Genomic DNA, 72,089 nt, shown 5'->3' on the forward strand with positions numbered 1-72,089 from the left:
CAGAACCGCAGTCTAGTCTATGTACTGCCTCTTTCATCGTCAGGGGCACCACAAGTTATTTTACTTTTTATGATACATCCTAAACCTCATGTATTATTTTTATATTTAAAAAAGAAAGCAGACTAAGATGTGAATTCCCAAGCTTCAGTTCCGTTATTCTATTCAGAGAGGACACCACCCACAGGACCCCCAGCCACGCCCACAGTACCTCAGAACACCTGCTGTCAGCCAATTGTAGGGCTGCAGGGCCCTGACTCCTCCCAGTGCAGCTTGTCATGTTACCATGGGTTACAGAGTGCTGACTCGGCTGTGTTCCTTGGGGAGGATTTCACCTCCCCGCCAAGCAAGAGACAATAACAAAATGATTGTAAAGGACTCAAGAAAAATAATGTAATTAGTATATAATGCATAACTTTTCTGCTACAATTAAGTGCTGCACTAATGCACACCTTTTTTTTCTTTTGTTTTAACTGAACCATGTATCATTTTCTAATGGACAAATCAATGTGTAGAATTTTTTTTTTCCCAAATAAACAAAATTAAATTTAGCAAGCTGATTTATGGAAGACGATCTAGTGTTGCGGTTAAATGTTGTCTCTTATTTACTACAACCTTGGGGCATACAAATAAATGTGGTTCGACACCTATGACACTGCCTGACAAATTAAATGAAGGCAGGCACTGTGTTACAGTGTGATGGAATAGTGGGGAACTATTCATTTGCAGAGATGAAGGAATAGAACGAGGGCTAACATGACCGCAGTCACCACTGTACACTGCAGGCATATTGAGCCTGAGCTGAATAAGCTTTACATTATTCCCACTTGTGTTCCTCACTGGATTACATTATGACTCACATCTTACCCATCCTTCCCTAATCGTATCACGACCCCATTAGCCCATCAGAGCAGGATTCTTGGACAGAGGTGATTTGATTACCCTGCGTTTGACCAGTTAATATAGACTGGAGCAGTGATATCGGCCACCCAGCAGCAGAAAACTCAAGGCGTTTTGGGGGAAGACAAGAAAGAGGAAAAGACAGGTTCTCTCTGAATATTTGGGAAGAGATAGGTTTGACATACAATATCTCACTCTCAGTCTATCCTATTGATGTTCCTCAAAAGCATTTTTCTCTGTTTGTATTCCCTATATTCCAGGGTCGGTGGATGGAAACTGATTGCTCACCTCAAAGGAGTCGTTTCATCCCCTCACCATTTCCGACAAGGAGGTTTTTGGCATAATTTGAACCAGGGCACACATGCACTTTCAGCTCATGTGAAGCTTGTATACCCGTGCTGTGCTTATCACTCCCAATCGATTTATGTCAGTGTGACACAGCAGATTGTGGCTATCGCACGCTGCCACTCCTTTTTCTGCAGCCGATGCTGATCCCGCACACAGCCACACGGACCATAATGCATCAGTATTGATTACCTCTGACCCTCTTGGACACCAGCACACACAGACACAACCAGCTATGATAGAAAACACACACACACACACACACACACACACACACACACACACACACACACACACACACACACTCCCTCCACATTTTAAAAAAATGTGTGGCAACACAGTGACAAAACATCAGATATTCAAAATCATGCCTGCATCCAGTTCCACATGAATTTTACACCCAGAGACTATCACCCAAAATAAGTGCTGACCCATCTCCTTTGATGTTCTGTCCAGTGTATAAGACACCACTTTGCAGCCTGCAGATTCACCACAAGAAGGCAGTATAGCACATATAATTCACTCCCCAAAAGTCAGGCATTGTGTAGCAGGCTTTATAATTCCATCTAGCAGTGGCATAGATTAGCAAGCGTTGTAAAGTAATGACTTAATAACTGAGGCTTTTAAACCATAATCTATGAAATGACTATAGGAGATGGTAATGTGAGATCCTCTAATAGCCAATTGTAATTACCAAAATCTCACAGAGCTTTCCAAATTAATAATTCAATCAATTAAGCCATAAATCATCTCAGTAAAAAAAAAAAAAATCTTTGCTGCATTAAGTCAGAATAAATCTGAAACCGCATAAATGCATACTTAATCAATACCATACTTGGCTTTCCTTCCGTCTTGTATTGGGAGGAAACATGACATCATCTGATGTTAAAGTGTGGAATAAAAGAAAGAAAGATGGGCTGAAGTAAAGAGATACTGATGGAGTTGAATTTCAGAGCCTCTTGGAGGCTGGAGATCAAGATATCGAAGAGGCTGTTTTTCACCATTGATCCAGTCAGCAAGTTTCCAGTAGTACTTGTGGGTTTGTGCACATTACCACAGTGGTACCTAATATTAGCTAGAAGAGATCTCAAAATCTGAATAATTAATTTTTGTCCCAATAAATTAGTACAAGACTGCTGGCAGAATAATATGTGTCACTGTTCTGCATTTCCTTAAACAGGGATTAAAGCAAGAAAAGATTTGTGAGCCAGAAAAGTTGTCCAGGGGGAAATGTATTGAATTAAGTATTATATTAATTTAACACTGCTGTATGCCTTAAATCAGGCATGGTGCCTGAGAACTTTAAGCCCTGCTTAAAGATGGTAAATGGTTAGCATTTATATAGCGCCTTACAATTGATGCTTCTCATTCACCCATTCATACACACACTCACACACCGATGGCAATTGGCGGCCATGCAAGGCGCCGACCAGCTCGTCAGGAGCATTTAGGGGTTAGGTGCCTTGCTCAGGGACACTTCAACACAGCCTGGGCGGGGGAACCAGCAACCCTCCGACTGCCAGACGACTGCTCTTACTGCCTGAGGCATTTCGCCCAGGCGACCAATAAAGATATTGGTCTCAGAATATTCTCTGCATCAGCAGATTGCAATAGAGATAACTCAAACACAGGTACTTTCACTCATGCATGTAAAGAACTCACACATACAGTACACACAGTCCATAAAAAAAGCAAACATTCATAGACTATTTTTAATGGCACAAAATGAGAAGAGCTACTTTTACACGCTGGATGGTTCATTACAGATTTTACAAAAGGACAGCCATAGACAGAAGAGGGTACGATAAAGTCTCGCTTTGGCTCAGTCAACTCATATTTCACCATATTTATTTAAATAAAATAAATAAAAAAGAACTAGCAAAAAAACTAGAACGAGATGAACTTTGTACAATAAGTCCTACTGTATGGAGTAGAAGTGCCTGAAGCTAGACGAGATTTCCCCTAATGTGACAGGGAGGATTCATATTCCTTTAGATACAGGGAGGCCCATTCACTGAGATTCATGAACTGAGCCAGCACTCAAACAATCCCTCTTTACACAGCCCCCATCCCAGAAGCCTCCAGCAGACTCAACAGGTGTACACAGAGGCATCTGGGCCCCAGCCATGTTTTAAGGACAAGATGTGCTCCTGGCCTTGCCACAGACATAGCCTGCAAAACATATTTCATGTATAAATAGAAAGATCAGTCTCCATTTTGTGTTGTTGATTTTGCTGATTTTAGATAAGTATCTGAAGCATCTGAAGACTGACTGGTTAAGAATGCAGAGCACTTCCTGGGTCAGATGCAGGGTGCGCTGTCAATTCAAATCCAAATTAACTAGACTGAATTGACAATGAATGCATTAGGACTTGTACCATTAAGTGAAATGGATCTCTGCATTATAAAAACTGTGTTGTTTTGGAAATAAAATGCTAAAAGCAATCAAATCAAATGCACAGAAAAGATATTCAGCATGATCAAATTAAGGCAATTTGCCAAGCCGAATAAAAGTCAAGGCAGTCTGTTGTTTGCGAAGCGCCTGTTGGCTTGGCTTTGGAACAAAACAAAATGTCATTTGGTGGAGTGATACTCTGGAAAAAACGGGGAAAAACACTGCTGTGCTGACTTCACTTACACCAGACCACACTCAAACAAATAAGCAGACCTGCCTGAGAGAGAGAACACACACACCCAGAAATACACTGACCCTCACACACTGGGCCACAGTCTGCCACAATCTCTGTTCAACATGGTAAAGAAAAAGGCCTTCACTGCACTCTCAGGCCATGTACTGCTGCACATGAACACAAGGGACAAGACCTTGAAAAACATACATGATGCCATTGACCTTTCTGCAAGCCCCAACTGCGCTCTACGCTTCACAATCCATTTATGACTACTTATCAAAAAGCTGGATCGGATACATGACAAGACTTTTTACAAAATAGGTGCACCCTGCCCCCGCCACCCCCCTCCCAGCCATGCAGTCCATGCATGAAAACAGGTGCCCCCTGCCCCCCCCATGCAGTCCATGCATAAGAACAGGGTGGATGCATGGGTGACGTTCCCTGCCCCCCCCCCCCACCCAAACCCCTGCTCCCATCCAAATGCATGCATTCACTTTGACAATAAGCTCAATTGGCTCACTTCTGCCACAAACACCAACTCCACACACTGCTCACGCATGCATACAGCCGCCGGTTCCCCTCCCAAAGTACATTCTTTTTCACAAAATAAGCCACAATACCACCACTTTGCCCAGTAGAACATTGGTTAGATAGTAAACAACAAATATATTTGTGTCCGTCTGTGTGCTTCTGCCTTCTCTGCTTCTAAAAGCTTTATCCCTGGTAACGTACAGTACCTCTGAAATTTCAACACAAAGACAAACAAATGGACGTGATGCAGAACAAATGAGAAAATCAAATGAAGGAAACCATGGTGTGGCATTTGAGAAATTTAATTTGCCTTTTCCAATTGGGAGAGAAACAAAACAAAGGACAAAGCTTACATACTGACATTACGGTTAGCATTATTATCATTACTGTCCATAAGAAACTTCGGTATGTGCTTTGCTTCACATGGGCCCTGCCCGCAGTACAAATCAGTATTGCCTCTTTTTTGTCCTTTCCAGTAAGCAAGAAGATGATAAAAAAAAAAAAAAAAAAAAAAAAAAAAACATATTTTTAAATCATTTTTCCATCTGCCCTGAAGCCAGGGATTGACTAGTTTATTCTGCTGATAGCTACACCTTAGCCTCTGTGCGTTCAGTTATATTTCTATATGTCCTTCTGCTGCTCAGGAACATCTCTGTGGCATGTACAAAATGAGAGCCAAAGTTGTGTAAAACGAAGTGAGGCACAAATAAAACACAGTTGGTGGGGGATGATGAAATGGCGGCTTGATAAGAGTTGTGAAACATTTTCTCTCGAAAGAAATCAAATTTGATTGAGAGTTCACAGTTCCCAGTCAGCTGGCTTGCGTAGGGAGAGTTGGTATGTTCATTATGCCTATGATACCAACACAGCGGTAACACAGGAATTATTTAATGCCTCAGTACCTTGCTGTACCTGGCCACCACAGAGAAGCAGCAAACTGGAAAATATGTCTAAAAATGACGCGTAGCAAGAAAAAAAGTATATGAATTACATTGTCATGGCAAATATTTGGACATTAAACTAAAATATTGTATCATACACATCTATCCCAGCTCACTTGGCTGATTTAAACTTTTTTTCTGGATACACCTCCTATATAAGGATGGTAAATTAAATGTATTTAGGGGCATTCAAGGTCAGCAGCAACAAAAAAAGGACAACAAAAACCCTTTGGCACTGTTATGGATATGACCACATATGCTCATTCTAAAACTGTGATATGTACCAACTTGTTATTCAAGGACAGAGTGCAGTTACCGAGAAGCCAGATGAACGAGCTGAATCCTAGCGAGTGACCAACCAACTGAAACTCATGACAACAACTGCAGACATTGGGTAAGACCGGTCACTCACCGGGTGGGTGTGTCCCAAAGACAGGCATTCATAAAGCCAGAGAGCGCCATACAGCAGGGTGGCTGTGTGAGGATACACATCCAGCATCGTGTGCATTACAATAAACACGGCTGTTTACACTTACATTTTCATCTCGGAAAGACCGGACACTATATTTAAATAAGTATTCATGTGCATACCTCAAGAGAACCAACACTGAATCATATAACAAAGCGGCTTGAATGAATGACTTCAAAAATCCAGGAAATGACATGGAAGTCTAGGCATCAGCAGCCAATGAGGCAACACAGATCTCATTGGCTGCTGCTGACCCTGGCCCTCAGCCTGAGCAACAGCCCAAAGATCACAGGCTCTATCCATGGACCTTCATTAAGGGTCAGTTCCCTTGCCGACATCACCTATGCTCTATTCCTGTTCACAGTTTGGAGGTGGTTACAGGAAGCAATGCTTATCCACTTCCTGTGGGGAACAGTCTCTGCCCCGGTACTGTCAACTTCAGCATGCCACAGAATAGAAGATTTGCTGAGGTAATAAATCCGGCTAGGAAGCATTATGACAATAATTTGAATAATAATGATGACTATTTTAGCAATAATAATTTCACAGCATGTTTATATTTAGCGGGGACTTAACCATAAAAAGTATGCTAATGTAAGAGTCTGGTTTATGTCAGGGAGTCTATGGTTTATAGATAATTCCAGCTTCAAGTTTCTGCACAAACTTCTGGGCTGCTGCTTACACTCTCAAAATAAAGTGAACATGTTGATTAAATGTACTTATCCACAATATTGCCACATGACACAACTGATGCACCCCCGCATCCCCCCCCTCCCCCACACACACACATGCGCGCACACACAGGCGGAGTAAAGGTGGGGTGTCCGTATCCTTCGAAGGCCCATGATGTAATTCCGAAAACTGTCAAAGAAAAGTCTAATGGACTCCAGTTCAGAAAAAGGTCCTGCTCCAGATGTGGCTCTACGCACATGCCCCCTTGTCTTCAAATAACATCCCTGTCTTATCATTTCTTTCCTATAGAAACCCTAGACGATGACAAACCTCTTATCCAGTAACTCAAACACCAACCTCCCCCCATTCCACAGCACAATAGACACTCTGCTGAGATACTTCCTCCTGGTACAGGGTGTTCCCGATACGATGCAGGCAGGAACAGTGTGGCAGTGGAAGGGGATACTCTCCTGCCCAGTTTCAGAGTAGCAGTGACGAGGTTCTCCTGATTGAAACGCTTCATTAGAATTACAGCTGAAAGCCAGCCGGTCATCACAACAAACCCAAGCGAAAGCAAAACGTAACAACAACTCACGAGCGGGCAGAAGACCCGCCAGGTGTGAATGAATGAGTGAAAGAGAGAAAGAAAGGGGACGTAAAAAGAGGTGCGGGTGGAGGCCTGGTGGCTCGGCCCCCACCCCAGGGTCTTTCCCCGGTGCGTCTCCCCCAGCGAGACGCAGAAGGGCGGGGACAGACCGACCAGGGATGAAAAAAGAGACGGGAAGGAAGAGAGAGGAAGACTGGAGGTGCAGAGAGGAGAACAGAAGGGGGGGGGGGAGGAGAAGTAGGAGAAACAGCATTCGTCATACAAATGGAGACGTCTCAACACAACGCAATCGATCCCAGGCACTTTTTTTTCCATTCACGTTTAGAAAGAACTGGTGGAGGGCGTGGTCAGTCTTTTCCCAATGTAGACCCTGAAAAGAGAGGAAAATTAGAGTGAGACTAAATTACACTGAACACTGCATACTATATTTATCAAATTAAACAATATTTACAGTTTTTACATTCAAATAGGATGTATCTGTGTTTAGCCCTCGTTGCATCATCACATTGTATAAGTGTATGCAGTCGGGAGGACCACGGTCTGCAAAGCGGACATTATTACATTATTTACATTTAAAATGAATTTCCAGTGGATCCCACAGAGATAATGTGATTAGGTGCAGGCTGAATGGAGGTGAAAGGGTGTTTATCTGTTGTGCTGGATTAAAGCCGGGGACAGCAGGTGTTTCATGTCTGTATGAGAGCAGCTGCGGGGAGAGCCAGACAGGGTGGGGTTTTCCACAGTGACTGGGCTCTGAGGCTCTCAGGTGCCCTCTGCTGGAAGTACCCTGACCTGCACCTAAACTACTGACCCATGAGTTTTTGTACACAATGCTTATGCAAACCTGTGCCTGTTTATTTTGTGTGTGTGTGTGTCTGTGTGTATGTGTGTGTAAGTGTGTGAGCCGGGCCCTCACCCCAGTCCGAGCGCGAGGATGTGCGACAGGAGCAGTGAGGGAATGAAGACTTTGAGGAACTCGGCGGAGAACACGCCCCCTTTCTTCATGGCGCCGGTCTTCCTCATGCTGAGCATCACTGAGCGGCGGGGGTGACGGAAGTGGAACTCCCTGATCAGCACAAAATGAAAACAGTCAGTATGCTTTCTGCATATAAACCAAAAGCACACAGAGTTCTCCTAACTAGACTAGACCGATATCACGTCACATCACAAGAGCAAGGTTTGACCTTTCAAAATGGCACCCCAAAGGCAATTTATACGCTGGACACGTTGAACTTGAGAGAGAAATTCATCTTTTTACAGAATGTGCAGAAGCCTAAGCAGTCAGTTCCTGTCATGAGAGATGAATGTATTCAGGAACCAGGAGGCACCAGGACTCACTTTGGGGGAATGTTCTCTGGCCGGCTGGACCAGTCAGCCACCCAATCTGTGCCCTTGTTCATGAGAATGTCCTCATCTCTCTCCTTCTCAGGCCCCTCCTCTTCTGACTACATGAGGTGAGGGAAACATAACATAAAACAACACAACACAATATAACATAAAATAACACAACACAACATCCCATTCAGCCCAGCAACATGACCAGGAACACAGTGATTTGTGTGTAGAGGCTGCTAGTGGAGTGACAGTGGTGTATTGGGGTGTACCTGACTATCTCTCCTGCTGGACATCTCCACATCGAAGGTGATCTGACCCTCATCCTGGTCGGGACTATGAGGTCTGGGAGGACTGTAGAAACGACATTCAGATAGATAGAAAAAGGCATATCACTCAATGCTTGGATGCTAAAAACAAGCCAGTATTCACTGTAAATACATGTAATTATAATAAGAATGCATTTCATATGAAACTTTTCACCATCAATCTCAAAGTTTTTTATATACAAGTATACACTAATGTAAGCCGATGGGGGCATTATATACAATTATATACAATAACTGCCTTGGAGGACATCCAGTAGGACAATCTGTCCTTTTGAGGTGCAGACCAAAAGAGGAAAACCAACATGTTTATATGATGAAGAAAGATTTTAGATTTTTCTACGTATTAAGTCAAAATAAGATGCTTCAAACATGTTCTGTGGGAAAAATCCCTGGGAATCAGGTTGAAAGATAGCTTTTTATTTTATTATTTATTTCTCAATCCTGCTGTGAGAAAGCAGGTGGGGTACCACCAAAAAATGCAGTACTTTGTGAATAGTACCCAACATTTCCCATACTTTCACATTTAAAAAAAACATAATTCCATTTGCCAGAAACCATGGCAACCAAAACTTGCATGACTACTGTTAGTCTGCAATGCAGAGATGTCAGACAGATCATGCTAACACAGTTTGGTACAACTAATGCATGTCCTACTGACTGCTAGATCTAGGTTGATATGCCTCTAATTCATTTGGAGCTTGTCTTACCTACAAAATTTACGATCAGATGACAATCAATATAATTCAGGCGCCCTTAAAAAAAACAAAAAAAACAGGGCTGTCCAACCGTGTTTCTGGAGATCTACAATCCTGTATCTCTTTCAAACCCTAATTTAGCACATATGATTCTACAAATCTAACAGCTCAACTCGATCTCCAGCAGTCAAATGTGGTGTGCTTTGTTATGGTGGAGTGAAAACCTACAGGACAGTAGATGACCAGGAGCAGGGTTTGGCAGCCCTGGTTAACTACTTTCAAATTAATAAAAAACCAAACCCAATTTTTAAGCACTCCAAGAAATCCCTATTCAATAAAAATATGCTTAAAAGCATTGGAATCATGTTATCAATTTGTGATAATGGTGATGCATCAGAATAATCAAATATGCAGTGCCCTCATAACGTTTGGGGTGAAGACCCATCATTTATTATTATTATTTGCCTCTGTACTCCATAATTTGAGATTTGTAATGAAAAAATAAATCACATGTGGTAAAGATTTTAATGAATGGCATTTTTATACATTCTGCTTTCACCATGTAGAAATTACAGAAGTGTTTATACATTTCAGGGCACCGTAGTGTTTGGGACACAGCAATATTATGTAATTGAAAGTAGTCATGTTTAGTGTTTTGCCATGACTTCCTGATGTCTGTGACCTGTAAATCAGAGTCTGGATATCTTATTTTCAGGTTGTCCTGAAAGGTAGTACAGGAGATACTAATACTATTTGCATGTGAATGGATCTCTATAGGAAATGGGGGGTGGGATTAGATGAATCTGCAAATTATGCTGATACAGTATGGAACAAATTTTTTGGGTATATGGCTTTAAGTAATGAAGGGTCCATGGTATCAAATGAACCTCAACCAACCAAAGTGTATAAAAATGCCCTTTGTTATAATCTAACAATGTGATTTAATTACAAATCTGAAGTAATCAAATTGTGGAGTACAGAGGCAAATAAATGATGGGTCTTTGTCCCAAACATTATGGAAGGCACTGTATAGTCTCCCAATATTCACATTTTATTCACAAAATGATGTCTTTTTCTGGACTAAATGTGTGATTTAGTCCTGGCATATCTTATAAGTCTGTGAAACACTGCCTTTTGTAACAAGTATGTGGATCTAGGTCATCGGTGTGACATCACTGCTGCAGATGTCCTGGGCTAGGTCAGTAAACACAGTGATATCCTTAACTAAGCCACGACTTGGATAAATGAGGCTTCACACCAGGACACCAGGATGAGGGGGTGCCTGCTGTTAGATCTCCTTTCTTTATGAGAACTTTGGCAGCAGGGGAGTAAAAAGCTTGTGCAAATGAAGGACTAAAAATGTGACCGTTTAAAGACTGATCCGCTTGTTTAGCTTTCTAACACTGCACTAGCAGAATTACTGATAACAGCTAATAACAGCAACACCAACAACACCTGCAGTTACATAACAACCAAAAATATGACCGTGTTTTTTTCCAAATATTTAAATTATCTCTTCTTATCATATTTAATCTCCCTCTCTCTCTAATATTGAATTTAATTACTCTCTGAATAATTGATCTGTATAGCCACTTCATCAGGGTGGCTCTTGTCATCAAAAGGATATTTCTTCCTCAGACCTTCTCTTCCTCCTTCCTGATTAAACTCCAGTCTTCTGCATAATTAGACCAAGACGCCAATCCCTCCTGAACCAATGTGGCGACAGCTGCACTGATCACCGGGGCTTGAACCACCAACCTTCCAGGTCCCAGTCAAGGACCTTAGCCACTAGGCTACAGGCTGCCCCCATCTCCTCTCATTACTCTCATTATGCCCGTGGGCTCCTGCTCTGACCTGCCGCAGGAGGAGCTGCTCTGGCTGGACTCGTGCTGGGCGTCCAGCAGGATCTTCTCCATGTCTCCGTTGTGGATGGAGGACGAGGAGGGCACGTGCTCCAGCCCCCCCGTCGCGCTCTCCTCCTCCTCCTCTGGCACAGCAGGCAGAGCTGGCGGGACCGGGCCCTCGCCCTCGTTCCCATTGCTAGGGCCAGCAGGGGGCGCACTGGCCGGCAGGGCGGGGGGCCCCGTGTTACCGTTCATCTCCAGCTCCACCCAGGAACCTGAGGAACACGGCCAAAACACTAACGGTGAGTTGCTGTGTGTGCCTAGACTTCAGGAACACGTGGATGTCCAGGTGTACTTTGGCCGACTCCCCAAAAATAAACGGACTTTCAGTCAACTCTCACCTTCTTATACCTGGACCAAGATTACTGCAAACTATAGAGAGATATTTGTATGTGCCATTTGTTTAAACATTGCAAAAGAAGTCATTTACAGACACTCAGAGAGAGAGAGAGAGAGAGAGAGAGAGAGAGAGAGAGAGAGAGAGAGAGAGAGAGAGAGAGAGAGAGAGAGAGAGAGAGAGAGAGAGAGAGAGAGAGAGAGAGAGAGAGAGAGAGAGAGAGAGAGAGAGAGAGAGAGAGAGAGAGAGAGAGAGAGAGAGAGAGAGCTTTACTCCAGGTTGATGTGTTCTCTGGCCATACTGAGAGGACCATAAAACCTAACTGCTCAGATTTATGGTGCGTATATGTATTCTGCCTGACTAATTTGTGTTGCCAGACACAAGGAGTCTATCAGAGACAATGCAATTGTTTCTTAGTGGGTCCACATTTCCAACAGAGAAAGCCATCTCCAGCTTAGTCTGGCCATCATTGAGACCACAAAATACTTATTAAATTAAAATGCATACTTCAACTGTTTAGCACAGGTCTACATGTCAAATAGGTCTTCATCAGTTGTCCTTTATATTTTGCGGGCGTTTTCTACAAAATATCCACTCTGACACTCTTTAAGTCTTAAGTGTTTGTTACTAGGGAAAGGGAACCAATCAGGTAAATGGAAGGAGGCCAATAATCCTGTTGTAATTCATATTGGTTCAGTTCAATAATTGAATATGAATAACAAGAAGGAAAACAAAGGTACATTATGTTTAGTGATAGCAAATGGCTGCATATCAGAGGATGAGGCTTGACACCAGCCTCACCCTGGTACAGAGTGCATGAATCCACATGGCCACTTTAATGTCCAGCCTTAGCCAGCAGATTAGACAGTGTCTGATGCATCACCCCCGCCCTGCTTTCAGCAGACACTCTGCAACAGGGCTGCGTGTCCTTTGTCTTTGCTCAGTCATAAAACAGTTGCCATGACACCGCCTGAGCTGAGCATTCCACTGGCTTTTCATTGAGGGGGCACTGGCTGTCAGCAGGGGGTGAAAACCTCAGATAGCCTAATGACCACAGAAGAGGTCTCTAGAAATGTGCACAAGCTCAGAGTGCCCCAAGTATAGGATATATATGTACAGTCTCAGTTGTGATGGATGAAGAGTAGCATTAAAAATAAACTTAAGCTAGCCCACACTCAATAAGCTGCAGTAAGGGGCACCGTTCATCAGTAATAAACTAAACAGACCATTTAAATACAGTTGTGTTCAAGAAAATAGCAGTACAACATTAGTAACGTGATGAATCACTGCTATTAGTAGTAGAGATATTTCTGCATAGCAAATACTTTACTTGTAGATGTAGCTAGTAGTGTAACAAAAAAACAACAGACCCAACTAACAGGCACACTGCTTGTTCTGAGTAATTGACTCATTCATTGAAAGGGGCCTGTTCAAAATAATAGCAGTGTGGAGTTTTATAGAATTAGATAATTCATTCATTCTGTGAAAGCAACATCTTGGTTCCAGACAAAAAGGATTGAGGTAATGGAGTGGCCAGCTCAATCCCCTGACCTCAACCCCATTGAAAACTTGTGGGGTGACATTAAAAATGCAGTTTCTGAAGCAAAACCTAATAATTCACAGGAATTGTGGAATGTAGTTCATTCATCCTGAGCTGAAATACCCGTTTCCAGGTGCCAGAAGTTGGTTGACTCGATGCAATACAGATGCGCAGGAGTTATCAAAAACAAAGGTTATGCAACTAAATATGAGTTCAGTAATTTAAAGTGAAGTTAAATCCTGAAATAGCCTATTTCTTCAGTTTAAACCGTTTGAAGAGAGTTTGAAGATAATTTTTTTTTTTTTTAACAGATTCCTTTTCTTTGCTTCCTGTAAAAGAATAACACAGACTTGATAAGATTTGCTAATGCTTTGATTTGGAATTGAATGTGTAATGTTTCCACTATATTTGAAATATTGAACTAAAAGCTATTAAAACATATTCACACATTATTCACTTTTTTTAACGCACTGCTATTTATTTGAACACAACTGTATGGTGTTAATACAGTAAACCAGCCTAGAATAAATTGAGGAATATGAGGTATCCATCACGACACCACAAATAAACAATTAATATGAATACAGTCACAACGGTACCTTGCAAAAACCACAGCCATTGCACAAATTGTTATGAAACATCTAAATTCCCTAGAAAAGGCAACATTGACCTAAGTGTGTGCTTTATCACATTATTTCCCATTACAAGTCTAAAAAGTGCAGCAGGCTTTTCCTGGAACAAGTTTTACTGAGCAAGCAAAATTGAATTAACTTCATCAGTCCTCAGTGTTAGCCTAACAAAACAGACCTTCAATTTGAGACCCAGTCTGCATCATTGAATTGAATAAAAAGATGGAACATGGGCTTCATCCAATAAAATTCTGGTATTAGTAACTGAAATCGAATGGCGGCAGTATAGACTTTACTCTTTGAAAAAGTAACTGTAACCTGAGCATGTTCGGCTGCCCCTTAGTCCTGCAGCACAAAAAAAAACAGATACCATGTCCCACTGGTAAACATGCATGCAGAAAGAGGACACATCTTTGTTTTAGAGAACAAGGCAAATTGCTGTTACTGCAGACTTAAAGATGGATATTGAGTGATGTTTTTACAGCATTTGCAAACAGTGAGCTCATCTGCCTTGATCCAGTTCGCTGCTCCTGTGTGACTGCAAAACCACACAAAACAGATGTCAAATGAAACTAAATGTAATCGCCTAATGGAATGTATTTTTCCACAAGAATGCAACACCACTGGAAAAGTCTGAAGTGTGACAACAATGCACCCGCTGGTCTTTTTCGTTTTCTCTTTGGAGATAAGCCTAAAGCTGCATACTAAAAGACTTTTACACCTTATACACTGTACACCCTAGCCATTTCTACATGCCCTGCATTTGCCTGTCATAGCTCCAATCGCATTGGACATTATGCCATGTGAAATAGAGCCCCCTTGCTTGCAACTTCAACAGCAGCTAGTTGGGAGTGCAGTCTGACTTGGTTGTTGTTGACAATGCGGGGTCAACAACAACCCAATGAGGTGTTGTTGACCCAATGAGGTCAGACTGACCTCCCTGTAAAGACCAGGACCTTTGCCTATTTTATATGCTCCCCCTGCTGAAAATTACAACCTGAACCAGGTGGAATCCGAAGATGGCTTAAGATAGTTTGACACTTCTAGCTGGTCTGTGACTGGTCAAATCAGGTCTTTACCTGGGCAAAGCTGGTCAAGATGGTAGAGTAAGCAGATGGTCAACTGGCGCACTAGCTGACTACAGTCACATGGGTGTACATGTTGCCAAACAAATAAATGTAATGTTAAACAAGGCGTGCCTGAATTAAGCAGCCATAACAAAGTTCACCGCTAATTCCAATCCAATTCCAATCTAAACAGTCTAATTACGTTTGTCTGACACACATCTCCAATGAGGTTTCCTGTTTTTAATATAAGCTTGTACTTTGGGCCATATATGAGAATTTAAGCGATTTGTCCTGGGGGGTGGAGCTTGAAAACTGGCATGTTTACTTAACAAACGATAGCCACGAGCTAGCAAACCAAATATTCTGTGGTGACGTCAACAGCCAGGACTGCCAATGATTATTATGGTGGAAAAACATACTTCCACACACGAAAACGGTACTATAGTTTTGAGTTTATAACTTCAGCATCTCGAGGAGAATAACATAATTGAACTGGGTTAATTACTTGTGAAAATTTAAAAATCTACCCTCCCCCACGCCCCCCGCGCACACACACACTAAATACATTCTGTCCCAAATTTCAAGGGCCCTTTGTTTATTCACTTTTCTTTCGGCCAGACAGCTTAGGTTCCTTTGTTTAGCCATACTTTTTTTTTTTTTTACTTAAACCACATTTTATGGTTTGTCAAAACCACATTTATTCTGAACCACGACGATAATAATAGCGTGCATTGCTAACGTTAGCCAAGTTATGCAAGAAGTTGTTGAACATAAAACATGGATGATTCCTTCATGGACTAAACAAAGGGTTAGCTAGAAAGCTAACTGCAGAACCCCCTACACGTTTAGAAATAAGTTTGTTAGTTGCATTGCATGCAGCTAGACTGAAACAAAGGGGCCGACTGCGTGCTTTTCACCACTATGTCCATTGTAACCCGTTACCTTGATCAAAATAAAGATAAGATTTCGGATATATGTTTCCAGACACCCCGCCCCCGCCTCCATTTTTCTAGTTTCTCTTCTCGCCTTGTTTTGGCATGAACATGTTCGGTGGCTCCGCCTCGCCAAAGCTGTATATTTTGCGCAGTTGTGGTTGGATTTTGCTTCAGTCAATCAAAAGATAATACGCGAATAGAAAAATCTACTGCACGCCCTCTCCTACGCTGAGCAAATTAATTGGTGCTCCGCTGTCATACTCTTCAAACTTTTACTACGTAACATTAAAAGGCCGCCCCAGCCCCTCCCGTGTAAAACCAGTGGAAATTCCGTCCACTAAACCAAATACAACGGTATTTTATTGGTTACCAATATGCGTCATTAAAAACAGCCACATACACATTTTAAATATAGATGAAAGCATTTGTTCTACCGTATTTAATATCAAGAATACTGACGTCACTTACCGTTTAGCCCAGGTTCTTCGTTGTTGTTTTGCTGTGCAGCAGCAGCAGCGGACATGTTGTCAGTGAGAGTGGTTCGCGTTTACCAACGTGACGCGCACCCTCACAGCTTTGGACGTGCGCGCAACCGCGTCCGCCATATATGGCCCCACCTGAGCCGAGATGACGTCAGCAAGCACAGGGGACACGTAGTAATTTGATATGAGGCATGTCTGTCCGCAATAGGGTACACACAACTAACTAGCTTTAATAACCCATTTTTTTGCTGACATTAATTTATCTATTATCAATTTATATTTTCTAGCCACAGAAGAGGTAGCAAAACTAAAGAATTACAAACAAATACAAGCAAGATAGCATCTGAAACAACACCCAGACCCTTTTATATAATTTCTTTTTTATTCAGTAGTTCAGTGCTGTATTCATCTTTATTCATTTTTTTATGGATGCCAACGGCAAACAGAAGATTACAGTGAACTTGTTAAAACACCTGTATATTTATTGAAACATAGATCACCCAAAGTTTAAGGGCCCCTTTTTTCCAAGGAACCTCCCCCCCCCCCCCCCCAAAAAAAAAAAAAAAAAAAAAAAAAAAACATGGAGAAAAAAAGTGCATCCTGTTGAGAGTCCTGTAGAAATGTACTTGATTATCTCATTAATACTTCTCCCTGGCCATGAACAAAGGCAATCACTCAAAATGCCACCGCTGGACAATGATGAAACCAGGACCCCGGGCAATGGATCCTCTGAAAACTGCAGAGGCTGCAAAGCTAGTCTGAGTTGGAGGTGCGAGTGAGCTCGGTTGCATTTGCCGGTTGTGTTTAAGTGGGAATTGTTCAAGTATTGATCTCTGGGCTAATGCTTCCTCACATACTTAACTGAAACCATTACTAAAGAAAAGAATAGGCTCAAAACGCCATGAAAACAAAATCAAAACTTATAAAGTAAAATGTCCCTAGTGAACTGTTGCTCTCCAGAACATGGACTGGACAGGGAGTTACTGATGCCAGTGTCCCATAGGGCCCATCCAGAGCTGGAGCAGAGGCGTTTCAGTTTGGACTGAGTGGGCCTGCCACTGCCCATGCACTCCATCACACTGAAAGGGGGTGGGGGGGGGGGGTGGGGGCTTTGCCTGAACCCTGATGTCCAAAGGTAAGGGGAGCGGGGTTGAGTCTATCAGAGACAGAATGCATGTTGGCACCTTCGGCTTTCCCAATGAAAACACAAGTCTAAATGAATCATCACCAAACTGTTCAAATTGCCAGTAAGCAAACTGATTAAGTGCGAGTCATGCCAAAAGTGTTAAAAACACTCATATCCAACCAACAACCCTTACACAAGAGCACTTAACCTGGCTTTAAATCTACCGGGCCAGATTTCATGTAAATGTGCACAATAGAAAAGTGCATTTCCAAAACGTTTTGGTTGGAAACCACCAGGCCAAGTTCCACTGTGCAATATAAACCGTCTACAAATCTGAGCCATGTCAATCTGTAAACTGCAGCCACCAAACATAAGTGGTTTACAAATTGGCAGGTTTTCTTTTTTTAAAGAAATGGGAATAAATGTTAGTAATATTGGCAAATACCTTTTGTCAGCCTCAAAAGAAATCTGATGATCAGTCAGCCAAACTGCTTAAAAAAAGGGCTCAAGCTACAATGTCAAACAATCCCCCCCAAAAAATGTCATGTGGAGGACACTTGCAAAATGTAATCTCTAAACAAAACTGAATTTCTTTCCGTGTGCCAAGCCAAATCACCATGCACTAAATGATGCCCACTTCCCCCACCCTAAATTGCTGTTTTTAATGGAAGGTGAAAATAGGACATACATTCGAGTTCCAACATCCACTTCCAGTGCACGTACAGCCATTTCACAGGTTGCCCAAGAACCAAAATAGGTGGACAAATACAGTAACAGCATAAGCAAGCTGAAAGTGCCGTTTCCATGCTTCAATTTCTTATCAATTGAATTTCAAAGTTATCAGAGGGGTGAATATTAAACCTCTCAATCTCGGTCATGATTTAATAGCCCATTAACACAGTCTGTACTGTAATCCACTATAATGAGAAAATACAAACAGCATCTGGACCGCTCTCAATCCGTTACTGCCAAGACAACAAAAACAAATGACAAATGCATTTTAAGACACGCATACAAAATGTACACTGATAATCCATACCTACTGTGAGGAATTCCATATTTGTTACACGCATTTACAGTACATACTCTCAAACACTACTTAATGCCTGAAATGCTGCCCCTGACATAAGTTAGTGATAATATTTCACACCCAAAGAGGAGCCGGGGAGGGAGATGGATATCCAGTCTTCTGAGATGCTATGTGCCAAAGACAAAGTCCAAGGATTTACTAAGTTTTAAAGCTTCCTAGACAATAAGAACTTAGCAAGCAGTCGGTAAGTAGAATCAATACCTTCAAAAAAAGTAATAACTGTACATCAATGATCATGTCACACTCAGAGCACAATTTGTTTTTTTGGTCTTTGATTCAACAATACGGAAAGACGCTCTTCAGGACAGACGGCAGTTCCAAGTCGTCAACTCAGAAGAGACGCAACAAAACAAAACACTTTTCATTCCTTTGAACTGCACCTAATTTCCTTCTACTCTTCGCAAATATTTGGACAATTACTGTATGCCACCCACTCGCAGTCACTCAGTCTCTCACACAGACATACACACATTACAGTTCACTAACCATTAAGCAACAGCGGTTAATGATGTAAACGAGAAAGAACTCCAGTCATATCAGGCGGCAGAGGCAAAGGATGGGAAGAGCAGCCCGTCAAAGCTTGGGATGACAACCCCTTCTCAATGCAACCGAAATATTGACATCTGCTTGACCCCAAAGCTTCTATAGGCACCAAAAGCACTTACTTTGGGATGACCTGAGAATCTGGCTTAATGATCCACAGGGAGTCACTGAGTCCAGTCCAGTACCAAACCAGGGTAACACTTACTGGGTGGCTTCAGGTCATTTAGGTCGCTGCGATGCATGTCACAAGTCATGGCCTGATGGGTTAAATGCTTAAATATGCAACCTGCTTCTGCAGTACGACCAGTCACCTGGCCTAATACAAAAACTAGCATCACCGTCTTCCTCCCTGCTTTTTGGTAGTGCCATGCTTTTGTCTTTGAAAAAAATCCACCAAAATATAAACAATAAAAAACCTTTTGAACTGAAAAAGATGGAACTGCTGTCACAAAACAGCGGTCACAGACTAGACAGGGTGCTGTGAAGGGCACTGTGGGTAATCCTGTGCCTTATTCATACAAAAATAAACTATAGTGATTATTCTTTTTCCTCCTGTACAAACAATGAAGTGATTTAAAAAACAATGAAAAAAAACAAAATCACTAAAATATTCTAGAGATTTGTACAATTCATAAATATAATCTTTCAAAGCCTTTCGCCTTTTTCCATTTAACCCTCAAAAGAAAAGTACAGCTGAATGAAAAATACACAACCCTGCAAGGAGCAGCAATCCAGTTTCCTTAAGCACACGTACCCTCCACATGCCTGGGGTGCTGATCCACATTAGCATATGCCTCTAGCCAATGCCAAGATGGCAGCCCCAGGGGCCGTGCTGGCACTGTGCCTGGTCTACACGGGAAGTGCTCCTTCAATATGGGACTGGGTGTTACAGACCATGCGCCTATCTTCAGATAACCCGGGACAGCTAAGTCTACACAACACTGCCTCAGAGAGGCTAACATGCCTCTGTTATTACTTAATGGCCAAATTACTAATGTCTCAGCATTGCTACACACCAAACCCTCCCCGCCCACCTCCCCATCAAAGCAGCTCACCAACTAAGTGTAGAGGCTTGTGCGTGTACAGTGCATGGCTGAGGCAGGAACAGAATTGGCAAGCGCTCTCCTCTCGGGAATAGGCCAGAAAGCAATGAGGAACACCTCGCTGACACAAAAAAATGTCCTGAACATCGACTCGGCAAACCAACTTGAAACAAGTGTATGTACATGAAATACAAAAGGCTGCAATGGCACAACATGATGAAATAACATGAGAAAACACGGTGGCTACAATACCCCGTTAAAAGAAACGGGTAAAAAAAAAAGAAAAAGAAAAAAAAAATTTGACAGATGACTGCAATGCTGTTTAAAAAAGAAAAAAGGCTCTCAGTGCGCTCTTTGGGCTGGGACAAGAGATACGGTTTGTGTGTGTGTGTGTGTGTGTGTGTGTGTGTGTGTGTGTGTGTGTGTGTGTGAGAGAGTGTGTGCATGTGAGTGTGTATGTGAGTGACAGGAAAGGGAAGAGGGGTGAGGCGGGCTGGGAGTCAGTGGAGTAGGAGGGTCGAGTGCAATTTAAACTAGAGCTGGTGTCGGTGCATGTGTGGCTGAGGAGAGTGTGAGAGACGGCGGGGAAACGGGTCGGGGACGTTGTCAGAACTGAGGTCTAGTTCAGTTTGTCCTGGAATATGTACAGGTTGTTGGTGGTGGCCACGGCGATGATGTTCTCCTGGGGGTGCCAGGCGGTGTGCAGGATCTTCTTGTTAAAGTCCAGGCTGTCCACGCTGATCTCGTCCTTCTTCCGCTTGCCGCCGGCGCACACCTTGCGGGGCTTGAGCACCGAGCGGGGCTTGCTGCTCTCGCGCGACGCCTCCAGCGTCACGTCCCGCTGCTGGCCCCGGTCGAACATCCGGAAGAAGTTGTTGTAGGAGCCGGTCATCACCACGCTGGAGAAACGGGGGCGGAGAGGAGCGAAGGGTTAGGGTTACAGAACGCCACCGTTATGAACTCTACAGCACCGTGAACTTTCACCTTTAGTTTACAACACGCTATTGGACTGGCAGGTCAATGAGATCAGACCTGAAGGAAAATCTTACAAGAAAGTAATCTTTAAAATTCTGTGTTCTCCTCCACTTCAGAGTCTGGGAGTAATGTACCAATTGGAAGTTGGTTAGCCAGAAAATCGGCATTGGCTCTGCTAACAACCTTTGATCATGAATGCAATCAGTACAAATACAAACACTGAGCTCTTCTGTGTGGAAAGCACCAACTGCTGTGGCATGAAGTCTCTTATTTCATGAAGTTCATGAAGAACTTATTTCACTACTTGATGAAGTCAGGGGATAGATCCCTTATTCCAAACCTGAAATAAAATGTGGTTTGCCCAAACAGTTCAATCTTCAACTTCAATGCATATTATGTGCAGATGGGACGTTTGCGTTGCAGACAGGTTGAAAACACAAATTACACTTAACACATCACCCATCCTTTAATCAGGAGCGCTGTTCTGGATAGTTGTAAAAAAGGCAGCTGTGTCATTAACATAGTAAATACACTGAGGTCACATAAAATGGGAAATAAGCAGGACTATCAATTAATTGTGCAAATAGAGCATATTAAGTTTGTGTGGATGAACTCTGTTCTGTGGTCATGATAGGTGGTCATGATAATCAAGAAGAACACTGATCTCCAGTACACCTCGTTTTCTGAAATCGTCTTTAAGTTGTTACTGCTGTGCACTAATGCCCTTGCTGTTCACCCTCCACATTTTTGGTGGCCTTATTTGGGTACAGTTACAGTTAGACTGGCAACAAAATTCTAGTGACGCAAGCTCCCTTTCATTCGCTCTGTCAGACGCAGATAAGGGCGGGCCACGATAAACCACCAGAGCTCAGTTTTGATAAGTGAAGAGGATTCCAGTATACAAAACTATCTGACGACCACGAAGTAAAAAATATACCACGAGACCAGAGCGGGTAGCCATACCACCCATTAGCATTCTCATATGAAACACCTGAAGCTAAACAGGGTTGGACTCAGTTACTGCACTGAACAGACGCCTACTGGGGAAACCAAGCTGAGACAGAGTTGGCAAGCCAGTATGGTGCACTTTTATAGGACAAAATAAAAACAAATACCATCCAGTACCGGGCACATCACAGGTCACTGCTCCTTATAAAGACAAAGCGTGAGAAACTAAGCCCGGGTCCTGACTCGCTTTGGTCAGCGAAGATCCAGTGGCATTTTTTGAATGCAGAGTCAACCCTGATTTCCTGGTCAAATTCCGCAAAAAGGTATCTCTACATCAGTCTTTGTCACACCCCACAGCTGACCTACTTCTCAATCCCCACCCACTTGGATTCCCTAGCTCTAAGTAAACAAGAAACAAGACCCAGGCCTACGCACAGACGAAGACATATGAAAATGAAAATGAAAAAAATGAGAAATGGAGATTGCCAACAGCAGAAACCTCAGCCGCATTAGCAGTCTCACCACACTGGCGAGCATGTTTGCCAAGGCCACGCTGGAAAGCTCCAGGAATGTGGTGGTGTGGCGAGGGGACACGGTCCTGCCTTTCCAAACGCACTCTCCCGCACTCAGCCCTCTGGCAGAAGGCCGCAGTCCTGACGGCCCGGGCTCACCTGTCGTTCCCGTTCCAGCAGCACTCGAACTTGTCGAAGATGCAGTCGTTCTCGTAGAGCGAGCACAGCTTACTCCTGAGGTACTCATGAACCTGCCCACAGGACCGACACCAAGTCAACTCAACTTCAAAACATGTTTGGTTAGCATACTTTCTTTCCATTTAGTGTTCCACGTTACACTTCCAGACCTTATTTAAAAGGTGCAAGGACTCGTGTATATATATTAAAAAGAAATTAATAATAATAATAAATAAATGATAATAAAAAAACCCTTCCTCCCTTATCACAGCCTATTGGCAAGCAAAACCACCAATCTCAAGGCTATAGACAGAATCTTGAAACAGACATGCAAGACAGAAATGGAAGAAATGCTAAGTTGTTCTAAAAAAAAAAAAAAAAGTCTTGATAAAAGGTAAATGAGATTCCTCACATTCCATTATTAATGCTGTCAATTTAAAATGCTTAATTTCCTAGAACATATTTGAACGAAAGAGATCATACTGAAACTCATAGGACCATAACCAATTAATGTTACCGAAGACAACAGACGTGCACTAGGCTGAAATTATTATTTTTCAGATGGTACTGGAGCATTATTACTCTTTTGATAACTGAGCGCACGTCTTATCTGAGAGCTCCCCCTGGTGGATGACAGCTGTTAATGAAGTCAGTTTAAGCTCACCTGATAGGTCTCCACTGGCCGCGTCTCCATGTTCAGGTCCCAGATCTTGATGGACAGGTAGTCGCGGGTCATCATGTAGCGGCCGTTATGGCTGAACTTGACGTCAGAGATGGAGGAGATGATCTCGGAGAAGAAGGAGCGGTTGCTCGGGTCTTCTGGCTCCTCAAACACTGACCGACGACAAACCCACAATACACTAAATATTCGCCAGTAACATTCCCAATGTCAATTCAAATCAATTAAGATGGGATCACATAAGATCAGATGTTTCAGTGCCAGTGTTGTAAACATTGGAAAACATGCATAGTCGCTCGTTTTACTGTTCTGATTAAGTACGGTAGAACGCCACAAGTTAATAATCATAGAAAACAACAGATTTAGACAGTTCACAATAAAATAAAATGGTCAGTATTGACAATATAATGAACGGAAACTGGCGAGCAAAACCCCTCCATCCTCATTTCTCGTACTCTTTCACATGACTGGCCATTTGCACTTACTGCCCTCTGCTGGACATTTATTACCGCTACAGGTTGGTTGGACAGAATGGTAATACCAGATGCCACTCCTGCCCTCTCTGGGACTAAACTAAAACCCCGCTCCTTCCCCTGCCAGTCGCGGTATTGCCCCCCCTCCCTGCCCCAGGGCGGTACTGACGTTTGGAGTGCTTGTCACACAGTGCAGACGCCCTCATGTCACACAGACGGATGGTGCCCTTGCTGCTGCTGTAGACAAAGGTGTTGCACTGGTTGGGGTGAAACTCTGAGGCTGTGATCACCTCCGTCAGCTCCTCCATGTTGGCAGGTTTGATGTCCACAATGTCTGAGAGCCCGGGAGTTAAGGAAACGCTCAGGCACAGGTCTACAGTCTCTTATGTATATTCGTGAAAGTTCTAGCAAGTGGCCAAAACCGGGATTCCTTTTTGAGGGATGCTACTCACCAACGACACTGCGACTGGCTCTAGTTTAGGCACTTCAGCCACTCATTCAATGAAGGTCAGAGGTAATAAGAACAGCGTACATCACTCTCTCACACGCTTTGTGGAGAAAATGCACTCGCCTTCCCTACTGCACAGACTGCAAAAATGGCGGCAACTGTAAACCAGACTTCTGCGGTCTCAAAGCACTTATGACAAGCCAATGTAGAGTCAGTGGGTGACAAAACTAGCATTTGGTCCATATTGTTTCCACAGTCCATGGTTGGCTGTGGAGAGAACATTAATCCACCTGCTACCCAGAGATCGTGGCATCGGCTCGATAGCTCTGAAAACTGCATGGGCACCAAGAACACACATAACCACCTGCTAGCACATTCTACAGACCATACGTTTCACTGATTAATATCAGAGCAGTCAGTATTACATGAACCTCTGGTGAACATCATGCACGCTCAAAGCGGAGGATACTGAAGCTACGGTCGGTGATCTCCAGGTGCCAGAGGTTGATGCGCAGGTCGTCGGCGGAGAGGTAGGTCTCGTAGTCACTGTTGACTGAGATAGAGTTGATGTGGTAGGTGTGGGCATTGGCAAACACTCGCCGGGGACTGGCTTCCACCATTAGGTCCATGGGCCGGAACACAGGCACCTGGAAGAGTTCAACACAGACAGTGCGATCAGCTCCCCCTTCAGAAGACTTCCAGCAGACTTCCAGCCTCAGCTTCACCTGTAATCTGAGCTACATTCACACAATCGACGCTGGCAGTTTGATAAATGTTCTGGTGCATCTGAGAATAATAAGCCTTTGGTCATAATTTAGTCTCCTCATCACCATTACTCAATGTGACACCGCAAATATTCTCACATAATGACACTACTTAATAGCGTGGATATAAACTAAATGGAAAAACTACAGGCATGCAACCCCCAGCAGTACGGTATAGTCTCTCTTTTCATAAAAAATTGAAAAATGCACTTTATTTCCTCATGTATACCACAGTGGGTCCATTACATGCGCTGATAACACAGGGGTTTGTGGAGGTGTGTGAGCTGACCCGTAGTGTCGTGACTGTGGTGAGGTCCCTGTAGGTTCCATCCTCTTCCTTCAGGTTATAGCCCTCCGGTCTCTTGTCCCGTTCGCTGATCTTCCACAGCTTAATAGTCTTATCTGAGGGAGTAAACATAAGGCAATCCTTGCACAATCAGTCCCCACTGCCCCGATTGAGATGTTCAAAACCAGGGCGCTGTTTCACAAAGCAGTATTTACAGGAGTTAGCTGGCACCCAGTACAACCAGAAAACCCCATGAAACACAAACATGGACTGAAGTAGAAAAGAGCTGTTCCGGGATTTACTCTGCAGATAGTATATAGGCTTCAGAATGCATGATACACTTGAGTAGAAAAGCAAAAGGTGCAAATGCACAAGCCTAGCATAGCTGAATGGCCCATGATCTTATGGTACATGTTGGGAGTAAGGACCTGATCACTAATGCAGGATGGTTCCAGGAGTCTGCTGACAAGCTTAGTCAGCAACAACACGGACGTTTCACCATTACGAGCGTGCATAAACAAAACTGGAGCTATGAATAACACATGGAGCGACTGGGCTGGGATCATGTTACGACGTGCAATTAGACCTGTAGGGTCCTCTCTACAACATCGGCCTAATTAGTCATTCATTGCATCATGCTAGTTCGAATCTTTAACTTTGTGTTGTACCATTAGCATAATGGATAAACTGCCCAATGAGGCATTTCCCCCTCATGTGTTTTCAGAATCTGAAAAAGCATCCTAAATCCTCACCCTCGCCCTGCCTGGAAGTTTCTACGATAAATACACAAGATTAACAAGCTTAGTGCATCAGGACACCAGATCCTGTGTAGCCGGTTTAAATGAGCGATGTCAGTCCCCGCCCTGCTTTTTGATCAGTGTCAAGGGTTAAACTCTGAAAATGGCTGAAGTTCGATTTTCACACTACCAGCTCTGGAACTCAATCTGTCCCTGCTCTAAGCTTGACATGTTATAAATCTTTAACAGAACTTAACTACTATTTTTGTCACCCATTTATATTACAGATTAATACTAATGCAGAAGCTGTCCAAGAGCCTGCATACCAAGACCTACTTAAATAAAGACTGCATTGGTCACAAAAAACATTATGCCAGGCGGTTTTTTAAAAGCATAAAAACACAAAACTACCAGAAGTACAAGAGTGTTTTGAAATGAAGACTCTGTGCAGTCAAAAGAGTGACAATTTAAATTAGAATAATTAAAATACGTGTGCACAGAGATCAAGACTGATACTGTGAAATTAATGCAGTTTTACTCCGTTGGAAATTTAAATTGGGGGGGGGGGGGGGGCAATTTAGATGTTAACCAGCAGCGACACAGATTAGTGGGCTGCCAACACGTAATGCCAGAATAAATCAGAACTTTCATGTTTATAAAATGACATACTTCACATCAAAAATGATTATCTTTATTACATCTTTATCACCCGTCTTGATGAACACATTCAATGCAAGAAAAAGTAACCGATGTATTGAGAAAGATTACAAGATTTGGGTCCCAAAACATCAGTGAGAATAGTGGATAAAGTGGATGTTATTTCATACCCAATAATTTAATTTTCACCAAATGGGTCAAATTTAGTGTGTGACTGGAGTTGGCTGTCGTGCAGGTGAAAGTGAGACAGAAATGGTCTCCATTGCTGTACTGACCATTTGTGGACAACAGGAACTGTGCAGCATTCTTCTGCGGCAGCCAGCGGATTTTATTGATCTTCTCCTCGATCTCCAGGCTCTTCAGGTAGTCAAACTCAGGCTCGTGGCTCTGGAAGGTGCTGTAAACGTTGTATTCGCCCCGGCTCTGTGGCTGACACTTGTTCTGTGGTAAAGAGACAGTGGAACCAGTTTGAGCCAAATCCACATCTGGCATTGGGCTAAGAAGCTACAGTCAGCTCACAATACTCTATATTCAACACTATAATGGCACTAGGCCTCAGGCTCACCTCTAGCTCCTGCTGGAAGATGACGACACGGCCGCCTTTGTCCCCTGTGGCTAGCAGCTCCCCGGAGTGATTGAACTCCACTGTGGAGATGATGTCGGCTGGCACAAAGAAACGCACACAGACACGCGTGTTAAGTGCCGTTCTCTCTGTATGGACAAATGCTCACGGACATATAACGCAGGCAGAATCTTTAATGGCCTGTATGCCCTAATGCAGACAATTCTGTGCCTCTGGGACATAGAGAAATCTCTCCCAATTCTTGAGATCATCCATTCAACATCATTGAAAGAAAGCCACACACAATTTAAGAAATCCCTAGCACAGAAAACACCATGACAGTTTGAAAGCCACAGAGAGCAGTCAGAAATAATGAGCCAAGCAAACCAGAGGTAGCATCCCTTTTCCTTTTAGTATAGAGAACTGACACCAATTCATGGCTTTCCCAGCACTGCCGCGGTGCCTGGCGGTATAAATAGCCTTGAATGTGAAAGTCTGTATGAGATCTCCCTTTGTTATGATGTACACAAGAGAGCCCCCCCCCCCCCCCCACCGCCTCCTCCTCCAACCCCAGCCTGTGGATGCAGGCTGTCTCCGCGCCGGAGGTTTGTGTACGGTTCTGTGTCATACATCAGTGGTATAATGTGGGCTGTGTGAGATGGATGATTCAGCGAGGGTGTGAGGGCTCTGCAGTTGCAGTGTCACTCCCGCTCCCGCTGCTCTCGCCCACGCCTCCCTCGCTCCTGGACCGCCGACAACCCCGCTCCCATCCCTGCCGCAGCAGCGGTGTCGGGTAGCGATGTCCCCGCTTTGGGCCACATGCCACAGAAGAGGATGTTGTTCTTCTCCGCACAAACGGAGCCACAGCGGTCCCCACAGAGGCGTGTCTGTGCGCGCTTCCGCCCTATGGCAAAGGAGCCGTCCTCCGATTGGCTTATTCCCCTCCGGACCGTTCCGCATGTGCAAGTGCTCATTGCCCTACACACAAACGCTTGACGACCTGACCCCATCTGCATTGACTCAACTCCCAAGACATAGATTTGTAGACAAAACACCGCGACACGTAGACATAACGTGAAGGGCGATGTCTTGAGTGGCTCTTGTACCCAGAGGACATTCTGGGCACAAGGGGATGCAAAGACGGCTGCACACAATTGCAACCAAGCCACATGCTGCTGAGAGTACCTCTTATGTAATGCGAGGAATGGATTTACTTATTTGAGGTATCCCTTTACACGCATCAAATTAATAACTATAATTATCAATTACCAATTTGCAGACGTGCCGATATTGTGTTCCAGTCATTCTTTTCAGTTGTTAAGGCCCCCTTCGATTTTTTTCTTTGAAGTTGGATCCTGTACTTGCATGGGTGAATGCAGACCAGGGCTGACTCCTGTTAATGCTCGAAGAATTCTGGATCAAGCATCTCGTTTTTGATTTGCTAGGTCAGCATAAATGATCAAATACAGTTTGTTACATATCTGTATGGCCTGATTTGGGTTTTACTTGTATCAAAGGGGTCACTGAATATCCCTTTGTTTGACAATGAGGTAGTGAAGTCTCTCAAACTTCTTGTCACTGTAGAGAGTACTGGGCTATTGGACAAGCATTTTAGCATTCACAGAAAGCATTCCACATAGCTTTAATTTGGTGCTTTATCAGTTTATAGAACGTGAATGATTAAACCAAGTGCTCTTCATTCAATTATACATTTCTGCTTCACTGCTAGGTAGCACAGATCAGTAGACGCAATTAAAAGATTGAATTAATTGAAAGGAACGCAAGCAAATAATTACTTGTATCACAATATTAATAGTGAAGTTCTGAAACCTTCTCCTATCCTATTCTTTCTCCTGTCCTATACTTTATGGTAAATGGTTGGCATTTATATGGCGCCTTTATCCAAAGCGCTGTACAATTGATGCTTCTCATTCACACATTCATACACACACTTACACACCAACGGCGATTGGCTGCCATGCAAGGCGCCGACCAGCTCGTCAGGAACATTTGGGGGTTAAGTGTCTTGCTCAGGGACACTTCCACACAGCCCAGGCGGGGGATCGAACCGGCAACCCTCTGACTGCCAGACGACTGCTCTTACTGCCTGAGCCATGTCGCTTATCATTTTCTTTCATTCTACCTCTAATACAGATGGAGAATCAAGAAATCATACTGTAAATATATTATATTATGATAGATCTACTTCATGAAAACATAATTTGTGTTTGGTGAGGCAGTGGATTTCATGTGGATGGGCAGCAGTCCAAAGGCATGTCAGTTGTGACAGGTCTGTGAGATGCACTACAGCGCTAACAGCACTGCTTTAAGGCTTTTAAACAATTCACATACAAGATATAGGCCTAGCTATAACTCCAGGAACCAATTATTGTGTCAACAGAGCAGGTTTGTTTAAAATGTTTTTGGGTGAAAAAATATTGCTTACACCCATAAACAAAACAAAGATGCATAGAAAACACCAAAATAAATATTTGATCCATGGGACACATGGTATCCCAGACACATTTGTGAATTCCGAAGTAGAAGATGGATGTCAACCAACATTATAATTCAACACATACGTCTTGGAATTAATCTACATGACATCATTTCCCTGCACAATTTCCCCAGACAGAAGCATGTATTTTACATATCTTTCTTAGTAATTGGACCGCAGAACCACACCTGGCCTTATTCCAGTTAAGTCTAGTTCCCTCCTCACTGCACAACATACTGGTAGTTGGTAGGCCAGTCTTGGAGGGTCTTGCGGTCGATGCCGGTTTTTGTTCAGAAAGAATGATTCTAGCATAACTCAAAATGCCTGCAACACTGATGCCAGTTCACCCTTATCCCTGACCACAGCAACACTTGTACCACAAAGGACACGAGCACCCACCATACTGAGCACTGGACCTTTTCCAGAAGGTTAAGAAAAAAATAAACAGAAAACATTCCTCTCAAATTACTGAAATACCAGCGGCAATTTCCACTTTCACTTCCAACGAAAGCACGTGACAAGCTGAAGACTGCACAGAGAAATAAGATATATTTTTAGGAGGGATCTATTAATCGTTCATACACTAGAAGTTGTCCTCTGTTCAGCAGCCACAGGAGCAGGATGTTTCTGATTTAAATCCATAGCACTATGACCCCAGCTTGTCCTGGCGATGACCCCAGGTTGGGGATTACATGCCAACAGCGAAATCCCTGCCATCCTGCAATGCTGACGGTGCCAATTTCTTGGGGAGCAGAGACGACTGCTTTCCGTTACCTCCACAACCTGCTGTTCCTGCCTGCGTCAGAGCAAAAAGAGAGCACCACACCTGCAGCTGCTCGCACCCCGCTAGAGCTGCGCTTAGCTACATCAGCGCAGGAACGCATGCCAAAAGGGGCACAGAGAACTACACCGTCCACTTCGCTCCAGCTAGAATGCCCTCGCAAGACACCACAGATGGGACGATTGTTATTTACCCACCAAACACTGATGATGGAGACGGTCGATCCCCACCCTTCCTTTACATTGTGATCATCAATGACCTTTCCAGAGCTGAGTCAATCAGCAGTGCATTCTGGGACATGGTTGAACAGAAAGGGGGAGGGGGAGGGAGGGAGAGGGAGGGAGAGAGAGAGAGAGAGAGAGAGAGAGAGAGAGAGAGAGAGAGAGAGAGAGAGAGAGAGAGAGAGAGAGAGAGAGAGAGAGAGAGAGAGAGAGAGAGAGAGAGAGAGAGAGAGAGAGGGGTGAAGTGTTAAAACCCGCCTGCCATGCGGAGGTCAGCTCTTACCTTCGGCCACATCGTCGTCAATGGCCCCTTTCACCTGAGAGAAGCACCACTGCACATCATTGCTCCCACCTCCGGCTCCTGAAACCACAAATATTAGCCTTTCACTTCCAAATCAATCATCCGTATTTAAAAACAGTCCATCACACCACAGCTAAGAACTTGAATCCGAGCTATTCCAGGTAAGCTCATTTAATGTTCCATTCTCGTCACCATTATGGAAATTATTAAATCTTTTCATTAAGTGCACAGTGGTTACTTCAGTTTGAAATCTGAAATAACTTGGTACCCCAAGCGACCAATTTCCTGTCCATTGAGACAGATATGCAAAAACTGTCCATTTTAATTGCCAAGAGTGCAACGTATCATCAAAATTATATAAACAAGTTTAATGGTTGGGCCGGTTCAGAAATGGTTGAAATCCACAAATTCTTTCATGTAATTGCCGTTGAATAGGATCATAACTTCCAGCATGTAAAACAAAAGTCCACATCAGGTGAAAATATGTGTGATGCCAATAAGAACTTATGAAAAGAACAAGTTCCTGCAAGTTAGTGCTCTGCTCAGTGCCATATTGCCCTGGAGCCAATCTAACTAATGCAAATAGTGATCACGGGGGAAGAACAGGGAGTATCATCAACGAGATTCATTTCAGCACCCTTCTAAAAGCCTGTAAGTCAAAGAATAACCTCTATGTAAGCAATACGATTATGGGAGTATGATTCCTAGTCCTTATACAGTTCCTAATAGTTTCATATTTTTAAATCCTTGCAGACCACACCCTGCAATGATTCAACCAACCGGTTGTTTTCATACCGCACAATAAAACAGGTTGGATGAATGAGGTCTTATGAAATCTAAATTAATGCGGTTGGCCTAATTTTAAAGACACGCCTGATACAACATGGGAACTCACAAGAAAAGAGCAGGCATATCAAAGAAACACTTGCATGATTTAGATACTGGGATATACAAGATCATGACAGCGTCTATATGTAAAACTTATGATGCCCCTTTCAAGCTACTCATGTACACCGGCCCTAGACAACACCACAATACAACCTGTAGCTAAAGTTTACGATTTATACGATAAAAGTAGGCTACTATAAATATATATTACTCACTGTGACGGTGAACTGTAACATAAACGACTGGTAAATACATTGTTACAGCGGTCTGGGGAAGGAGGGACATGAAAGCATGAAATTTCAACTCAAATTTGAAGTCAGGCGATTTAGTTATTCGTGTGCAACAATTGAAAAGATCAGAGCGCACCCCGCCTAAAATAGCTACGTTAAGTAGCTAGCGATACACTTAACCAGCAATTGGATTTCATGCGTACATTTGAAAGAAAAGGCCAGGAGAAATATACCACACCGAGAATCTACATAAATAATTATTAATTAAGTGAACATTACATGTGTTGGCTAGGCTATATAACAACATATTATTAATCTCATTCGTTAGCTAGTTAGCTTAGCTAGCCAGCCAGCCAGCCAGCACGCGCTTGCTATGAATAATCGAGGAAGTCTTTCGGAGACCGAATCCGGACTCCATCTCCCCATCTTTTTGTAACATTTAAATAACAAGTCATGCATTTAAACTGCTGCTTAGGCGTGTGGCTTGCTAGCCAACCAACCAACCTCAAGCATTACTGCGTTATTGATTAAAATTAAATTCCTTCTTTAGTGTCAGCTCAATAATGTTACTCCCCACATCAGTGGCAATGCCAGCGAGTAGGTTACCGGTATTTGAAAGCAAGTTGCCCAGCCAACTTAGCAAGTTAGCTTAGCCGTTTTCATACGGGAGTCAACATAGACCAATATGATAATGTTAGCATACATTTCGCTCTTTAATTGAACGTTAGCTAGGTAAGGGTGGAACCTAGCTAGCAAAACCACAAATGCAATACAACAGAACATAGCACATGCACAGCGAGTTAGCTAAGATGCCTGCAAACGATTAAACGTATCGTTGAAATATTGCATTTGATGTCTTAGCGAGCAACATTTGACTACATGGGCGGACAGTGCCGCCTTAACGTTAGCTAACGTTATTCATGAAATCTATATATTATATGAGGTTATCACAGATGTAAAGGACATTAATAACGTTTGCTATAAAGGATAAGATTGCATGGCTAGCTCTGTCGAACTGTCTAGCACGCACTTGCTGTGAGTAGGGCAAGTTACCTTGAGCGGTTAGCTAACGTTTTCTTAGCACATCTCACTCCGATCACACTGGGAATACAACGTGGAAAACCACTAACATTATAGGAAAGCTGGGGGAAACATTGTGTAGATGACTCTGAGACTATGAATTTACCTCACCATCATTTTACTTTGTAGCAAACGGGTGTAAAACTGTATCTAGTTGCACCGGAAAAGACCGGCCACAGTAGCAAGACTTGCCCTTTTTACATTTACCTGCCATGGTGAGAGGGAATCTCTGTCGCGGGTTTGGGCCCTGGTCTTGTCAATTTTGCCGGGCTTGGGTGTGTGCAAGCGGACTCTCGTTTAGGATGGAGGTGGATCGTTAAGCTTAGAAGTACGGGGCTCTGAGCCTGCCTACCTTCTCACTTTTTCTCGCTCGCTTGCTCGCTTACTCTCTCTCACAGTCACTCTCCCTCTCTATTCCAGTGATATTCCCCTCTCCTTACACTTTCAAAATGGCGCAACCTCCTCCCGCACTGACGTCAGGAAGATCGACGTAAACCCGTGGGAAGGAGGAGGGATGTAGCGTACAACGTAACCATTCTTTCAATCGAAGTCCCATTACACTAGACTTTGATTGGCGCCTATCCCAATTTCACTGACTCTAACCCAATCAACACTAAGTGCGCTGAGACTCTATACATACCCCAACTTCTTTCGTCAACAATTGACGCATTTTAAATACGTATTGACCTTATTGCACCACATAGAAGCGCACAAACTTTGTTGTCACGGGCGGGTACTACAACCACATGTGTGACAGCTTACCTTTTTAGATATACAAAATGCCCTACCAACATTTATGCCTCCAAAAGTGCATGCAAACTGATAAATGCTCTAAAATCCAAGAATAGAATATGGTACATTAAACTGACATTAAATATCGATTGTGTATACCTATTCCAACCTTATTTGGACATATTACATGCATCTTTCAGAATATTTATTAAAGCAGTTATCTGAGATTTTTTGTATCATACAGATCTTTTGAAAGTATATTCATTGTATGCTCAGTGATAGAAGTACAAAAGCAACTGATTTCTGAATGCCTTTTTAGATGGCTGAGGAGTTTTACCCTGGCAGATTGGCCTCTGCTTCATTCTTATTGTGCTCATTCCAATTAAGCTGAAGCTCAAGGCCATTCAGTAAGACAAGTTGGCTAAGGACAAAGGTCCTTACTCCACCACAACAGGGCAGGCAGTTAAACAGTAGCGTAGTGATGGCAAATTCTATTCTTATTAGACACATGCTATGTGTCAGTCTGGAAGCTACGTGAAAAGCTCCATGAAAAGAGAAAATGATTGATAATGCAAGTGTTCATCTATATAATTTTGCATATACTGTACTTCAGATGGGTTTGTAAGCATTCAGCAGTAATTGCTGAACATGCATTTGGTAGAAAAATATGTACACAATAGTAATATGTGCATAGAGCCTAATTAAGGTCTATTAGACCAACATGTTGGCTGATATTGTATTACATACAATTTGTTTACTTGAAGGATGGAGGATGAGGTGGAATATCCAGCAAATTGTGGGCAAAAAGGACCACAGCCTTAGCATTTTGAGTTGATGCACCCAACGGACCAGGAAATGAAGGAGGAAGAGAAAAAATGGAGATTGTCTGCATTTGTGGATAGAGATTATTATTTATCTTCTTTTTCAGGTTACAGTTTTGTTATTTTTAAATTAGAGCTGTGGGATTTCTGTAAGTGTTGCTAGCTGGGTAGATTTCCACAATGACTCATGGACTGACTGACTAGCTTCAGTTATTTTACTTGATTAGTTTGAGCAGCCCTGACACTGAATCACAGATCAAGATGAAAAAAGGGGCTTTAAAGGGGTGTGGCTAAAATAAATAAATAAATACTTCAGTCTAGCATTTCAAATAATTAAAAAATATAACATGAACCAGTAAAAACGTTATCCTTGGTAAATGGATTATATAGCGCCTTCATGCTTTACAAATTATTCTTCCCATTCACCCATTCACCAATTTACACACACACACCAATGGCGATTGGCTCCCATGCAAGGCACCAACCAGCTCGTCAGGAGCGTTTGGAGGTTAGGTGTTTTGCTCAAGGACACTTCAACACACCCAGGGTGGGATCGAACCGACAACTCTCTGACTGCCAGATGACTGCTCTTACCGCCTGACCCAATGTTGCTCAAATCCGTGAGTATCTAATAACATATTGGGTTAAACAAACGTGAATATTGAAGCTGAAAGAAGAACTGGTGCACATACATGTTTTGACATTTCTGTGTGTCTATGAAATATTAATTTAATTGTTGTTGTTGTTGTTGTTGTTGTTGTTGTTGCTGTTGCGGTATGTGTGTGTGTATGTGTGTGTGAGAGAGAGCGAGAGAGAGATAAAGAGCAAAAGAGAGCGTAAAGAAAGTGAATGTGTGCGCAGAAGCCAGTTCACCTTCAGCTCTGACCTTTTATTATGAACAAAATGTATGAATCATGTGACTGCAATAACAATATAAGAAACTGACCTTTGCAAAAATTAATTAACTTTACATCAATGGAATCATTTCAGCCTACACATGTAGAACCGTAAATGTTAATATTCAACCTCTTAGGCAAAACACTTTCTGCTAACACAAGGCAGTGATTAAGTACATAATCAGATGATTAAAAGCATAATTATAAAACTGTTGCAGGCAAAAACCATTGACAGCCAAGGCAACATAAAGAGTAAAAAATGTTAATTTCTGCTGAAAATATCTGACATTGTACAGGCACAAATTCTTTTTTCCAAGGGGAATGTGTGTATTTTGACCAAGGTGTGTGTATGTGCATGCCCACAAATTGGTGCATTTGAGAGTATGTCTCCATTTGTGAGTAACACCTCTGTGTCCACATAAGTATACCGGTATGTGTGTTTTAGGTAGTGGCATGGTGGGCGGTGTAATAGTATTTATAGTTTCATTAAGCATATTTTGTGACCCACCTCTTTCTTAATATGTGGCCAAACACATTCAGATATGATATTACACATTTGAATACATGTGAAAACAGCTGCTTGTGCAATGCACATGCAAGGTAAATGTTTAATTATGTGTGAATTGTATTATTATGGGAAGTGTATTATTTACAATAAATCAATATTTCATATGGCATAAAACCATAGCTGGATCACTTCTATATGTCACCTTGGACCTCCCTTACACCACCACCAGATTATTATTTTTTAATCATTTACTTTAACCAGGTGAAATTAATTGAAAATGTGTTTTCTTATGCAAGGGTACCCTAGGAGAAATGCCAGAAAGAACAGTTGAAGTTGGGGCGAATGAGAGAAAGAGAGAACAGGGGTAAAGCCCCTGAAGCAATTTTGGGGTTAATGGCCTTTTTCAAGGGTCCAACAGCAGGGTTCCTTTTCTGTTTGGGGACTGAACTTCATCTCTCCAGATGCAGGTCAGCATCAGCAACTCCCCAGTTTCCAGTTCAACACCCTACTACTAGGTTTGTATGCTGGAGAGACAGAGATGTGATAGTGTGTTCATTTGTATGTCAGAACTCAGAAGGTATGTTTACATGTGGGATGGAGGTGATGGCAAGTTACATATGATGCATATATGAAGTGGCTGTATGTCAACATATGCAATTAATTGTGTCTATGTAGATATGTGCATTGACTTCTGCTGAAATTTATGCGAGTAATTGGACAGGAAGACCATTCTACAACCCCAGTAATACAATTCAGTGGTGGGAAAATGTCAAATTCTTTCCCAGGGCCTAGAATTAACTACTGGTACCCAATTCGTATTTGTGATATGACATTGACAAATAATTTAATTACAAGAGAACACATTTTCTCTTTAGTGGATGACATTGCTTTATCTCAATAACAGTACAATTTTATGTTTTATACCATATTACATCTTGTTTTCACAAATGTAAAAAAATCAGCATTGGCAAAATTATGTTGACTTTTAATATTAATTTTCCTCTTCATGAGCAACAAACATTATTGCACATGTGCCGATACTCAGCCTGAATGGAGCTGACAGATGGGATTAGGAACTACAGAAATCAATAATTAAGGGCAACAGATGGTAGTAGGGAAATATTTTTTTCTTGTGAATACATCCATATGTTTGAATGGCAAGTAAATAAGACAAAACTAACCAAGTATTTTTATGCATAACAAAATGATGTTTTCATGTTTTCCAAACAGGAAATATATAGTTTGTGGAATTGGCTGACCTCTAGTGGAAAGATATGGAAGAATATATGAAGTTCACTAATTTCATGAGTGGCTGAGGGTCCTAAGTTAATAAAGTGAACAAGTGATCCCTGGTCTCTCATCCCATTTCATTGCAGGTCTCTATTTCATTCCATTCTGCTTGTGAGCTCCCAGCCGCTGGTGGGAGGTGAATATGCTTGTCGTTCAGCAAAGTGGTTGATGCAATCAGAGAAAGTCACTGGTTTTAACTTTACCTATAAAACCTAAACAAACATATGCTTTACAATTTCTTTTTTCTTTTTTCTTAAAAATGTAATATTCCTATATATATACAGACCGTCTCTGCAGATGTTTGTGTAATTGTCTAAGTAGCTATTCTCCTTGACCTTCTATGTTAGGTTTCAGGTATAGTATTATAGAGATTTTATTAAGGTATTGGTGCAAGCAGGAGTAAGCCAGTAAGACTCAGAAGACTCTTGCTAATATAAAAATTAGTTTAATAACACTATGATGCTCTCATTAGACAGGAGGATATAAATTGTCGTAAATCGGCAATCATTAAAGGTATCGTAAAAAAATCATTAAAGGTCACAAAGGTTCTTTTTTATGAGAAAGAAAGAGTGAACAAGCGGGAGGTGTGAGAGAGTGTTTTAATAAGAGATCATAACTCCCTTAAGAGTGAACAATAGCACATAGAGTGAGGGCAGAGATGGCACAGGGTCAGAAATGACACATTCACGCAAGGCACTTTAAAACTAACCACAATGTTGAGAGATAAATAAACTATGCATGCAATTTTCAATCCAACCACGAGATGGGGATGTAGTACTGTAGCATGATCTTGCAGTGCTCCCTGTGCTTGCTGGTGAAGTGCAGAATTGACACAGGGAAACAGATGTCTGCATCCCTGCTTTCCCTTAGTAAATAAAAACGGAACTCTTGTGCCAACATGGATGCCTGCCAGTGCGTATCCATATGTCATACGATCTTCAATATAAACTCAGCATGCTTTCACCTGATTAAAATATAAATCATAATATATATGTTGGCCGTGGATTCAATTTCATCAAGGTTGATCTAGAAGGAGTCAGTAGGGAAACATAAATGAAGAAATCGGGATATAAGTGTCTCAAAGGCAGTCACAGCGAGGCAGATAGGAAAAACCTGATGAACAGATTACTGTAGTGATGCAACGATGGATAGATAAATCTAGATAACACTCTCTCTTCTCTATTTCTCTCTCATACACACACATGGATGTGAGCATTCACACGCATACACACAAGGCTTAGTAATTGTTATTTAATCTGCAGCAGATGGCCAAGATATGCAACAGAAAAAGAGGATTATTGGTATTTAGATTAATACTATTTTGTAGGTAAATTAGCATTCAGTATTATGAAAAGATTACCATAAAGTTTGAATCGAGTTAACAGTTAACATTAGGTAGATGAGAGAGAGCGAGTGAGAGAGATAGAGAGAGAGAGAGAGAGAGAGACATGGGGGGAGGTGAAGGATCAGGTTTTCAGATTGTTAGGTTTCAAAACACAGGAGCTGATTTCAGCTGCATCCATTTCCCACAGAAGTGCGATGCTCTTTGACAGTAATAGACGGTGTAGAGCACTGTAGCACGGTCAGTACAGAAACAATTATTTGTTTGCTTTCAGTAGAAATACTCTCAAGTCAACTGTGTGGCCTCTGATGCTAAGCCAAGATTCACTGGAGAAAGAGGCTGATGCTTCTGAACTCCAAGGGCTGAGAGACACAATCTGGAGCTACAGTTCCAGATCGGATGTGTCTGTGGGACAATGCAGAACATTGCCCAGAACTGCTCACATAAACCCCACTGGTGAATTCAGTATGAGAAGTGTCTTGAACGTGAAGTCGTGTCATGAAGTATACAGAAATATGAGGATAAAAGGCAAAATTGTCCAATGCACAGTAATTCCACCTAAAAATATTCATTACTTTCCCAATTAGATTATTATGATAATTCAAGCAATTTCATTTTGGCTCTCTGGAAATATTAGCCATGACCCAAACTGACCTTTCATCACGGCAAGTGTTCATTAGGCATCTGCCAGGAATGCTCTGGGAAATAAAATCTCCATCTCACAATCGTAACTAATTCACTGTTTGATTTTCTATTGTTATTTCTCATGGCCTGAACGACTTTCAGAATCTCTGAAGAAATGAAGAGCTGGCTTTGATCCCTTCAACAAAGCCGATCCAGCATTCAACCAGCATTTTCAAGGAAATCTGGAATGTTCTGGAATGTTCTGGTCTTACTGGTGAATAATAAAACCATACCCCAGCAATGGAGGGGAGATGAGTCAGTTGGCAGCCTTGCAAGTCCATTTCACATCTGATTTATTCTCAAATGAAATCTCGACTTCACCATTCCCCTTACTGTTATTTACATTCTTTAACACTTTCTTTTAAAAGTAATTATACTGCTTAGTTATAAATATGTTGTTTTAGGTGAATAAAAGTTAAAAATCACTTAAATAGAGTACAGTTTATTTTATTTATGCTGATCAGGAGGTGTTTCTATTCAACCATTTTTAGATCAAAAGGCATTTCATTGACCTACAACCCTGAGGCCAAAAAGGCCAGATCATGTTGAGAAAGTTTAATATCCTGCAACCTTTGACCCTTGACCTTTATCCAAATACTCTATAAATATTAAAAAAGGTTAATGCATCATGTTCCTCTGGAGGCTGAATTGTTGATCTTGCTAAAGGATAACACCTCTATTGCATCCATTGTTACACTCTTTATTGCTGAGTTCATAGATGCTTGTAACACTTGAAAAACTACCATTCATTTTGCAGATACGTACAGTCCATATTGTAAGTGTGGATGCTGAAAACAATATATTGTAGAGAACATGTGACCACAATAAAGCAATTTCAATCTGATTACGGTGTTGATGAAACTAAAAACCCACCAAATCAACCTTTTCATCAGTATGAAATGATTGTCACTGATGTGGTTGCTAGCTCTTTTCTTAAATTTGATGCACTGGTTGAATAGCTTCCCAAGAGGATTGATTGTTGAATTATGTGAATTTCATGCAACCATTTTTACTCATTGCTACTTGAGAGAAGTAAAGATAGAATAGGGTAGGATAGGATATAGGATTGGATAACAATGCCTGACAGGCAGGTGGCAAGGGACTGAAAGCCCTACAAACTGTTTGATTCCTACACTTCAATAATTCTGGTTCTCTCTAGCTCTCCATTTTGCGTTCTGCAACTGTCAACGGTTGAATGATGCAGTCTACACCCAGGACCTCAGAATTAAGCCCCCTTCTTTTCATAATGAAAATTTTACTTTGATTAAAAAACAGAATAAGGAGAATAAATTAATATCTGACATTGGGTGAGGTCAGGGCTGTGCTTAATAGCATTAACAGTGTATTTTGGAGATGACAAACAACAACAACAACAAAACAGAGCTAAACAAAAGCATGGCAGATATCAGGGCCAGGCTTAAAACTGAAGTAATTGCTTTACAGCTAATTATAATGGAATAGCTCTCAAGGGATGAAAGCTATCAGGTTCCATGCATTCCATTTTAATTTGCGGTGATATACCCAATATTAACAATTTAATTAACACTATATGAGTGCATTGTGGAGCTGAAAATGAAGATCTACAGAAGAGGAACCTTGTTGTCTTCTGCCGGTGATAACAGACAGAGTCTAAGTGGCCTAAATGATGAATTGCGATGATACCAGCTGTTGTCTGAGATGACGTGTCCTCTGGAGGCCTGGTGCCCCTTTAAGATGCAGGGCCACAGGAAATGCAGAGGCATTTCACAGTACAGCTACAGCAAGGATATAAAAAAAAAAAAACACCCTTGGGCTTGGACTCACTGTTGCCATGTCCATGGTCTTTGCCGCTAAATTGGACAACTTTGAAGGTGAAATCGCAGGTGAAAAAACCAAAGCTGTGGGTAGTATTCTTTTTTGATACTTTGGATACATTGACATGACTCAGTTATGCTCAATAAATATTACTAAGCCATTTTTAATATGAGAATGATTTATCTAGAATAGACACACAAGTCAGTTACAGACAAAAAACTGATGTCAATGGATGGTGCCCAGACTTCATTTCTCATTTCTACATACAAAAATTCATGCTGACCATTCAAAAAGGTTTTATTTGGTGACACATCCAAATACATCCATTAATAACAAAGGGATTAGTTAATTTTATTGAATTGCAGCATATTACATTGGTGATCCTACACATCTTTATTAAATGGTTTTGTTAACATAATGAAGCAGTCAAGTCCCAATCCGTAATAAAAAACAACGTGTGTGATACGTTCTCACAATGGCATTTTTGTAGTATATTGATTCAATGCGTTTTGGTTCTTAAAATCCTAAAGTACCATGTCAGATCACATTGTTGGTTGTCTCTAGGCAATCTTCTTTCTCCAGAATAAACTACAGCTCAATTATCCTCTAAGAAAAATAAGTACTCTGCTTTTAGTCATAGTGTCATTTTCAATGGAACTCTGGTATTTGGAGTGTCCGAAAAAAATAAAGGATAGACACTGTAAGGTTTTGTCAATACATCATTGAAAGATTTGTTCATTTTAACCAAGTCATTAGCTAATTTGTGGATGCTTCTGCTCAGATTTGTTTATGTTGGTTAATGTAGTTATTGTTAACATTATTGTAGTGTTCCTGCATTTTGGAAGTTCTGTCATTCACAAAGATTTCAAATCTTTGACCTGATGCCTTTTGGACAGCTCCAGACAGTGAGCAGCCTTTGTGATTTTTATTCTTACATCAGAAAAGTGGCTGAACAGATCAAAACTCCAAGGGATAGTGAATGGAACTTGACAGGTGTTACTTTATCATCTTCTTTGAAGAGTGTTTTTACCTGCCAGTGGTTTTTCTGTAACAGCAGGGAAATCTCGTAGCTCTAAACATGTTAACTGTTGCATAGTCTGCCTGTGTTCGCCTAAATGCCAAGCTACATGGAGATGTGTGATACTAACAAGCTGGAACAAAGTCACCTTTCTTGTCTTCAGAGATTCTAGTTGTCACTGTGAATATGCTTGCCTCTTACTAATCTTCTGTGTCCAGTATTAAAATGCATCTTTAATTTGAACATTCCTTCCTTCAAATCTGATCTTTTTATGTCCCTTCCAGTGAAGTGTTCACATTTGCGGATCTATGGGGACAAATGAAGAACAGTTTTTTGGTGACCTCTGTTATTGCTTAGAGAAACCAGGGTCTAAAATGGACGGAAATGTTTTTCTCCCCTCAATTTATTGAGGATATTTCACAATGTCAGCTCTTGAGCCATGTTATATGCAACTGCTGGAGTGGCTCTGGTTACAGATTTGAGAGCAGAGAAAAATCACACAGCCATTGTAAATTTCTGCTGTCCACCGCTCCAGGACAAAAGTGGGTGGATTTATGTGACGCTACGGTGTCAAGCTAGAACTCCTTGAAATGACACATCCTGAAGCAAACTTCCCACGAGCCCACCTCTGTACCTTGCAGGGGTGGTATTGCCCATTCATCAGGCCAGACATGCCACTCTCTATGCAAATATAAAAATGCGAAAAAGTCTTCGATCACTCCAGCGAGCTGCAAAAGTTTCATCTTGGCCCAAACAGCTTCCCAGCAAAAGCTGCATTGAAATTGCATTCTTTCTTTTGTCCCAAAAAAACATTCTGTGTTCTTTATTTGTTAGATTCGTTTTTTCTTTTCTCCTGTATTTGCTACACCATAGATACCTTTCCTCCCAAAGCAATATATTAAATCATTGTTAAGGACAACCTCCAGGAAATATTTTTTCTTCAAGATAACCTTCATTACCAACATGTCTTCATTACCGCCATCTGCTGCAATACTTTAAAGTGATGGGAAAACAGTCACATTTTTGATAGTTCAAATGTTCCATTGAACAGCATTAAGTCAGTACCTTATCTCCACAGTCTCATTCGGCAAATCAATTAGTGGCTGAACCTGGGATTAAACTGCTCCATTAGCAAGCTGACAAGCTCAATCTATCGAGAAATACAAATCCAATCTCCATGGTCAAGGCCTGCTCTGAAGCCTACAAACATAGCACAGCCAATACAATATAGTTGTGAGCTCTCAAAAGAAAAACAAAAAACAAGACAGTCTAATTGGCCAGTTCTGAATGATTCAATTAAACTTGTGTATTGTGAGTGAAGAGCTACAAGGGCATTGCACTGTCTGAGAATTGCACAGTAGGAGGGATTGATGCAGTCGCCAAGAGCGGGGGATCATTGTGGAATCTTCATTCCAAGGAAAAACACAACATTCCCATACTGGCCCAAGGCAGATTTTCCTTCCGGCTGCATTCCCATTATCACTCTATGTAAACCCTAATCTATGGAATCTAGATACAAGATAAACCCACTCTGTGTTCCTCATGTGTCCAGAGCAGGTCTACTGACAATGGTAAAAAAAAAAAGCAACATGTTGCTGCTGTATACTTGCAGTGTGTGTGCATGTGTGTGCCTGTGCATACAGTATGTGTTTACACAATGGGACCACACAATTGCGCACACACACAGAAAGAGGCACGCTTCTGGTCCATCATGTGTTAAAGCGAAGTTCCTCATGCCCTATTTGTTTCATACAGTGTGAGAAGCACACAAGCTGTCAGACACTGCTTGCTTTGTGGACGTTCATTTTGAGTTGTGCCTTTATTAATCTGGAGCCATGGCAGTGGCGTCACAGTCGATGCCCGGGGGGCGATCTAGACCACCTGAATCAGAGGGATGATAAAAAAGGGATTACGCGTCTGTATCAGGCTTCAATGGCGCATCGCCGTGGCTACTGTGACATGTGGGAAAGCTCTTTCCACAAGCTGACCCAGACACAGTTCAGTGTAATTCTTTGCTCAGCAGCCATAAACAGATTAATATGTCAGCTGGATTTCAGAGCATCTCAAAGTTTTAATATCCAGACGGAGGCTGACCATCGGCCGTCCAGACAGAGCTGGGATTTACTTCAATTTCATTTCTTCTCCTCCTCTGCCCCCCCTCTCCCCGCACCCCTTTTTCACAGCACCACTCTCCCCCCAAACTCAATTGCACATTTACTTTTGCCAGCTCCCTCTCTCCCTTGGTGCTCCATGCATTCCTCTTCCCCTTGCGTTCAGTGTGTTCTTTTTTCCAGTCTTGTTTTGGTGAGGAATGGTGACTATGACACTCTTTCAAATGTGAACTTGCTTTGTGCCTTTCAACGTAATAAAATGAGCTGCTGTTATTTTCAGGCTGACTAAATGGAATATTGTTTACTGTCACACTGCCTTATTACATGAAATTTGTACTTGCTTTGTACTTGCATCGCAGAAGCCCTTAACCTGATTCATTTATTGACATGCATAGCATACATTTTTAGTTAGATATTTACTGAGCCAATATAGCTAAAGCACTCTGCTCAAGGGTGCAATGGTAGCATTCCACTGAGGAAGCAAACATATGAATATAAACCCAGTGCCTTAATCACTCTTGGTTGTTTTGAAGTGAGCTACAGTTTTGTTTTGGATGATGTCACCAGTAATCTGCAAAAAAAGTTATATGGCTCTACAGACAGCCAGTCCTATAAAGTAATCTTTTGATGACAATCCTGAGGGCTTAGACCCTCCCTCTCACGGCAGCAATGCAGCCAATTAGGAGCTTCTCTGCAGGAGAGCTGGCCACAGTCAGCTCTGGAACAGTCTGGATTGGGTAGCAGACTGTGAGACATATCACACACACCCAGGATGAGCCACCTGGCTGCCTGTACTCAAAGAGGTGGATTACTGGTGTACAAGTCTCTCTTTTAGATGTGAAAGAAGCACAGATTACTGTTAAATGAAGGCTCAAGAGGATGTATGGAATGTAGCATTTAGTGTTAGAGTTTTGCCATCAGCAATGGGAGGATCTTCTACAAACCCGTCACGGTGGAGAAAGTGACAGTCTATCATGGCAGTGCCGAGGGAAATCAGATCCCCTGAGTGGCTGGGTATTTGTAGAGAGTGACAAGACCTCACTCCAGATTAGCTATGTCATCATAGGCTTAATTATTCCATTTAAAAACCCTGTTCTGTAACCCTCAACCCTGTTTTGCACCTTTAATTGGACCGTATTTCCTTTTTTCAGGATTCTGTAAGATTTGTACCATTAACAAGGCAAAAACTATGGGTAACTTTTAATGTAGGGAAAAAAAGAGAAGAGATTCTAAGAAATGAGGTAAGGTGTGAAGAAAGGAAATCTGATGGAATGCAAGGTGTTAAGCCATTCAAGCAGAGAGGGAGACAGACAGAGAGAGAGAGAGCGGGAGAGAGAGATAGAGAGAGAGAGAGAGAGGGAGAGAGAGAGAGAGACCCCTGATATGAGTGTGTGATGAATGAGTGGCTGTGCAATGCCACCACTCCAGCTGCTAGACTTAATGAGAAATATGTTTTGCTGCAATACTGTACAGGCAAATTTAAATGGAGCTGGCTTTTTCCATCCATGCATGTCATTAACCCCACCTGGAGTAAAAAGAGAAAGATTCAAGAATATACATTTTCTTAAACTCTAGCTCTCTCTCCTTTCACTTATTTTTGTGGGGGATGCCTGGCTACCCTGGCCACTTGTATCTCGGCTGTAGTTTTAATCAGCACTATCTCTGATTGCACAAACAGGGAACATTGTGCTTGATATCCCTTTGCCAAAGACCTGATTGAGATGGGACCAGCTGGTGGACCGACAGATATTGCAGTATCCAAACAGCTTTTTGTAAAGCAGCTGCTTTGAAATGTTACTTCACAACAGGTTGGGATAAGCTTAGTCAGGCTACTCTTTTCGTAATGCACATCAATTGTTTCAAGGGAAGCCACATTCTTTACCACTGGCATTGCCTTAAGATATGAAAAGGGAAAGCAATTCTAGTGACACGCTGATAAATGACATGGCAAGCATGACTAATTCTACAAGGGGTGAAGGCAATCAGCAAATGTTATTGTCCTCGAGGTTGGAATTTAACAAAAGCTCTGAGTTGGATATTGACGGTTAGGTTCACAGCAACAAAGGAGGTGCTGTATTTATTTCTCTCTGTAAGACCCACACAGGTTTCCCAAATCTGGATTAAGCCAAGATGCAAGAGTTATTGTGCAACAACCTCTTCAGCAGAGATATGGCTCGTTCCTGGGGTCCACTGCTCCTCCTCAGAGTATTGATTCCTTTTGGTTTCTCTGTGCCACAAGATACCATGTGCATTATTAAAACACCGCCATAGGGGAGAATCACTGAAAGTATGTAGACATCAAACAAATTGTATGTTGAGCGAAAAATGGAATGGAGAAAAACATACTTCAGAACTAGCTAATTGCCGGCTCCCACGCTTGATGTTAAACAACAGGCCGCTTGAAGATGAAACTGATATGGGAGAAAATGACTGCGGTGCACAAAGGCAGAGTAAACACCATGGAGCCCTCATGGCGGTTTCCCTGTATCCAGGGACACACACACGTAATGCGGGAACTGTGCTGAACCAGGGGAGGGTCTTCCTTTGCCTGAGCCGGCTGATCTCTTTGTAATTTTTTTTGTGTTTTGAGTTCATTTCAGAAAAGGCCCAGAGGACGCCCACTCCTAGCTCTCCCACTGGTGTCTCCCTCCTGCCTCTCCTGCTCTCCATTTCACTACCCCCTCCCCTCCAAATCCCCATTCTCTCTGTGCTTCTCTTTCTCTCCCTGGAATAATTGATTTAACAAATTGCCAGCCATGTTTCATTTTTAGGAAGTGACAGGAACAAAGCAGGGAGCTGAAGCCATGAGATTCATTAGGAGCTGAGGCGTCTTTATGCAAATGAAACAGGGCCCAGACTAATGGCTGCTCCTCAGCGCTTCCCTCTGGCGGCTTAAGAAGGGACACAGAGGATGAAAACGTTCCCTCGGACCCCCAACCACCACCCCGGAAATTACAGAGTAGCAGCAAGCCATCCTGCATCGATCCATCATCGGTATTTAATGAGAGACCTGGTCATTTCAGACAAATTGGTCCCTCTGAACAGTTGGGGGTCAGGCGTACTGCTTTAAAGAGACTGCAGAGCGCAAATTACACTTTGAAATGTATTCTGCATGTTAAACAGACAATATATGTCATAACTGACAGTGCACAAGTGCAAGATTTTTATTCTGATACATTATGCCACGATAACAATCACGGTGTGAGGCTGACAGTGTGTAATTCAATGTCCTGATGTATTTATGCATACAGATCGTGGTGCATAATTCCAATTTTGTCCTTGCCGTTCCACAAAGAAGCTATGCTACACATTAATGACTACCTCCTTTGTGTGAAAATGTATGCATGTTCATGTGAGAGAAAGAGGGAGAATGGGAGAGAGAGAGAGAGAGAGAGAGAGAGGGAGATATTTTTGCCTAACAAACAACTCTTGACTTTGATTAATTAGCTTTTCGAAGAACACAGTGATTGGATGCCTATGGCCTTCTTTGTTATAATTCAAAAGAGGTTGTTGAATTTTGTTGAATTTTGTCGTTTTTGATGGCAAAAAAGAAAATACTAAATGGATAAATGAAGGAAGCAAGAAAACAATGAACTCTGGAATCCCCAATATGGCTCTCACAGGCTTTGGAAATCTCATTGAAAGTCGACTGTATGGGAAAAGTTTTATTCATCTCTACCCTTGATCCAACTTCCAACAGCTCAAACCTGGTCCTCATGGGTTTACATCCAGCCTGTTCTGAAAGGTCTGTCTAAAGTTACCGAGAGCTTAAACCACTGGAAGAGAGGGTTAAAGAGGTCCAATTAAGGGAATCCTTAATTGACTGTGTTAAATTAGAGAGCAGGTGGGATGAAAAGCAGAAGACATCTTTGAAGTCATCTTAAATCCACCCTTAGCCTGTGGGATTTCTCAGCATTTCTATTTTTTGATGCTGCCCGTGCGCTAGACTGCTGATTTAAAAGCCATTTGGCACCATGGAAAGCCCCGCTTTCTCTTTAAAGTTAGTACCACGGCCTGAACGCTGTGCAGCAAAGACTGGCAGAAGGGGGATGTTGAGCGTGGGTGGACTGCAGACCCTGCGCTGTGCTCTAAGGGTACACCGTGTTGCAATAAATCATCATCCATAAAATCCTGATCCCTAGGTTTTGCATTATGGGGGAAAAGGCTGGTGCTTTGCGCTCATGTGCACATGGACAGGGGAGTGATGTCCCCAGCTCCCAGGGTTCCCTGCTCCCCCCCTCCTCTACAGAAAGTTGTCAGGCTGAAGAGTCAAGGTTGGTGTGGGTTCGCACGTGACCACTGCAGGGTCCCCTCTCCCTCAATGTGTCCTTTCTCTATCAGACATTGAGGAATTGTAGTCACGTCATTTTGTGACAAGACCCAAAGGACCATGTGTCATACAAGGTTTGTGTATTTTTATTGAATTACCTCAATAAAAGAGGGCATTACTGTATTTTTGTTGTGCACTCACGCAAAGACCACACAAATAGGCATAGACACGTGCACACCCGTATACATATGTATATCCATAGTGACCACTTTATTAGGTAGACCTGTACACCAGCTTGTTAATGCAAATATTTAATCAGCCAGTCATGTGGTAGCAACTAAATGCATACAAGCATGCAGACATGTGTCAAGAGGTTCAAATGTGATCTCAGTGACTTTGACCGTGGAATGACTGTTAGTCCCAGACTGGGTGGTTTGACTAGCTCAGAAACTGCTGATCTCCTGGGATTTTCACACACAACAGTCTCTAGTGTTTGCATAGAATGCTGCCAAAAACAAAAAAACATCCAGCGAGCAGTTCTGCAGGAAAAAACATCTTGTTAATGAGAGAGATCAGTGGCCAGATTGGTCAAAGCTGACAGGAAGGTGACAGTAATGCAAATAACCACACATTACAACAGTGGTATGCAGAAGAGCATCTCTGAACACACAATGCTTCAAATGTCTAAATGGATAGGGTACAGCAGCAGAAGAGCAATAAGTTAAAAAAAAGTCTAATAAATACCTAATAAAGTACACAGTGAGTACACTTTATATATATCTACATAAAGTGCATATATGTATACATATGCAGAAATACACACACACACACACACACACACACACACACACACACACACACTTCTTGACAGGCAACAGCCACCACACAAAGCTGCAGTCACTCAGTGCATCAGTCCAGACTACAGATTAGTAAAGTCTATGCAATGGTGTGCTTCATTTTCCCTCTCATCCTCCCGAAAGCATCGCTGTCATTTGCATTTCAATGAATTTCACTCCAGCTCATCAGCCAGCCAGGCCTCTGTCTAAACCAAACAGGTCAGAAGGTGCAGACTCTGTTCCTCTGAGTTTCAGCAGCCGTCTCTTACACCCAGCTGCCAATCAGATTCCCCGAGAACATAACTGTGGAATTACACTGCCAAAACACGGCCAGCTTTTGATATAGCAGTATGAGGCTAAGAGCAAATGTGAAATGAGGTTCAATCGGATCTCCTTCAGCAGGAATGATGGACAGCAACTTCCTCTGTCACGTATCACGCAGACCACTTGAAAACAGTCATATTCAAGCACCATTAAAGATGATGATTCACACATCCATTAAACTGGGGCCATAGGGGCTGAATTAAAGCTTATAGTCTACAGTGCACTAATTTTCTTAAAATTAAAGGAATTTATTAAAACAAAGCCACCAGACAACTGCTGTTAGGTCAGGAGGAGTTTGGTAGTCAATCAATCATCCTTTTTGCTTCTTGCAAGAATTTTGTTACAGCAGAATGGTGGAGTTTATCTCAACTTCACTCATTTAAAAAACCATTAGGGGTGACTGAAGTATTGCTTGTCACTAGTGAGTGTAATTGATGTCACTGAGTGGGTGATTACTGCAATAGCCATACATCATCCTATCCCCCCTACCTTTTCTGCTGACAGCCCCATCAGAGAGCACAGGTCTGTCTGACACAGACATCTTGCACCCCATTCATTAGCAGTGCTGAGACACACACACACACACACACACACACACACACATATACACACACACTCACACAAAAGCATATGCAAGAATACACTCACACACACACACACACACACACACACACAAAAGCATATGCAAGTATACACCCACTCACACACACATGCACACACACACACACACACAAACGTATATACAAGTATACACTCACACACACACTTGGACACATGCACACGCACATACAAGCACACACCCACCCACACAAAAACATACACACAAAAGCATACGCATGTCCCTGCATACACACATGCATGTGCCCACACACACAGTCATTCAGTTGCTACACAAATATCAACAGACTATTCTATATTGGTACAATGGCTTTTCTGGCATTTCCCTTCAGGCAAGCTGCTTTATTTCATCTCATTATAGTCAGTAAATGCAGTTATTTGGCGAATGTGAGATACCACTTGCCTTTCATTCTTCACTGCATGGCTGTGATTGGAGCCATATTTTTCCGCTGGGCCAGCATCTCTTCCCATCATTATCAGCAGAAAAAGCATGTGTATCATCATCTATTCATTCAGCTGGTGAATTAATGGAAGCCATTTGAAGTAATAATAATGGCATTAGAACATTAAACCCTATATACCATTACAAGGAAACATGACATTTTTCAGCAGTGAAGCACCTGAGCTTGAGGTGGGGGTGTAAAAAAAGGCCTTGAAGTGCTATTCAGGTTAAGATTCATCGTCTTGATTTAAATTAACATTACATTACATTACATTATTGGCATTTGGCAGACGCTCTTATCCAGAGCGACGTACAACAAAGTGCATACCCATAACCAGGGATAAGTTCGCTGAAAGACCCTAGAGGTAAGTACAATTTCAACTGCTACCTGTACAACAAAGATAAGGACAAGGGCCATTTTTTTTTTTTTTTTTTTTTTTTTTTTTTTTTTTTTTTTTTTTTTTTTTTGAACAAACAAACAAACAGAGCAAAAGTCACCAAAGTTAACTATCCAAACACTGCTTACCTAGCCAACTAAAATACTGATACACAAGTCACAGAGACAACAATTAAGGTTCACAGGGAGGTAGGGAGGGATGGGGAGAGGTGCTGTTTGAAGAGGTGTGTCTTCAGCTTGCGCTTGAAGGTGGGGAGGGATTCTATAGTTCTGACCTCAACGGGGAGTTCGTTCCACCACCGTGGAGCCAGAACAGACAGTAGTCGTGAGCGTGAGGTGGAGGTTCTGAGAGGGGGAGGTGCCAAGCGGCCTGTGGAGGCTGAACGAAGAGGTCTGGCAGGGGTGTAGGGTCTGATGATTTTTTGCAGATAAGCTGGGGAAGACCCTTTAACTGCTTGGAAGGCTAGCACCAATGTTTTGAATTTGATGCGAGCCATGACAGGCAGCCAGTGGAGGGAAGTAAGCAGGGGGGTGACGTGTGAGTATTAAGTGACAGGAAATCACTCTTTCAGCCGAGTTCAAATGAGTTCATGTCATTAAGGGTGCGGTGAAAAAAGCTGCTGTAAGAACAATGGTATAGTGCATCCATTTTGTGACGCCATAGCTGACTGAATATGCGGTGCTGGCTCTCTCAGAATAATGCAGGTACCGCATGACATTGAACAAATGAATGACAGAAGATGTGGAATAAGCAGACATCTCTCAGCGTAGACAGCTGAGACAGATACACCTGGTGAGGCGAGGGTCTGCCTTTATTGCCACAGCACCCTGGGCTCTGTTTGCCCACCTTAATCCCCCTCCTTGGTCACTAATGGAAATTCACTTCTACACGCACTACTGGAAAATCTCCTCCAATTCATTTCAACCTTTCACTTCTTTTTTTCATTCATGGGACAATCGTTCCTGCAGGGCTGGAATAATGAAATGTTTGCCCAAATATTCCTCGCCCTCAGCCGAAGATGAAATGCCCTTGGCGTGTCTTAATCAGGGAAGGGCCTCAGTGCTGAGGTTCTCTGCTCTGCTGCTAGCCTTTCGCCACAAGCCCAGCCCCTGGATATCACAGCAGGCACGTGCCTGTGTGCGGGGTGAGGTGAAGGGGGCTGTTCGTGAGGGCAAGGTGTCTTTGAGGTGAGGGTCAGCATGTTAAATGCAGGGGCCAGTGTCACGTATATTACATTCGTTTTTGTCCACTTCCCATTTTTTACTCCTTCGTTCATGCCGGCTAGATTCTATTTCCTATCAAACATACACTTGTTCTGTCAGGAAATGAGCCATCAGGCTCTTAATTTTGTGTTATATCCTTGTGCTTCTATTTTGCTTTCCCTGTCTTTCTCCCTGGTGTTTTTCTGTCATCTTTGTCTTGCTTCACCATATCCTTTTGTTTACACCATGTGTCTCTCAGTCTCCTGCCTGTTTCACCATATGACCTCATCACCTGAGTGTTGTTACCTAATTGTCTGTGTATTTAAGGTGATGTTCCACTGAAAATGCATCTTTGGTCTTTCAGATCATGTCAGAGGTACATACTTCAATTATCATGAGGTATGGACTTGAAAAGATAAATTCAGACAAAATATGTAAATTATCTCAATTGCATACTTTTGAAATGACAAATTTGAACATTTTTGTGGAAGTCTATAATCTGAACCAAGTAAAATATTGTTATAATTCTATATAAGACATGTTTGACATGTCATGAAGAAAAATGATGAAATTTCAGGATCTAACATATAGATTTGTGGTGCTGTATCATCCCTATAGCTTGAAACTTAAAGCTTAAAAGAAAATAATTGGCTCAAAACACACTCTTCATGATGATATGATGACTATGCATTGAGAAAAACTGTTTCCTATAATATCGTCCAAATTCAGAATCGACTCCAAAGATTGAAATGGTAAATATCCATCCATCCATCCATTATCTGAACCCGCTTATCCTGAACAGGGTCGCAGGGGGGCTGGAGCCTATCCCAGAATACATTGGGCGAAAGGCAGGAATACACCCTGGACGGGCACACTCACACACATTCACATTCACTCACACACTCATACCAACGGGCAATTTAGACTCTCCAATCAGCCTAACCTGCATGTCTTTGGACTGTGGGAGGAAACCGGAGTACCCGGAGGAAACCTACACAGACACAGGGAGAACATGCAAACTCCGCACAGAGAGGCCCCGGCTGACCGGGATTCGAACCCAGGACCTCCTTGCTGTGAGGCGGCAGTGCTACCCACTACACCATCCATGCCGCCGAAATGGTAAATAATTATACTAATTTCACCGTACACATGCTGTAGTCACACAAAAGGTGGTATTACAGTTAAAGGATAAGTAGCAGCAGTAAACAGAAATAAATTAAATTCATTTTATTTTTTCACTGGAACAAAATCTTAAACCCCAGCATTTCCCCTGTTTAGTCACACACTATTGTTGCTCTCCTGAGTTTTCAGTGCCATGCCTTAGTGCCTTTCTCTTTGCTGCTATTAGGTTTACTGGTTACTGACTTGGACTGCTTCAATGTTTTATTCTGTTTATGGATTCTCCATAGGTTTATTTACTGGTTGGACGGATTACTCGTGTTTGCTACCTTACCTTTTCGCTTATGGATTACCCCTATCTGAGACAACATTAATAAATGATCTTCTATTCCATCTTGGTCTGTGCAACTGGGTCCTTCTCAAAACTTTACCTGACATGTTCAGCAGTAGAGAATAAAAGTCTGTGCTCGGAGAGAAATGGTTGGGAGGGTTCTTTTAAAAAAACTAGATTTCCCCTTCCCCATCAGTGAGAGATATTTAAAAAAAATACCCAATATAATATATTTAGAGAGAAACAGAATATACATACCAGAACATATTTTCTGTTTTTATTATATTATTATAATTATAGAGATTTGTAGTTAATACTGAATGGGGTAAAATGTACCCCAAGCATAATAGGAGCTGGTCACAGAGAGCACATGGTCTCTTTCTCTGTAGTCTGTTTGATGCTAATGCCAGAGGAAGGAAACTGTGCTCAGGGTTTAAATATGAAACCTTAATGTCAACCATTTGCTGTCATCACTAGGATTCCCTACTGCAGAAGGTGTGCTTCACACACTTGCTTTGACTGACAAACGAGACACATGCCCCAAAGCTGATCTGAGACCCAATGTGGTCAATGGACTTTCTGTGGATCTTGAAACACCCTCCAAGGCAGGCTGGAGAAAGAAATCCATCCATTAATTCTGTCAAGAGCACAGACTGCTGCTCATATCGACATGAAGGCGAAACAGTACAGCCTCCAACACTGCTTTTTTTTTAAACAGCCTGCAAACGCCTACCACACACACTTATACACAAATGCATGTACTCCCACAAATGGGAAAAAAAATGACTTGCAAGTATGACTCAATTTTCCTTCCATTGTTTGACTTTGAAAAGTAAATAACATCACTTACTGCGTGACTTATTCAAAGCCCTTATTTATTTCCACCCCCTACTCTGTTATTATTCACCCAATTTGGCTTCTACAGTCCCGGATACTAAAAGGCCCTCTCTGATTGACTTTCGCCCACATGTCATTAAACAACAGGATGTCCGGCTGAGCGCTGATGGTTAATAAAATGGCCTGTAAAAAGCACTTCAGCATCTCCTTCCTCCCAGCAGGTTGAGCTGGGGAGAAATAACAGAAGCTGTTCAACCCAGACTAGCTGCTTTCTAGGGTATTTATAGCTATGAGCTACATCTACAGAAAACCTTGACTTTTAGCTTTTTTTGCACCCTTTCTTCCACCCCCACATGATATTTTTTTCTTGCGGTAGACTTAAAAAAAAATCCACCTGTCTTGTGAGAAGCAGCAACAGCATGACAATTATAATATTATCTTTTACCAAGCTGAATTCAGTAATTGAATCTAAATGTAAATGTCTGACATATTCCAGAAATCCCGCCATATGTATGTCAGAAAATTTGCATTATGCCCTCCAGCGGAACAAGCAGCATTGTGGAGTTAATGGAATTGTCTTCTTTCCCACCAGAGATCAGCCCGGCCCAGAGCAGATGGTTATGGCAGGTGAGTTATTTCAAATGCTAGCAAACTGACCACTGGAACGCTTGCTGCAGTGCATATGACATATACATTGAGCTCCATAATATTTGAGATAAGACCATATTTTTTTCTTGATTTGATTTTTCTTGATTTAAAATTGTGCATTCCACTGTTATATTTGTAATCAAACAATTTGCATGTGCTTAAAGTGCACATTCTCAGCTTTTATTATACAGCTTATACATTTCAGTTTCACCATGTAGATATTACAGCACATTTTACAGATAACCCTCCTTCATATTTTTTGGAACATATTAATGTTATGTTAATGAAAGTAGTCATGTTTATTACTTTGTTTTATATTCTTTGCATGCAATGATGGCCTGAAGGCAGTGACCAGCAGACATCTCCAGGTGCTGAGTATCATCTCTAGTGATGCCAGGTCTATACTGCAGCCATCTTCAGTTTCAGCATGTTTTGGGGATAGCTGAAACACATGTTCAGATGGATTCAAATTGGATGACTGATGTGGCCAGTCAAGATATTTTTAGTTTTTGAGTTTGAAGTCTCCTTTTTGCTTTAGCAGTATATTTGGGATCATTGTCTTGCTGTAGGATTATGGGCATGATGAGTTTGAAGGAGTTTACTGGAACTTAAGAAGATAAGATGCTTCAGTACACTTCAGAATTCATTCTGCTGCTGCTGTCAGCAGTTATATCATCAACAACATTATACATGTGGCAGCCATTCATGCCCAACCCTTAAGACCATCACCACCATGTTTCACAGATGACGGGGGTGGGGAGGTGCTTTGGAATCTGGGCAGTTGCTTTTGGACTCTGTTCCAGAACGGTGCAGGTCCTTTTAGGTACATCTCGCAAAACTGTAGGCTGCCAATGCAGGTGACAGTTACATGCAGGTGCATTTCCCATGCAGACAATAACATGCATGTGACATTTTTGTGCTTACATTGCTATTGATGCACACCACATATATTAAAAACCCTTGGGAATGGTCCGTGCTGTTTTTGGAACCGCTTCAGTGTGGGTGGTGAACTGATAGATAAATTAACATTCCTTTATACTGTAGGTGTGTCCTTAACCTCATTGACCTTAAGGTCAATGGACAGCAGTGATGGACAGGTCAGAGTGTAGTTTAATTATGTGAGTGTGGTCTCGGTGATTCATGACAAGCATAGTAAGAGACAATGACAGATGTATGGAAATTACAGTGAGTTGAAATGTGGGGGATGGTCAACACTAGCCGAAGTGATGCACATTTTATTTTCTCTACAAAGTCTCATCTACAAAGAAAATAAAAGAATATCAGGAATAATGATCTTATTAATTGGAACACGGTAATCAAATTATGTCCTCAGTGTGTACTGTAAAATGTATTACATAATATTTACATTTAACATTTTTAAAAGTGAGCCATCCTCCATAATGATTCTGAATTTCATGGACTACTCTGAGACACTAACAGTGCTTTAACTGTTGCTGCTGTGAGTCAGTATATGCGTGGTTGTTAGCTGGCTCTGGAGTGCCATGTGTGTAATGAAGTGCTCATCTCACTGAGCATGTTTTACCATCTAAGCAGTCTTTTCATTCTGTATTGTCACATATAGACTGAAATAGCAAAAGTAGCTCAATATTACTAACTAGATCTGCAGGCTTGTTATTCCGAACACCAACCCCAACCCACCCATTCACCTCCAACTCCCCGCAACCCGTCACTAATGAGCTAGCTTTACAATCCCACTTGTTGGCTGCTGTATACTGCTTCTGAATCACCTGGCTTTAGGAATGCAAAACGTTGTACATTTACATACAAGGGAATAAATAGCATGCACACCAAGACCTTATGAGCCCCTGACTCATATGATTGCTGTACTTTGTGGAAATTAAGTACCACGCTGCAAACAAACAAGTTCAGGGAAGCATTGAGTGGGACTAACGGCTGTGGGAGTGCTAGAGCTATCAGCATATTGTTGGAGTAATAAACATTAACCTTAACGTGAGCCGAAACCCTTGTGTTGTCCATAGCGTCAAAATACTCCAGTGAAAACTGCCCAAATTGTTTGTGGTATGGGGTATAATGGGGTAAAAACAGTGAAAACCGCCCAGAACTGCAAAAATTGTTTTTTCTTAGTGGGCAGTTCTGAAATCACAAGTTAAGTGCCATCTTTTACAGCAAAAGAAAAATCATTATATCAAATTATAATGTGTGTTTTGCTGTAAAGAGGAGTAGTGTAGACTGACAAAATACAGTCTCTCTGGACTATGAAGAAGGAAAACAGTTAATCACCCATTTATTGGTGAGTGACAGGTGGTTTCTACATGAAAAAGATTGATTTTGGGTTTAAAATTCAATGAACAGGAGCTCCAGTGAGGGTGCTTTTTCTTTGCCTCAGTGGAGGTCAAACTCACAATAACTGTGTCCTCGTTTGAGGTTAGCCATCGTTGATAGCAGGTCTATGGGGTGGTGTAAGGAATCGAAGGCTAGCAGAACAGCTAAAATCTAACAACAATAGCTCAAAAAATCTGCCGAATGTTCAATGTGAAGCCATTAGATTATCACAGTAGCACCAATAATTCATCTAATAGTTTGCAAAAGATCCAGCAATGAAGGCAATTATATCTTTCAAAATGAGTTATTTCCAGAATCAACACTGATACTGCTTGACTTCAGTTATAAAGCTGCTTTCACATGACAAGAATCAAACACCGTGTTCAGCGGTAAGTAAGTTGGTGAGCATGCATGAGAAGAATGGAGTGCCATCAGATGTTGAAATATGATGCTGTTGGGTCAGAAAACTGAAGCTGTGACATGCGGTGATGCAGTTTTTGACATTAGAGCAAAACATTGGATTTGATATATTTTAATTAGGGCTGTTCTAATTTAAAAGTAGTATTATTAATGAATAATTATTAACTACATATTTGATCACTTTTTGAAATGTAATTACTGTTACTGTATTTATCCCCAGCAAAATGTGTAAAAAATTCCACATTTGTGTTGCCCAGTCATCATACAAATAGAAAGAACTTACTAACTATGAGAATACTATGCCTACTAATTCTACATCAACTTTTCTCACCTCCTACCAAGCTGGTTATAGTAGATACAACCTCCTGGTTCAGTGTGCATCCCCCCTCAAGGCTGATTTGTCCCGTTTGATCAGGGTTGGAAGCTTAGGTCCAGTTCCAGCATTTGAAGCTAGTTGCAAAACATACACCAAATAACAATGTTGGCAGTCAGGTATACGCGGGGCAGGCAGAGCGTAATCGAAAACAGGCAGAGTTCAATAGCCAAAAACATCCAAAAAGAGCAAAACCAGACAGAATGACAAAAGGGCAGAGGTATGGGGAAGAGAAGGCTAGAACCAGGGGGAAGGAATACAAGGGCTCGGAACTCGGAAACAGGAAGAGACGACCATGCAAACAGCAACTGAGAAGGACAGGTATAAATACACAGGGGAGGCATGGGAATGAGGCCGGTCTGAGAAATAAACATCAGGTGAGAAACGTGAAAAGGCAGTCATGCAATGATGAGGGAGGAACCAAAATGCGGGACTGGATTCACATAGGCACACATGTAATACAAATGGCTCCGGACTAGGTGTAGACAATGGCATAGAATTAAGGAATGTAGTGATAGGGGAGAGCAGGTGCGAACAGCAATTAGAGAACAGGGAGGTGGAACTTTAGAGCAGTATCGAAATAGAGATAGAGTTAGTGTGTTAGTTTATGTGATTAAATTCTAATTACCCCAACTGTTAGTTAGACTGTTAGTTAGTTAGACAGAAAATGAATGTGTTAATATAATTAGGGCTGTACAAAATCTATGTTAGTTGTTATTTGTATATTAGTGCTATCTACAAACATGAATGGAGAAAAAGCAGGACGTAAGAAAAGCGAGACTGAAAAGGAATTGTCGGAAACCGGAAAATTCCGAAAACACCTGAGTAGTGAATCATGCCGACAGGGTAGTCACTCGAGCTAGAGCTACACTGAGACACAGACATCACAGGGGAAGACGAGTGCAATGAAATAAGAATGTAAGCGGAAAACCAGACAATAAGAAAAATAATACATTTACAAGAATAAGGAATTAAACAAACAGACAGAATCCAGGATCATGACAATCAGCCTATTATCCTTATTCATTATTTGATGCTCTAACCTCACTGATTTGAATTAAACCAAGACAGAGATACTAGATACCAGCTAGCTTGCTTGTTAGCTATTGGGTTTCAAGTTTGGCATCAGCGCTATATTAGCCTATTAATTCTGACCGATAAATAAGCAGTTCACAGACATGCAAAACAGATTTAAATGAAGAATTGCCATTTTCAGTGGCTTTACTATGAGCTAATCAGCTATTGGTTCTCAAACATGCAAAGCAGATTTAAAGGATGCATTAGATTTTCAGTGCCATTACCATGATAGCTGGCTAATTAACTGGATGACTGAGCTCAGTTGCACATTTGTGGAGGCAGGTGACATGCAATTGGAAAATCTTTATAGTTTTTTAAATATTTTTCTTTTAATTTTTGGTTTGTACAACTCAGATAACCGAGACATAACTCATCTACAAATGGTCAGCTTCAAACAAGGTCAAAGTTCAAATGATTTGACCTTTAAGGGTTGCAAGTTTTTCTTTGACATTTTTAATTGACATTCTCATTTTAGTCAGGTATTTTCTCTTTATTTGTGGAAATAACATTTTCAGTTACACCAGGCTAGGTGCCTTAAAAAACTATAACATGACTATCACACCCAACATATGCTTACTTTTGATGCACCTACATTACATTAAAAAGTAAATGTCAGTAGGTATAGGAAGTAGGAAACAGACTCCATCAGGGCTTGGCTTGATAGGAGGGGGCTGTGTTTGCTGTACATTGCCCCACCCACAGGCAGGCTCTCATGGTAACATGCCAGGCTTTTTATCACAGTCGCTCCATGCCTGCTGACGTATTAGGCATTCATTAGTCTTCATTAGTCAAAAACACAAAAAGAGCACAGAATTAACAATGCCTCCCAAAGCACGGAGGCAACACCAGCTTGCGCAACAGGCGGCCGTCTCTCACTAGCTCCCTCTTTCCAAAGCGCCAATTCCACACAGCGAGAGATTGAATATTGACGAGTTCTGAAAACGGCGCTTTGCCAGAGTGCGGGGGCGGGGGGGAACGTGAGCGGATTTCAGTGCAGTCAAGGTGAACTCAGAGGGCGAGCCGCGGGTGTGTGGCCCTTCCACCCCGCCGCAGAACCCTTACAGGGGTGAGTCTTAATCATTAGAGAGGGGTTGCGGGCAGGACATGTCGACGGTCACGGTTCAAATGATTACAGTACACCATCGCCTTGCGTTAAGCATCATTAAACAGCGCGTTTCCCACCGGGCATGACACCAGTCAACATGCCGTGGCCCCCTAAAAGAGAGAAATGTGGCTTGTTTTTTTTCTTCTGCACTGCCTGCGTGTTCCCTCGACGAGAGAGAGGGGACTTTTAACTACATTTTAAAGTGCCGGCTCTGTCCGATGCTGCAGGCTGACGGCGTGCCCCTGATTCGCGTGGTGAGCAGGCCTTGAGGACGAGCAGCCATGGAATGATTAATAACTATGGGGTACCGTCACCCACTCCAGCCTTCTGTCTGGCACGCCGCAGAGCAACTGTCACATCTCTCCCGTAGAAACGTCCCCAAAGCATTTGACTGTATTTTCATACGCTCACACACTGAAAAATGCCTGATGAAATAATTAAAGAAAGGAATACCGATGCGACTTGGGCCCGACTCAGTGGAGTAGACTGCCAACATAATATATGCACTCATACTGGAACTTTAGGATATATCGGCTGTTTCAAAGTATTTGCTGTTCTGTAGTAAATTATAGTAAATTATATACAAGCAAATTATTAATTATTAATCTCTAGATATTACAGGCATTAGCAATCAACAAATTTGTAAGATTTGTTGTTGAAATCTTATTGTGCAATCTAATCTGGAAATGTATGACCTTGCCAAACTGTTTATTTTTTATTTTTATTTTGACTTTTTTCAATTCAGGTTCAGAAATGTACAAACTCTGATTGCTATAAGACGTTTGCCAAGGGTGCTAGAAAGCTTCACAGGTAGTTAGCAAGCTACAGTGTAAGCATTTTATTTCAGACATACAGTATTTTAATCATTCCTGTTAGCTCTTTCAGTCCCAAGAATGCTGTATGGCACTCAAGTGCAACTACTGTGAAATCCCAAGAGTGTCATATGGCACTCTCAACCTTTTCAACTAATCAAAATTATATAAATGCTGCCCCCTTGTGGTTGAGTCATCGCCATCCCCAATTATTGTTGCTCTCACGTTTCTGTATTAATATATAATGTAGTATTAAAACCACAAAATGTTAAAAAGCTTGTTAAAAAGCCTCTCTGCTAGCAAGAACTGTAGTTTAGATGCTTATCAGCCATTTATTTGCACAACAGGACAATACAACTCCATCCTCCCCCTTGCCACGCTCACAGTTTATAACCCTCACGTCAGACGTAGACAATAAAAGGCATATTCTAACAATCATGTTCCAATATAAGAACAAAAATATGCAATTCAGAAGTTGCATGAATAAACACTTAGCTCACTTTTATAGCATGTCTGGCCAACATATTTCTGGTTTGGTAGAAATATAAGTTTGCTTTGCAAATTATTTGATACAGGCATATTTATGGAACCAAATATCAAACCTGGTTATGAAGCTATGACTGTTTTCTGATTAACCTCAATGTTTGTTTCCATTCAGCCAATTTTCAAGAAAGCTATACCTAGGGGAATGTCATCTTGAACAGTTTTTTGTTGTTGCGTGAATGCATTGTTTGGCCATTTCAGGACCAAACTAATGTAAAACATGGTAAGCTTTTTGTACAGGGTTTCCTACCCTTTCCAGCAAGGTATAATGTATCATATTCAGGTGACAGTTTAGGAATATCGGTGCAGTCGCATAGCAGAATGAATATTCAGACATGTGTAAAACATCCAATGAGCGTTTGCATTCCATGCAAATCTTTGCCTGACATAAATATGTGCAGAATAAACTAAGCTTTTACCACAGGGATGGGCTTTATAGCTTTAAAACTATGTTTTTAGCCGATCCTGGGGGTATTTATCTGGCTGTTATTCATGCATGCCTTTAGGCCTTTTAGTGTATGTGTGGTGGTTTGGTGAAGTTTGGTGGTTCAGCTGACACCATATTGCTCTATGTATATTCCAATATTGAACTTTTGTAAATAGTTTAATGTTCTTTTGCCTCCAAAAATCCAACCCCACGTCCATGTGGTACACATCCTTGCTATAGATAAACCTGTAATTGCACTGGCTAACGGGGCTCTGGTTAACCTAACTTTGAAATAAAGTTACATTTTAAATGTGATGCAGGTTGGTTAGAAAGGATTAGGAGTAATCCTTTTTGCACACTTTGGGCATGCTTTATGAAAATCATTCATGTATCTGGACAAAAATATATCCGGATGTTTTGTATTTGGAGAGATTTGGGGACACTTGAGGAAATTTCTGAATTTTCTTTCCGCACTTAAGTCTTCAACCATGTTTATAGTTTTAGAGATATTGACACTTTTATAGGACTATTACAAAATAGGTGAAAATTGCCTTTTAGGGGGGCTAAGTGGAAAGGGTTAAATGGTTTTCTCAACTTTCTCAATGATCTCATCCAATGCCAAAACCCCTTTGGATTTGGGTGGAGCCAATTCATATTGGCCTTGTGACTTAAAGGGTTAAAGCTGGGATTTTGTTCTTGTTCCAAGCCACTTATGTCTCCTTGTGTTCCAAATTGTACCTCAATGACGCAATGACGCAATCTTCTTCCATTTAGTTTGGATCCAATGACGAGGTTGCTAGGTAACCTGTGACCACTGCCTAAGATTTTAGCAGGGAACAAAGAGGACATTTTTTTGAACAGAACAGTGTCCAAGCCAAAATTCAATCTTGTAGGTACATTTTATTCTCAAAATCATCCACCAATTGTCAGTAATTGCATTCACAGATTATTCCTTGTATAACAATAAGACAATAGCCAATTCATTAATTCATTCTACTTCTTGTTGTGTTTGTAATGGGTTGGTTGCAAGAAATATTGCTTATGATTATATATGATGATGGTTATTATTCAATTTCAACTTTAATATATTTTATTCAATATAATAAAACAACATTAGACATGACAAGGTACTGTCGGATCTATTTTGAGGATGCAATCAGCCCCTTGCTAACGTAAATGCAGCTGCTGCAAAGCCAAGACGATTTTGGAGCAGTGTAAATAGCAATAACATTTGCTTGCCTTAGGTGGGTGGAAAGGGATTGGCTCGGTTGTTTGGGGGTATGGATTGGCAAAAATGTATGGCACAGTGGTATTTAGTAGGGAGCCAAAAATGAACCAGAACCCCTGGAAATTGGATATTTTGCAGAGGCAAATTGTATTTACTCCATACAGACCTTCAGTTTGTGCAGACACGGTAACCTATACAATTATATCAACTGCGCAAAAAATAAAATAAAATGTGAACACATGGAAAGGTAAAGCCAATATTAGCAAATTCCATGATCTGCATATGCAGAATGTACTTTAAAATGACATGAGGCAAAGTGCTCCATATAACATACATTGGGCTTGATTAAACCAAAGATTTAGCACAAATTGAGACATAAGGCCTCTTATAGCCAGTGTGTAAATCTGCTCCACCAACCTCAATGACTGATTTATTTTCCTTCTCAGTGCATGAGTGACATAAATGGCTTTGCTTGACATGGCATTTATGTGAACCAATTATATCAACATTTCCCATGTATGCTACCTGGCATGATCACTGTCTTTGGGTGAGTCTTGGAGGTTAGGCAACTTTTGAATGGGACAGCAAACTCAATGTGACATTATCAGATACAACATGCATCACCTTATTCTTCTTATATGCACATTAATAAAAACATAACCCACTGAAGCAAACTTGTGATAAGATGTTTGAAAACATTTGTTGGCTCCAGGAATCTCAGGTTTCTAGTTTATGCTGTAAATGCCACATTGTCTCCTGCTTACACTAAGCAGGAGACAATGTGGGGTTAAGGGCCTTGCTCAAGGGCCCAACAGCTGCATAGATCTTATTGTGGTTACACCGGGGATTGAACCGCTGGTCACGTACCTTAGCCACTTGGCTAATCTCAATTTTTGACTGAAGACCACACAGTCCTTCAATTTTTGGTAGGCTACTGTTAGTGGTAAGCAGCTGTTAAGTCAAAGAAGATGATGGACCCCTGCTTCTCCTGATTTCATTTCCCACCAAGTTTTCAATTACTGGAGCGAAGCCTTAATGAGCGCTCAATTTCTTAATTAGATCCCTTTTGTTAAGATAGTTGTCAGATGGATATAGTTCACTGAAGGGTTGAGGAGCAATTGAGAACTCAGCTGGTGGGAAGAGTATGAAATAGAAATGTCTGCCATCCACAACAGAGACTGCTATCTCTCAGTGATGTTTAGTTTTTGATGTGACTAATCATCATAACAATATTAAGCTGCTGCTGTGAAGACCTCCTCTTCATACCTTGCACTTTGACCGGAACATCAAAAGAGAGAAAAACAACAAAAGAGAGATGTCTTCTCACTCATACTATATACAGGCACACACACACACACACACACACACACACACACACATGCACACAGGAACATGCACACAAACGCCATCCCTGTCTAACACACCAAACTAAACATACACTGTCTCTCCAAAATGCAGTAACTGCTTACACAATTCCTGTTGTTAACAAGATTTGTCCAGACTGTACAATGGGAATTGTACATTTAAAGAGCTAAAATATGCACACTGCTGAGAAGAATTATAAGAAGAGCCCCTTTAATTGGAATTCATGGATGGATATTGATGACTCTTTATGATTTCATTTGGTTTCTACAATTTGCATAAAGCAATAACTCATCTTCGTGTTTTGTGTTGTGCTTTCCATAGCTATCACACAAATAAATAAGAAATGATGCCACATTCAGCCTGATGAAAAAGTCAAATTTCTACATTTCGGGATTACGTTCAGATATCTCTAAATATTTATAATCTCTAAATATATCAATACTTGCCACCTTGATACATGTAATGTCTTAAGCCATTACTACAGAAGTACTTATCCGTGAGTTTAGCAGATAATGGAACTCATGAAATATGCAAAGAACAAAAGAAAATAAAAGTGGTTTAGTTATGTAAAGGGAATGTGCACTGCAGATGCACTGCATTCTGGCCTCGTTCTCTTCCATATGCACTAGTAATTACTGTAGGGGAGACAACTAACACTTTCATATTCAATATTAAAACAAATATTTTCTTCATCCAGAAAGAAGACTATGAATATAGACCATCTATCGGGACATTCTTGGCAATACAGTTCAATAAAATGTAGTGGAAGTGAAACTGTTACCAGGTGCCCTGACTACAGGGCAAGTTGTAAGAATGGGTCATGTTGAAACAGCGTTCAAAACATTGTAAAATGGATTGGTACTGGCTTTGTTTTAATAGTCAAAGCTTGGTGAATCCAACATTACTGTTTAATTTTTTTATTTGATAATTGTCATGCAGAAATGGTATATATTTTGACTAACCACATATGACACCGCATATGTGATGAGTGTCTCTGAAGAAAGGGATAATAATTACAATTATTGTTGCTGGTGCATTCATAATAGATGGGACCATGTTGTAACACAGTGTTACAACATGCCCTGGCTGTGCTTGTAGTACTCCTGCATGGCTCACAGTTTCTGTTGGCTAGTGTCATGTGTCAAAACTATTACAGCCTTCTTATTCTTATAACCCACAAGACAGTGATTTAAATGACGTATATTTGGAGTATGTGGTGTTTGCACATCACCAGTTAATCAAAAAATACTTTGGTAAAAAATAAATGCTTGGATTGTGCTAAAACACAGATTTGTAAATCACTCTCTGAGTAAGACACCTAACCCCCAAATGCTCCTGACGAGCTGGTCGGGGCCTGGCAGCATGGCAGCATGGCAGCCAATCGCCGTCGGTGTGTGAGTGTGTGTATGAATGGGTGAATGGAGAAGCATCAATTGTACAGCGCTTTGGATAAAGGCGCTATACAAATGCCTGCCATTTACCATTTACTCTTGATGACATTTTCAAATTGTCCTGTCACTCACACTCACACATTTGTATAGTACATACTGTAAGTGAAATACAAACATGTTATTGTTGCACAAATGCAACTACGACAATTACCCATGGTTCAACATACCCATGTTAGTTGGGAAAGTTCTCCCCTAAATTCTATTACAAAAATAAATTAGTCCTTGCATTGACTTTACAAAAGCACTGGGTGATGAAAATCACAATATTTTCTAATTATTGATATTTGAAAAAAGGAGAAAGGATTACTGCATTTCTGCATGGGTGAGCATATAGCAGAACATGCAAAAAACATCTTTTGTCTGAAGTATTTGAGAGATTGGTAGAAGTGAACACATTTGTAGAAGTGATATACAGATGTAAATACATGGATAGCTTATTTCCCTTATTGCAAGAGAAATAGACACAAATATCACGAGAAGTCCATGAGAAGTCAATAGACCTAAATTAGGCCCATCTCCATAGAACCCATATTTTCCTGAAGTTGTTCTGTCACTAAGTACTGTGCACTGTTGTGATTACATCATTGATTGTGGACTATATTCAGATGTCAATCCCGGTTCTCATATTTGCCAGAAAAAGCTGTGTGTCTGTTATTAAATACTGAAAAAGCAGTGGTTTGTTTCTAATATATCATTGTTTTATATTATATCAATTCCATCCTCCTGTAGAGCCTCTTTTAACTAGATCCATTAACATTTCACTGGCTGTCCACATGGGGAGTCTCGTTTCTAATGGCATATACGGAACTAGCACAAATTATGGAAATACTGCATTTATAAATGATTAATGCAACATTATTTTGCAACAATTTCACTTTTTACATAATACATGTAAAAGGAAATGAATGTAATATCAGCATTTGTGTTAAGCAAGTAATAATCATTGATTTCTTTGCCCAGTATTTTTTCACATAAAATAATAATGTTGATGCAAAGAAAACAGTTTTCGCCTTGTTTATTTTTGTTCAAAGTATTGATGGTTGCATAATGTCATTACCACTCTTGGTAAATAAATAACTCTTTACTGAAGAGAAGAAAGGGCACAGACAAAAGTTTTAAGACTTCTAAACAATTTATTCAAAGATAGTGTTTCCATAATTTGTGCCAGTACTGTATATTCATAGTGTATCTGTCAAAATCCATATTTCTTGAGATCAAAAGTCATAAACTGCATCCCATAGTGTTGTCATGCACACATTGTGGGACATGGCACATTGTAAACTGATTGTCCTATAAATTTGGACTGCATTGCTCCGTTGTCTAAACCATTACATTTCACTAATCTTAAGTGACTACAGATTCACTAGTCTGTTTTGGTTTTGTTTCTGTCCGTGAATTGTGGCTCCATCTGTCACATAGCATTTTGCCGACTGCACTATTAGTCTTTCATAATTTTGAATGCTTTTGAATTATCTATTCACATGGGTCTTGTACTTTGTTATACTTTTTGCCTCTATGTTTCAAAGCATTAGACCTATAATGTGACAACAACTTTTGATAAGTTATTAATAAATGGGTGACATAAATTAAGATGGAATATCACCAAACAATTTATAAACAAGCTTTTATTCAGCATCAATGATAAAAGGCACCAACTCAGTGATGCAGGGTGTTACCATAGAAACAAAAAAGATGTGCAGCAGTTTGTTCTGTTTTGAAGGACATTGAATTTGTTTTCCTGTTCAAAAGCTGCCTAACCTCTAAGACTCACCTTAAGGTAACCCTGAGATTTGTTAAGCAAACTGTCAGAGGTTTTTGATCAGTTATTACTGTCCCTGAATATGAGTGGTCCCATCCTATACAAGAGATATTTCTCTTGTGGACTGATAGCAAAGCTTCCTAGGGGAGGCTACAGATAGAATATCTGAAGCACACTGATAAATGAAGAGAGTAAACTACAGCCGAGCGATACCCCCATCATCCACAGCACTCAATACTGAAAAAACTCAAAAATAATCAAATCCTTCCTGATCATTTATTTGGAATTCCAGGATTCGTAAAGACCTTTTTGATAAGATATAAAATATTTCAAATTGTCTAGTTGCCCCTGTGAAGTTCATACAGCTTAATGTCATGATGTCAAAAAATAACAGCAACAGATCCACACTCTGCATGTAGCAGCAGATAAGACATATTGCTAAGTGTCTGAAACAGCATAATAAGATGAAACCTGCCCAACAAAAGTTGCCGCCCTTGCATTGAAGCTTTAATTTCGCTTCAACCTTCATGCACAAAAAGAGAATGACGGCTTGCATATTCTGCATGGCCTAAGTGATTGCTATAATTAATAGGTATCATCTAGAGACACATTAATGGCATCAACAGCTGTAGGACTAAATATAACCAACATCTGGTTAAAACCAGTCCCCCTGCACAAAGATTGGCTGGGGAGAAATGAGCAGTGAGATCTTGTGATGAGCTTGTGCCTTCCTCTACCAGGGCGTGAAAGAGCTGCACTGGAAAGAAATTCAATGGGAGAGCTGTCATGAACTCTGGCTGAAAAAATACATTCTCAAAAATGTGAACACTGCATTTCTTTTAAACACACACTTTAGATTGACATAAAGAGCGGGGCATCACTTTCGACTGGGTAAAGATGGTGTGTCACACAGTGGGGAGCCTGCACTCATGAAGCAATGCTAATGTATCGCAGAGGGGCATAGGAAGAGCATTTTGGGGAATTGGTGCAGCTGCATTGGTGAGCAAATATGGCCCTGCTGGGATCTGGGACTGATATTCCAACAAGAAAATTATGATTCATGTCTTTCAATTTTGCAATGAACCTTTAAGATTGCACGAAGGCTGTATTGGTGGGCGAAAAGCAAAGCAGTCATACAGGTGGAATACACCATTCAACCCCAGCAGATAAATGATAAATATACGCACAGGCAAAGGTAGCTAAAGATGTTGTCAAGAGATCTGATTGATCTGATTGCCAATGAGAAGAATGAGGAGAGACTGTTGCTTACCCACCCCCACCCTGTCACATACAGCACAATAGTTTGATCCTGAAGGATTTAAATAGCGGTTCAGTTTAAAGTTCAGATCTTTAAACTGCTCTGAATTAGCTCTGGGCTCAGGCATGGAGAGACTATTGACTGGTGTTCTGTTCCACCTTTAATCTATGGCGCATTTTACACATGTAAGCAGAGGCCTTCCATAGAGGAGATTATGTATTCATTTGTTCTCTCTGTTTCTCTGCATACTAATGCAAAGGAGTTGCGGCAAGCTGCATGAAATATGCCATAGCGGGCCGACAGACCTTAATGGCTTTGTGTACTGGTTAGTATAGTTGCTGGCTTTCCCTGCCGTGTTTATTCTCAGAGGAAACAAAGGGAGTGAGAGAATTTGAAATGGAGAAAATTAGCAGCGTGCCACACAGTAATGGAGTTTTAAAACACAATCTTTGTGGTTCAACTACGGAGATGAGCCGATGCTCATTTATCCACCATGACAAGAGCCAGAGAGGGGAGAGGGATTCATTAAAACGGTCATACCTTGATGAACAGAGTAATCAGCTCCAGATTTCTCTCTACTGTCTGTTACATCTGATAGTCATCTGATACTTTTTTTTATAAAGCTGGAAAGGAATAAATTAGTCAAGGTTAGCCTAAAAGGAAATACATAGAGACCAACAACTTTATCCAAGTGATCTTCAAAGTGTTTTAAATCCTATGTGAATTCAGTCACAGTGACATAAAAAACTTAAATGCTGCCTCTCTGTTCATATTTTCTCCGCTTCTCAGTTTATATCTTTGCCCTGTTCATTGTAAAAAATAATGCTGTATTAGTCTGGATAGATAAAATGTTGGACAATGGTTCAATGTAATTCTTCACAAAGGATTATTTTGAATGGGGCACTCATGTTTGGGAAGTCACTCTCCAGTTACATAGAAATTAGACTTCTGCTTGAAGAGCACTTTTGGGCCAGATTGTGGAAATGGTCTCTAATAACACTGAGAATATCTAGTTGGAGATGCCAGGGGGGAATCCTGTGCCTTCTTGAATAGATCAAAGTTAATCTGTGAATACTAATAAGCTTACAGAAGAAACAAAATCCACTCTCTTTTTTGCTGCAATAAATACAATTAAAACCAGTGATTGCCCAGGACTATGCACATTCCTGAAGGACGTAAGGGTTATTCCCCCATCCACGCCCTTATTATATTTAAAGAGGAGCAAAATGGAGGGTCCTTAAACACACCACTTATACACAAACCCCTCGTTCTTTCTCTCTCTGTCCACTGTAACCTGCAGTGCATCACCTAGAGAGCTTCAGAGCTGCCTTTTTAACTTTTAAGTGTTTAATTGGCTGCATTAACATGGCTAACAAAGCCATCAATCCTGTTTAATTGCACTCTCTGTGGAATGATTGTGGGTGTCACGGCTTCTCACCACCGCTCCCTAAGTGCCTGGAGAGGTGTGTGGCAGGAGGTGGTGGGCCCCCCTTGGGCACGGGAATCTGGAAGACAAAGAGGTGGGCTTAAATGCTGCGACTTTGCCTTGCTCTCCAAAGTCTTGCTGTTCAACCGCCTTCATCTATGTCTGGAGACTGAGCCCATCCGGTTGTTGGTAAGTGTAGTGCGATTTAATTAAGACGCGTGTGTTGAGGGGAATGCTATCTGGGTTATAGTGACCTAGTTCCACGGAATCCGAGGCCCCTCCTGGGCTGATCTTCGACTGCGCACCACAGATTTTTGGGAGCTTTCTTATTTAAGTTCAGAGTAGACAGTAACCCAACCAGAAACACACAAGACCTCCCCTGAATTCCCCAGCGTTGTCACATCTCCAGTTTCAGCCACTGTGGGATTTGTTCAAGGTTACATCTCTGCTGAGAATTGCACTTTGCAGCTCAGATTCATCAAGATGCTTCTTATTTGTTCTTTTTGTTGCCTAATTCTCCTGCAGGGTTTTCAGCAAAAGGAAAACTCCACGAGAACCTTTTTCCCAGCGGTACTGATTTCTACTAATTATCACCAAGTAAAAATAAAAAGCATGTGCAAAGGGGGCAGGGATATACTATAGTTGTAAAGAATAAAGAATATAAAACACAAATGCCAATAATAAAAGTTATGGCACCAAGAAACCATTGGCGGTTGGCTAAAACCTTATTTTAAGGTGATGGTCAACAACAGAGGCAGGTATTGATTAAAGTCAAATTCAAAGCCATGTCACAGACAGTCTATTCGTGAGCTGCAAACTCACCAGCACCTGAGCAGCAAGAGAGTGAAGGAATGCAGATGGCATGAAAGGACACACACCAGAAATGTGAGAACGGAGAGAAAGAGAGAGAGTAAAACAGACAGGTGTAGGAGCTACCTTCCCAGCTCCCCCCAAAAGCAG

General features: G+C 41.5%; 2 protein-coding genes across 3 annotated transcripts; both read right to left on the minus strand.

Moving 5' to 3' along the window:
• Positions 1-4,689: 4,689 nt before the first annotated feature.
• bnip3la (BCL2 interacting protein 3 like a) lies at positions 4,690-16,462 on the minus strand. Of its 2 annotated transcripts, none has more exons than XM_061261157.1 (6): positions 16,329-16,462; positions 11,303-11,567; positions 8,697-8,778; positions 8,431-8,537; positions 8,009-8,158; positions 4,690-7,462 (listed from the first exon to the last, which is right to left on the minus strand). In XM_061261157.1, exons 1-6 carry the CDS (start codon positions 16,381-16,383, stop codon positions 7,414-7,416), a joined length of 708 nt encoding a protein of 235 aa, XP_061117141.1. In that variant the 5' UTR covers positions 16,384-16,462; the 3' UTR covers positions 4,690-7,413. The 2 variants fall into 2 exon arrangements, with proteins under 2 accessions (XP_061117141.1, XP_061117142.1); XM_061261158.1 differs by lacking the exon at positions 16,329-16,462 and adding an exon at positions 15,868-15,965.
• Positions 16,463-20,520: 4,058 nt separating this feature from the next.
• ppp2r2aa (protein phosphatase 2, regulatory subunit B, alpha a) lies at positions 20,521-33,814 on the minus strand. Its single transcript, XM_061260184.1, has 10 exons — positions 33,568-33,814; positions 31,145-31,222; positions 27,366-27,463; positions 27,076-27,241; positions 25,410-25,522; positions 24,826-25,003; positions 24,078-24,242; positions 23,421-23,590; positions 22,739-22,830; positions 20,521-21,043 (listed from the first exon to the last, which is right to left on the minus strand). Exons 1-10 carry the CDS (start codon positions 33,572-33,574, stop codon positions 20,764-20,766), a joined length of 1,347 nt encoding a protein of 448 aa, XP_061116168.1. The 5' UTR covers positions 33,575-33,814; the 3' UTR covers positions 20,521-20,763.
• Between the last annotated feature and the right edge of the window lie 38,275 nt (positions 33,815-72,089).

This window comes from Conger conger, chromosome 11 (genome assembly GCF_963514075.1).
Source record: "Conger conger chromosome 11, fConCon1.1, whole genome shotgun sequence".
Classification (NCBI taxonomy): Eukaryota; Metazoa; Chordata; class Actinopteri; order Anguilliformes; family Congridae; genus Conger; species Conger conger.

What these genes read in the sequence shown, in the direction of transcription:
- bnip3la (XM_061261157.1), bottom strand. Translation starts at nt 16,383, where the DNA reads ATGTCCGCTGCTGCTGCTGCACAGCAAAACAACAACGAAGAACCTGGG. An exon ending in CGAAGAACCTGGGCTAAACG is followed by an intron (nt 11,568 to 16,328) that starts GTAAGTGACGTC and finishes CGTGTTCCTCAG; the next exon opens with GTTCCTGGGTGGAGCTGGAG. An exon ending in AGCAGCTCCTCCTGCGGCAG is followed by an intron (nt 8,779 to 11,302) that starts GTCAGAGCAGGA and finishes TCGTTTCTACAG; the next exon opens with TCCTCCCAGACCTCATAGTC.
- ppp2r2aa (XM_061260184.1), bottom strand. An exon ending in GTGTGACAAGCACTCCAAAC is followed by an intron (nt 23,591 to 24,077) that starts GTCAGTACCGCC and finishes GTCGTCGGTCAG; the next exon opens with TGTTTGAGGAGCCAGAAGAC. An exon ending in TGCTGGAACGGGAACGACAG is followed by an intron (nt 21,044 to 22,738) that starts GTGAGCCCGGGC and finishes CCGTTTCTCCAG; the next exon opens with CGTGGTGATGACCGGCTCCT.